The sequence below is a fragment of the Staurois parvus genome, unplaced genomic scaffold (assembly GCF_062004578.1).
Source record: "Staurois parvus isolate SC_StPar_1 unplaced genomic scaffold, SC_StPar_1.0 ptg000047l, whole genome shotgun sequence".
NCBI classification, from domain to species: Eukaryota; Metazoa; Chordata; class Amphibia; order Anura; family Ranidae; genus Staurois; species Staurois parvus.
The window spans coordinates 2899807-2971895 of NW_028317843.1; the positions used below are offsets into that span (position 1 = coordinate 2899807).

At 40.7% G+C, this 72089-nt stretch overlaps 1 protein-coding gene across 1 annotated transcript; it reads left to right on the plus strand.

Annotated features, from left to right (window-relative positions):
* The first annotated feature begins 3955 nt into the window (after nt 1-3955).
* KCNV1 (potassium voltage-gated channel modifier subfamily V member 1) lies at nt 3956-38497 on the plus strand. Its single transcript, XM_089664345.1, has 2 exons — nt 3956-5506; nt 37952-38497. The coding sequence occupies exons 1-2, from the start codon at nt 4483-4485 to the stop codon at nt 38458-38460; spliced, it is 1533 nt and encodes a 510-aa protein (XP_089520471.1). The 5' UTR covers nt 3956-4482; the 3' UTR covers nt 38461-38497.
* Nucleotides 38498-72089: the final 33592 nt, after the last annotated feature.

The following is a 72089-nucleotide window of genomic DNA, read 5'->3' on the forward strand; positions in this document are numbered from 1 at the left end:
AAACTTCATGTTCCATTTTCTAATATGAAACCTCTAACTTCAATACATATTTAGTAATATGTTTTACAGCAGAAACAAATAGTATTGGAACATTTCTGATGGCAATGCCATACAGTTAACGTACACCAGTTGTTTCTTTCACAAATAATTTATTAAGAAGTCACCTAAAGACGAATCTTGACAGGTATGTAAAGTATTTTTTTCAAGCACAGTTCCACATAACACAAAAGGGCCTTCCAGAGTTACTTGTTCCTTGAACAGAGAGCAGTGAAAGATGTATCTTACACCAATAGGGCTCATGTATCATTCATGTATCCTGCGTACAACTCCCAAGTCATATACCAGCTGTCAAACTGACTGCACAGTACACATCTTATACATCTTTCTGCCTAAAAATGTTATTAGTTCAGCAGCAACAGAGATGCGCCACCCATGTCCTACCCTTGATGCATTTGTCTCCTGATGGTTCCTAATTAGAGAGATATTATGCCCTATGATTAAACACCAGTACTGAGTGAAGCCTGTCAGAGGGAAGATGTGGTGGATTGTTTCCATGACTGCTGGACTAATAACGTTGTCAAGTGAAAAAGGAAAATCAGTGAGCAGTTGACATATTCTATCCACATCCCAGCTCATGGTGCCTGCTCAGTTCAGAAACTAAGGTCACATGGCATGAACATGGAACCAGAAAAGTCTTTCTTCTCTTTACATCTGGTATCAATAATCTTTTTATCTGTCTATAAGGGAGGTATACAGATCACCAAGGCAAGAAGCATTTTTCCCTCAACCACCAATGTAGTAGGATATTCTTTCTACAGACAAGTTGGTTTTCTCGACTGACCACTAATATAAGGAGAGCCTTCTCCACTGATCATGTATATAAAGGAGGTTCTTCTCCTCTGACCACTAATATAAGGGGATTCTTTGTCTACTGATGACCAATATAAAGGGGGCCTTCTCCATCAATATAGGAAGACCCTACTCCACTTCTCCACTGACTCCTGAAATAAGTGACACCTTCTCCAGCACTCCAATTTAAGGGCTTTTCTCCACTGTCCACCAATGTAAGGAGACACTACATTAAACACCAGTGCAAGGGGAAATGTCTCCACTGGCAGCTGATGTAGGCACTTTCTATACTATTCACATATGAAAGATGGCAAATTGTCAGCTGACCATCAAAGTAAAGGGGCATTTCTTTTCTGACTACGAATATAATAGAGCCCTTTCTCATTGACCAGAAATTTAAGGATGACTAAACTGATCAGAAATTAAAGGAGTCACTTCAATGACTACTAGTGTAAGGACAAGTTTCTGTCCAAAAAAATATATCTAGACACCTTAGAGAATGCCATATATTGTAGCTTACCAGTCATTAAACTGCATTAGTTTCCTTAGATTTTTATTTTCCTTTTGTTTTCACCTGGTGATCCATCCAGTAACACATCCCATATCTTGGGGTGAATGCACTTTATAGAGGAACAGGCCCCCCCTTGGACAGCAGCAATATAAAACTGTGAAGGAGTAGTGTTAGATGCATCAAATTTTTCAAGCACTTGGCTAGAAAGTTAAAGCCAAACTCCATCTATGACTTTTTAAGCAGTGACAGCAACATTTTTGTTTTTTTTTTCTGTATAAAGGCTTTACAAAAATGAATAACAGCTAACCAATGTAAGCACCGTGCCAGTGTCAAATGGTTTGTTTCAACACTCTGACAATTTTTCAGGACAGCTTGGTCTGGTAAAGAAAGCTTAAGAATAACAGACTTACTGTCTGGATTACCATGTAAAAATAATTTGAGGTAATGAAAAGCTAGTAACTAGGAGAAGAGAGATGCAAGAAATTATGTGAAAAATTAATGTTTTAGGCATTTTTAAGACACTGTCACTGAAGTTTACAGGTACCAAAAACATTCAACTCTTTCCCAAAAAAGTTCATGTGCTTTTTCAAGCTTTGAACAAGCTTCAGGTGACATGATGCTTGTGTGAAGGGCACCATTGCATAGTAAGGGAATCTGGATGCTGAGTGTTGAAGCAGTTCAGTAATTGCAATTTAAATCTCCCAGGTGTGTGCTGGACCTTAAAATAAACCCTCATCCTGTAAAACAACCCATTCAGTTTAAAACAGAAATGAAAGGCTAAACATTTGTGTGTAGATATAAAAAAACATTTTAACCACATTTTCTCCCCTTTTTTAGAAGTGATCACATGTGCCCTGTTCTCAGCTGCATAAAAGCTAGGGGAGGAGAAACAGCTGTATACTGATCTTCTCAGTAAATGGCTGCGGGGGGAGGAATATCAGGACACGTCTGATGGTTAGAGGACAGCAGGCTGAGTGCTCAGCACAGCTAGAGAACTGACCATGGTGCATTCTCCTGCTTAGTCTAGTCAGTTTTTAATAGGAAAGCAGAGGAACTGGTGGGAATGCCAGGGATTTTGCACAAAGGAACAATACAAAGAGAACAGGATACTTTTTCATAAAAGTACATGGTACAGTAGAAATATCAGGAGTATAAAATATTGGGTTTAGAGATGCTTTAAGAATTGGCAAATTGCACTGTATTATTTTTTCTTTTGGGTTTAGATTTGCTTCAGCATTATTTTAGTTCCTAATTATTGATATAAAATAATGTTGTTGTACAGAACAGGGAGGTCATTAAAGAAATGGCCAGGTCTGGGTGTCAAATCTGACAAATAATCCCCATAATTTCATCTACTATTATATCTACACCTTACAGTTCGCTCTAATGTACCATGATCTGTGAATACAAACACATCGGCAAGGCAAAGCAAAGATGTGAATAAATGTTGATCATGACTTTGCATTACACAAAACGAATCAACCTACAAAGGCACAGGAACTTTCTGCACCAGAGGACACGGTGACACGAGCAAAGCAAACCTAATTGGTTAGGAACAGGAGTTTATTTTAGTCTTGGGACCTGAATCGTGTGAGGATGGGCCCGTTCCGCTCCTGTGCACTGTGCGCTGGAGTGTACTAGAGGTGCTGAAAGCAATCAGCCGCTCAGTGCGCTGTCCACTGTGTAGGTGCTGAAGCCTATGAGGAGCACGGTGCGCTGTTCATGCTGGAGGTGCTGAAATCTCCCCAGAGCACGGTGCGCTGTTCATGCTGAAAGTGCTGCAATCCCCCTACGGTGCGCTGACCACGGTAAAGGTGCTGCAATCACTCTAGAGCAGTGTGCTGTGCATGCTGAAAGTGCTGCCATCTCCCTACAGCACAATGCGCTGTCCACTGTGAAGGTGCCGAAAGCTCTCTGGCGCACAATGCGCTGTCAATGCTGAAGGTGCCGAGACCCCTCTGGAGCACAGTGCGCTGACCATGCTGAAGGTGCAGAGACCTCTCTGGAGCACAGTGCTCTGTCCATGCTGAAGGTGCAGAGACCTCTCTAGAGCACAGTGCTCTGTCCATGCTGAAGGTGCAGAGACCTCTCTGGAGCACAGTGCGCTGTCCATGCTGAAGGTGCCGAGACATCTCTGGAGCACAGTGCGCTGACCATGCTGAAGGTGCAGAGACCCCTCTGGAGCACAGTGCGCTGACCATGCTGAAGGTGCAGAGACCTCTCTGGAGCACAGCGCGCTGACCAATTTTAAGGTACTGAAATCAATCAGGAGCACAGTGCGCTGACCATGCTGAAGGTGCCGAGACCCCTCTGGAGCACAGTGCGCTGTCCATGCTGAAGGTGCCGAGACCTCTCTGGAGCACAGTGCGCTGTCCAATTTTAAGGTGCTGAGATCAATCAGGAACACAATGCATTGTCCATGCTGAAGCCTCTCTGTGGTGCAGTGCTCTGTCCATGCTGAAGCCTCTCTGGGGTGCAGTGCTCTGTCCATGCTGAAGCCTCTCTGGGGTGCAGTGCTCTGTCCATGCTGAAGCCTCTCTGGGGTGCAGTGCTCTGTCCATCCTGAAGCCTCTCTGGGGTGCAGTGCTCTGTCCACGCTGAAGCCTCTCTGGGGTGCAGTGCTCTGTCCACGCTGAAGCCTTTCTGGGGTGCAGTGCTCTGTCCACGCTGAAGCCTCTCTGGGGTGCAGTGCTCTGTCCACGCTGAAGCCTCTCTGGGGTGCAGTGCTCTGTCCACGCTGAAGCCTCTCTGGGGTGCAGTGCTCTGGCCACGCTGAAGCCTCTCTGGGGTGCAGTGCTCTGTCCATGCTGACACCCCTGTGGAGAACAATGCGCCCCCCCAGATGAAGGTGCTGAAAGCTCTCAGGAGCCTAATGCCATATTAATGCGAGCCAACAGAGCGGCATGCAATTCCCTCTCCCTCCTGACCTGGACAACTTTTCATCCCCCAAGGGAGGACTCAGCCAAGACAATAGGGGCCGGTTATCTCTTTATGAGGCAGCACAGGAGGAGGCATTTATTTCCCAGGTAGTCACGACTTTAGAGCTCAGCAGCAGCAGTAGCGGCAGCAGCAGAGGCAGCTTGTCGGCTGACTAGGACAGAGCAGACACACACACCGCACTCATGTTACCGACTCTGCTCTGCTCAGACGTCCCATCTCAGTCGGAGGATGAAGGGAGCCTCAGGATACCTCTGCGCTCGGGCAGCGGTAACATGCATCTAGGGAAGCCCTTTAACGCCTGTGAAGCCGGTGATTCCGACTCTGCCCTGTCTTTGGACTCCAGCGTTTTTTGCAGTGATTACTCGGCCGCTCCTCGGGACCATCTGATCATCAATGTCGGGGGAAGCCGATTTGTCTTGTCTCAGCAGACCTTGTCCTGCCACCCGCACACCCGCCTGGGCAGGTTGGCCACCTCTGGAGTGGACGAGGTCTATGAGCTGTGCGATGACGCCAACTTGCTGGACAATGAGTATTTCTTTGACCGCAGCTCTCAGATGTTTGAGTACATCATGAACTACTACAAGACCGGGCGCCTCCATGTGATGGACCAGCTGTGTGCCGTCTCCTTCCTCCAGGAGATCGAGTACTGGGGCATTGATGAGCTGAGCATAGACCACTGCTGCCGGGACAAGTACTTCAGGAGGAAGATGAAGAGTGAGTCCTTGGACATTAAGAAGGAAGAAGAGGAGATAGAGGTTGAGGATGACGACTTCACTGGAGTTGTCTTTGAGGAGTTCAGACAGAAGCTCTGGGACGTTCTGGAGAAGCCAGGCTCTTCTGTGGCTGCCAAGACCTTTGTAACGGTCTCCATGACTTTTGTGGTTGTCTCCATAGCTAACATGGTCCTGATCTCCTCAGAGGTCAACGCTATAGACCCCCCACTATTGAATGTTTTGGAATACATCTGTATTGCGTGGTTTACAGTGGAGCTAGTCCTTAGGTTCCTCTGTGTGAGGGACAAGTGCCGGTTCATGAGGAGTGTTGTCAACCTCATAGACATCATTGCCGTCTTGCCCTTTTATATTACTCTCTTGATGGAAGCTTGCTTTGGTGAGAGTACCGACTTTGAAAACGTTGGGAGAATAGTGCAAGTCTTGAGACTCATGAGATCTCTGAGGATGTTAAAACTCGGCAGACATTCAACAGGTAATTTATTCAGGTCCACACCAGCATTACGGTTTAATTTAGCAGGTATTAAAGTGGTAGTATACTCTTTATTTTAACTTTTGTCTACAGGTAAGCTTACAATAAAGCTTACCTGTAGGTAAAATGAATATCTCCTAAATATGCAACCAGGGGTGGACTGACCATTTGGAAACTCGGGCACTGCCTGAGGGCCCGGGGTCAGTAGGGGGCCCCATGAGATGCCCCTGGTACCTTTTTCATAGGCTTTTTTGAGTTTGGGCAAGGACACAGGGGCCCCATGATCCCTTATTGCCCGGGGGCCCCATGAGTTGTCAGTCCGCCCCTGTATGCAACATTTAGGAGATATTCACGCTTTCTGAGAGCTGGCAAATGCGCGGGAGTGACGTCATCGTGGCTCAGCCAGTCAAATGGCTGGAGCTCGCAAACCCAGAAGGAAGACTGGGTGAAGATGGAAGCTTCTGCAGCTGTGACAGCATGCCACTGGAGGGCTTCAATTTAAGATAAGTCCTTCATAATGTGCTAGTATGCGATGCCTACTAGCACAGTATGACATTAAACTGCATGTAAAAAAAAAATCCCCTGCAAGGTACTGTTGAGAGCATGTGGCCTGATATGGTTCAGGAGGGGGGTGGCGCTCGCTCTTATCCCCCTTTCCTGGCCTGCTGGGCTGCATGCTTGGATAAGGGTCTGGTATAGATTTTCTTTTTTTTGGGGGGGATGCCAATTTTTTTAAACTGCAGCAAGGGGTTCCATTTAAAACCCATACCAGCCCCAAAGGGCCTGGTATGGATTTGGGGGGGAACCCCACTTTGTTTATTTATTTTTTAACTGTCACTTTGTTTTTTACATTTTGCTGTCAGCGGGAATCCTGTTGACAGCAGATGAGGCATGATGGTTAAGGACTCCGCAGCAGTCCACATTTTAACAACCACAGCTATTTACAATGAATACAGATCCATCCGAAGTTATACCAGGTGGATTAGAAAACTTTTGGATTCCATAACGAATAAACGAAACAAATCACATAGAAAAGAAATGAATCCCAAAAACGAACAAAACCAGCACAGGGAAAAAAAATAAACAAAATGATCAACCTAACAAATGCATCTAAAATGAAACAAATCAAATTTTCTGCTGTTCATATGTCTACTAAGGGGCCCTTTGTTTATTAAAATAATACTTTTTACGTACTGTAAGTATTATTTTTAAGTAATAATGAGAAGATGGCTAGAGCCAGAACTAATCTTGACAATGCAGTGTTTTCGAGTAACATGGGATTGATATTCAAAGTACATTTATTTCTGACATAACAAAACTAGGTAAAAGGTGTGAGAACAAACTAAACAGATATATTTATAGAAAACATTTAACCTCCTTCTGTAAGTCCCAAAGTGATACTTTGGATACTTGCCATACATAGTATTCTATCTTACTGCATATAGGCCTCACATGCCATGCTGCCACTGCTTTTCTAAAATTATTTGGTTTAGCTAGGTCCCAAATTCCATTCCCTTAGTAATTTTCAGGTGTACACAGCCTAATTTAATTGCACAGGAGCTGTTTATTATTTCAGAATGGAAAATTAATGTAGTTATGTGTACTATTGTTGCTTGCACTGTACAACGGGGCACAGTTGATAATGAAGTGTAGGTCAAGATGGGCGGACCATATCAGGGGGATAAGGAAGGCTTGCCACAAAAAAACAGTTCTATACTTTCCAACCTTTCCTTTAGAAACCCATATAAAATATTACTGGCCAAAATGTTTGCCTTATTCAATCTTTGGAGATCTGTTTAGGCACATTATGATCTTTGATGGACATGTTACCAGGAACAGAACCTGTGCCTAATACTACAGCTACCTAAGAAAATGAACTGCTTCCCCTACAAATGTCCTCAACAGAAGATTGGCTAAAGGGACAAAGCAGGAAAAAAATCTGGCAGAAATAAGAATGACTTGACTAGTATAAAATTATGTTCTCAACTGACAGCACATAATTTTCATAATTTCAACTTGATTCATCATCCTTTTCATTGTGGTAAAACTTTGGAAGCTGAATATTTTTAATTCTGCAGATTGCATAGTGATGAGAGATCTTAGTTCCAATTATTATGATCAGATTAAAACTTTGATTGATTTGCTTACCTCTAATGTTGTGATCACAGATTTTGGATTATTGCATTGTGCCCCTACACTGCAGAGGAATGTAGGACAGCTGTAGGCCAGGGGGTTAGGTCTGGACTCTACCTTGTGCTTTGCCTAGTGCTACTCTTTAGACACAACCCCTCTCCTTGCCTCATGATAGGAATAAAACAAATGTATCTACTACATACTTAATTGGAATGACATTCTGCATCTAAGGTAAAGGTCACCTTTCATTACAAACAATAAGACATAAATGTATGCATATAATAACATTTTAAATAATGATGTAAGCTGTTCAAAAGTTTAAATGTCACTCCCCATTAAATGAGTTTTTTTAGACAATTTCATAATTAATACCATACTGTATAGTTGTTACTTTTTTATTGTAATTTCATTTCCCTTTTCTTCTGTTTTAGATAGAATTCCTATCTATCCTCTTTTGAGTGCACATTATTATCATCTGTGAATGTAGGGATAACTTTTTTATGACCCACAATTGCTGTTTCCACCAACATTTTATTATTATAGTCAGTAAACAATGTGACCACATTTTCTCTCCACATTGTTCCTTTTTTTAATATAGGACTGTTGATTTTATTAAAGAGTAAGTGAACTCCAAATCTGTTTGGCAACATGTTTCACTGCATACAGTTTTCTAAGCAAATCATTTTTCACAACCTATTGCAAAGTTTTTTACCTTAAGATCCTGCCAGAAAAAGTGCTTGTGAAGACTGGCAATGCTCTACATACAATTAGCAGTCTTATTGTCAGTTTGCCATGCAAAGTCCTTAAAGTGGTTGAAAGGAAAGGAAAAATGTGCAAAGCCTCATATAAACTGCACTTGCGTCAATTCATAGCATCTAGTCTTAATCCTGGCTCTCATTTATCTGCAATCTGCATGAGTCACTTCTGACAGTTCTCCCTAGGCAATCCATGGAGGCGGCCTGTTTCCTCCTTCGCTAGAACACAGCAGGTGTTTGACAGCCTCAGATGGTCATGTTTCCCTATGAGAATGTGTAGAGGGGAGCGTGTACTTTCCAACCACTCAGGTCTCAGATTACACTCAGCTCTTGGTTCTCTGCTGTGAAGTGTGTGACCATCTGATCTGTGTACTATGGAAAGCTGTGGGGGGGAGAGGGCTGCAGATAAACAGGTAGAGCTGATGTGGGATGATTTATTTTAATCACTGAGTATCATGTAGGGCTAGCCATTTCATTTGGCTTATGTAAGAGTTTATTTTCACTTTAAATTGGAACTAAACCCATCCATTTAACTTTTTTTTCCCAAAACAATTACTTGGAAGGCATGCAATGGATGATAACTGTCACAGCTTCTTACTCTCTTAAAGGAACTGCCATACTATCAAATGGCTGTTGTCGCAACATCTCATGTGCAGCACCATAACAATTGTGGATCAAAAGAGGCTAAGATGTCAGCCTACTTGGCTGTAAAGGATAGAAAGGTTTACTTCTGTATTATATGGCTGATGAACTGACTGTTGGCAGTGCTGTAACTGGCTGTATCTCCAGAAATGTTGCAACACGTTCACAAAAAACAATGGGGGGGATTTATAAAAACTGGAGAAGACATAATCTGGACCAGCTGTGTATGGCAACCAATCAGCTTCTGTCTTTAGCTTGTTCAGTTAAGCTTACAAAATGAAAGAAAGAAGCTGATTGGTTGTCTTGCACAACTGCTCCAGGTTCCATCTATACCAATGTTAATAGATTCCCCATATTGTGCTTGAGAAAACTGCATATAGTGAGACATGAAGGCAAACATATTGAAAAAGATGTTTAGGATTTGTTAGTGGGTGTCTGTATACTTGGAAGTCACTAAGACAATCCACCAGGGAATAGAACAAGCTGTGATTAAATGAATGAATATAAGATTCTGAATATTGAACTGACAGTTATTTTAACATATGACATCACACGTGAGACTCCATTCACTAAGTTAAGGGAGAAAGAAAAGAAAATGTTTTCAACACATGGCAGTTGTCTTCAGATAAGTCCCATGAGATTTTAAAATTACAGTCATTTGGCTGAAAATAAAACTAATCTAAGTTGCTAAAGAGCCGCTGGATTACTTTATGGTCATGGAAGGGGGTCCCCTCCTCCCGCAACTGCTGTCTTTACCAGGCTCTGCCTGGCGAGGCTGCAACCAGCGGAATCCATTTCCTGAGACACAGTGAGAGGTACAGATGTAATTCCTCCTACTGTATGGCATCAGAAACTGGAAGTGATGAACATTTTGTCACTTCTGGTTTTTGTGTCAAGTAAAAAAGCCATTACTGGCTTGTAAACACATCGGATCAAACCAATCTCACTACACTGCAATTCTGTTCTCTACTGGAGTCACTCATTTCAGCCCCGCCCCCAAATCCCTCCTTACAGGCTGTGATTGACAGCAGCAGGACCCAATGGCTCCCATTGCTGTGTCTTAGCCAATGAGGAGGACTCTTGTGCACATTGCTGGACCTGGATTGGGCTCAGGTGAGTATAAGGAGGGGGTTGAGGGTGGAGCTGCACACTGTGAGTTTTTTACCTTCAGGCATAGAATTCATGAAGGTAAAAAAAAATGTCAGCCATTAGAACCACTTTAAATGATGTAGTGTTAGAAGCCTGAGTTGCCAGTTGCTAAGTGCTGTAACAAGAGTGAGAAGAGAGGCCTTAGCCCTGTGTAAGTTCCAGTTACAGCAAAGAGTATAAACAGCGGCATGGGATGGGATTAAGTAGACTTGTAGGATCAAAAAGTGGTCGTGGCGGATCAGTTATGCAATATCTCCTCTAACGCTAGTGGTTCTTTTTCTCTCCTATAATAGCTATGTAGCTTCACCCCTGCTGCATTTTAAACAGGAAGGGTGAGAACTGTTAAAGAACAAGAAAAAATAACAGATCTACTGGCAAATATCAACAAGCAGGCCCAGATCTAGCCTATCTGATCTGGGGTGCAGCAAAAAGAGTCAGGGGCAGAATGTCAACACTGTATGAGTCACTGACAGTCTTCACAGTGTCACAACTGTGGAAACACTAGTGTGTATTAGGCTGTTTTAGATTAGGGTAATTAAAAATAACCTATGTCCCCTTATATCAGATGCCCAATTAGAACCCCCCCTCTTTATATCAGGAGTCCTCATCAGAGTCCCCCTTTACATCAGGTTCCCATCAGAGTGCCCCCTAACATCACAGCCCCCATCAGAGTCCCCCACACATCATAGTCCATATTAGAAGCCCCTTTATATCTAGGTCCCCATCTGATCCCACCTTACATCCAGGTCCCAATCAGCTATCAGACCCCTCCTGTCTTCCAGGTCCCCATCAGAGTCCCACTTTACATCAGGTTCCCATCAGAGTCCCCCTTACATCAGATGTCCCCACCAGAGTGCCCCCTTACATTAGGTGTCCACATCAGATTGCACTCTTACATCAGGTGTCCCCATCAGAGTGCCCCCTTACATCAGGTGTCCCCATCAGAGTGCCCCCTTACATCAGTTGTTCTCATCAGCGTTCCCCCTTACATCATATGTCCTCATTAGAGCCCCCTTACATCAGATGTCCCCATCAGAATGTCTCTTACATCAGCATGTCTCTTACATCAGGTGTCCCCATCAGAGTGCCCCCTTACATCAGGTGTCACCATCACAGTCCCCCGTACAACAGATGTCCCCATCAGAGTGCCCCCATCCATCAGGTGTCCCCATCAAAAATTCTGCTTACATCAGGTGTCTCCATCAGAGTGTCCCCTTACATCAAGTGTCCCCATCCCCCATCGGAGTGTTCCATAACATCAGGTGTCTGAATCAAAATTCCCCGTTACATGGATTGTTACCATCAAAGTGCCTCCTTACATCCACTGTCTGCATCAGACTGGCTCATGGATTAATGGATGCATTCTCAGAGACCTAGGAGGGGCACAGCTAAAATTGGGAAGGCACAGCCCACTATGTTAAAGGGAAACTTAGAAAATCTAAAATTTCTGTTTTAATGCTATTGACAGATTGCATCATAAATATAATTTTTGATTTAGCCCAAAATTCCACTTTAAATTCCAAGAAGAAAAACAAGTCTGTTAATTCAGATTTAGAGATCTTGTTTCCTGAGACCCCAAACATTTCAAGATGCTAGGTGTTTTTATGACTTTAATAAAAGTATTCAAACAGGCAATTATCCTTTGCAATCCATCAGTTGTCTTGAGGTCAGTGAAGGGAAGATATTTATTGATCGGTTGTTATGGGTTACTATATATTACCTATTTTCTTTTTTCTATAAATTAAAGCCTAACTCAGGTCAAAATATATATATGTTTATAAAGTTTTTTTTTTTTAAGCCTAAGTTTAGGTGATTCAAAATATATGTCAGAATGAACGTCACTTATATTTAATGTAAAGTACCCCTTGTGCTGGTGTCAGCTGTCATAGTGAAAATCTCTACTCCCCCCTCTCGTACCTCGCAGCCAAAATCTTCTGGTGTGGTGAGGATTAATACTTGGGTTTGTGACAGGTATTCCTCAAGAGTGCTGAATGTGCCCACGTTTTCTGCCCCTTTTCTCCATTCATATAAGCTGTGGTATAGCTTTCATAAAAGAAACGTGATCTATGAATGGATGAGACAGACCTTTCATCACCCTTCCATCCTCCATTCATAGATCACTGCGGGATATGGGAGGGGGCAGAGATCTTCAAATTTATAGTATGACAGCCAGTATCAGCACAAGGCTGGCTTCACATTACATGTAGATTTTATCCCTTCTGCTGATTTTTTTTAAAGTTAACTAACCTTAGGCTTTAATTTTGTTTGATGACACTGAGATTTGTCATCACTTCCTGTTCTGATGACCACATAAAGGAAATGGAGGGAGCAACTATGACAGGTACAAGAAGGCATGGCCAGAGGTAAAACACTACCAGAAATTCTATTGATCGCCTTATCAATCTGTTAACTTTTGTCTGTGACCCTGATTGCACTTGTTTTGACATAAAGTGAGAAAAAAATCTATTTAACAGGGACACAGGCAGCAATAAAACCTACCAAGGGTCCTTCCATTCTATCCAAAAACTACATTAGAATGGTTTGGCTGGAACTGGACTTAAAGAATAACTATACTGTAGGTAAAAGTTTTTTTTTATCTGGGACAGAGTGATGAGATTGAATTTGAACATCTATCAGGGAGATTCACCCTCTCTATTTTTCCTGTTTACCATTATCACTGAGAGTGCATGTGAAAGAAAACCCCAAATTTAGGGTTGGCACCAGAGCAGGAATAAAGGGGGAATCCACCAATGGGGACACTAGTCCTGGTGACCCCGGTGACAACCAGAGATTCCTTCACTTTGGATGGATTTCTTCTCACCTGTTTTAACTATGGGCTAGGATGTAAAGAAAAATCTCCCTGATGGGACACCAATACCAAAAATGGGTTATAACCCTCCCTTATTCTTACTCTATCCAAAATATTAAAAAAAAGGTTTAACCTTCACTTCTGCCTTAAATTGAAAGCCTTTATTTCTATTTCTCTTAAGTGCTATCCATTTTTCAGTAAGTCAGTTGGTTATTAAACAAATACATTTAGTTCAAGGCATCACATAATATGTGTAATTTAAACAGGAATACACTTTTATGTCTTAAATTTTAATTAGCAGTCTCTGTGGTAATACATTAAAGCATTCTCTAGAGAAAAAATACATTTAAATGCACAATATTACCAATTAGCAGACTGACTCAGCTACATTTTCCTCTCTTAATTCTCTACATTCTATTAATAACTTAGAAAATTTCTGTTCTCAAGTTATAGTGGAACTCCGTCCAAATTGTGGAGTTGATTTACTAAAACTGGAGAGTGAAGAATCTGGTGCAGCTCTGCATGGTTGCCAGTTAGCTTCTAAATTCAGCTTGTTCAATTAAGCTTTGACTTTAAAGGATAAGTTCACCTTTGGGAACATGTTACATGTTCCACCCGTTTATAGGGTGGAACATTTATCATGTTCCCATAGCCGCAGCTGCGCCCACCGCCCCCTCTCCCTCTGACAGATAGTATGGAGAGAAGTTTCCCCGTACTATTTGTCAGATTTGTAAACAGAGTTCTGTGAAAGAGTGCCTATGTGTCCAGCCAAGCCTTAGTGGCTGTCAGCTTGTAGTTTTCATTCAAGCTTCCTGTCAGAATATCTGCTTGATTATACATCACATACGCCAAGCAGATATTCTGACAGATATTCCACAGGAGACCTGCATGGCATCAGAGATCTAATGATCACTGGTTCAATGCTTGAAAGGCTCCTTTGGACAAAAATAGTAAATGCACATTTTTTTACCTGCAAAAAAATGTGCATTTATTATATTTGTCCAAAAGGTGAACCTATCCTTTAAAACTTAGAAGCTGATTCTTCCCCCTCCAGTTTTAGTAAATCAATCCCTTTGTTCTGGGGAAGTATAAGATATAAATATATATATATATATATATATATATATATATATATATATATACAGTATATATTACATTTTACACCATTAATTCAGCCATAACTTTATGACCAGATAAAGTGACTAACGTTGAATATCTGGCGACAACGGCACATAAAGGTGGGAGGGATATATTAGACAGCAAGTTAACCTGTTGTCCCTGAAGTTGATGAGGTAAAAGCAGAAAAAATGGGCTAAATGGGCATAAGGATTTGAGTGTCTAGACGACTAGAGCAACTCCAAAACTGCAGCTCTTGCGGGATGTTCCTGCCATGATTAGGAGTCCAAGGAAGAAAAACTAGTGAACAGGGTCATGGGAGGCCAAGGCTCATTGATGCATGTGGGAGCAAAGGTTGGCCCATGTATCCTGATCCAATAGAGAAGCTACTATAGCACAAAGTGTTGAAAAAAGTTAATGCTGGTTTCAATTGAAAGATTCCAAAACTACTACCAATACCACTCAATGCTTCCCACATAGCCAAATTAAATAGGACTCTCAAACAGTTCCTCTGGCAAGGTAAAAAAGCACACTGCTCCCACCCCCATCTCACAAAACGTAGAACAGTAGGAGGAGCCAGCCTACCTGACATCAAAGACTACTACTGTATATGACCACTCAGTTGGCTAATCTCAAACATTGGTTTTCAACCCCAACTGGATGGAAATAGAAGCCACCTGCACTCAGACCCCTAACATATACTTCCTTTTGACGGCGGATGTTTGGAAACCAATCACACTGTCAAATCTGCCTTCCACTACACAGGCTTCTCTGCTAGCCTGGTGAACACTTTTACAGTACAGTACTCATTTCAAGAGCCCAATAATAGTCAAATTAGATTTCCTGTCAAAACTCTAGAGGTCCTCATTCCTTATACTTCAGTTAAAAGTTAGGATGACAGGGGCTTTAGATGCGTGGACAAACTTTTACAGGTTCTACTACAAAATCCACAGAAACTCTTATAGCAGAATATGACATCCCCAGGTCATCCTTTTTCACACACGCCCATATACTGAGTTTTCTTTCCAAGTTTCCTTCCCCTACCATCCTTATCAACAAGCATGTGTGGGAGTTCTACACCTCCATACCAGATGCCCGCAAAGGTGGATCAGTTTTTATAAGATACTTCACCACAGAAAACCAATTCACAAAAGCCCCTCCTATACTATTATGGGAGAGTGATCTTAACCATTATTTTACTCCTAAACAATGGTTTACAGCATTTCGATACAACTATACCACCTCTCATTGCATCAGCTACTGGGAACTGCCCAGAAGATAGTGGCAAGATGGTACCACACATCACAATCATCAAAATAATCAACATCAAATTCTCCCATATGTTGGAGATCATGTGGACAGGTGCGTATCATTTACCACACATTCTGGCCCTGTAAAAACCTTATAAACTTTTGGAGGAAATTTTGTATTATCGCTGACATCTCAGGCATTCTAACCCAGCCTGATCCAGCACCGACGCTGCTACATCTTGGAATAGAAAATTTCTCCTCAATGTATAGAATAGTAGTAATTCTTATCCTACTAGGGGCTCCCTCTGAAGGTATAGCTCTAGTTAGGATTAATTACCAGTATGAAAAACTTCTATCCTACAGATTAGCCTCTTGCACCACATTTGACAAAGCTTAGAAAGCATGGGTTGACTCATGTTCTTAGTATCTTAATGTATAAATCGTAGGAAACCAATTGATAAGTCTAGACTGTTACTATGAGTATATCGGTAGCCCAGCTAGGCGAATGTTTCACTCTGAAAGTCCTTTGGATAATGTTACATTTGCTTTTATCGTCCCTTTCTGTAATGCTTAAAATCAATAAAAACTATTGTACAAAAAAGATGCCAAAACACACAGTGCATCACAGTCTGTTACACATGGGGCTGCATAGCCACAGACAGGTCAAAGTGACCAAACTGACCCGTGTCCACAGCCAAAAGTACCCACAGTGGGCATGTGAGCATCAGAACTGGACCATAGAGGAATGAAAGAAGGTGTCTTTCAGGTGTCGACTTGGCTTTCAAATTCTCCAGATCTCAATCCAATTGAGCATCTGTGGGATGTGCTGGATAAAGTCCAATCCATGGAGACCCCACCTCGAAACTTACAGGATTTAACGGATCTGCTGCTGACTACTTGGTACTAGATACCACAGTATATCTTCAGGGCTTCAGAGGATCTAGTGAAGTCCACGTGTCAGTAGGTCAGGGCTGTTTTGGCGGCAAAATGGGGACCTACTGAATATTACATAGGTGGACATAATGTTATGGCTGATCCATATACTGTATATATATATATATATATATATATATTAGTAGTTTTGACTCACTACTCCAAGGTTTAAACATTCTCCTAAGTGTTCATAAACAGCTCAAGTGCCCGTTTTCTGCTCCTGGTTGGTTTGCTTTCTAAAAAAAACCACAGCGCTGCTGCATTCAGGATAGAAAATTTACTGCAAGCACTCACCTACCATACTATAGTAATATATGTATTCTCTAAGAGTGGTCACAGCAACAGACCCTAGAAGAAACTTTGGTTCATTAGTAGAGATATATTAAAGAACAATGGGGTTCTAGGCAGAGCAGTAACATTAAGCCCATCATCCTTTCAATTGACATTGACAACGGTTGCAATAAGCACAAGGAAGCTGCATCATTTGTATTGTCTTTATGGGTAAAGCATGCCCCATCACACATCAACTGTCTACAAGTACATCCTCCCTTGTAAAGTGACAGGTGGGTAAACAGCTTTGACCAATTCCACTCTCTCCTAGGTTTACTGCAGGATAATTAAAGCTATAGATGGGTCTCCTGGACATCCATCAGGCCCTATGCTCCCATCTTGGTTGCCTTGTGGGTAATCCAGCTCTGGCCACTCGGACAGGAAGTTAGGGAAACCTCCAGATCAACAGGCCAAAAAAAATCTAACCTTTTGGCACCCTTACCACCTGCTAGACACAAAAAATATTTTGCCTGGAATTCAAGTGTTTACAGTGATAAAATATTAAAAAACTGCGTGTAGTAAAAGTAATACATAATTAATGCTGTATTTTAGATTTAAAAAATCACAATTTTACCTAGTTAGGTGTTTATTACCAAAAAATTATTTTGTTATATAATTATTATTATTTTTATTACTATTATTCAAGATTTCTATTTAGTTCAATCAGTTTGATCAGAACTTCACAAAATAAAGGCAGACATTTCAGTTACAATACAATTCATGGCAAGAGAGTTAGTAGAACCAGTTTCAGTTGTTAGGTAGAGTTTGGAAAGGCCTCCCTGTAAAGATGAGTTTTCAGGGGTCAACTAAAGCCAGACAGAGTAGAAGATAGCCATATTGGAATGGAGTTTGGAGTTCCAGAGGATAGGAGTGGCTCTGGAGAAGTCCTGGATGTGAAAAAAAGGAGAAGGTGACAAGGGAGCAGGACATCAGGAGGTCTTGGGAGTAAATAGCACAGTCTGGGTAATATAAAGATAAGGTTGATGATGAAGCTGGGAGCAAAGCTATGGATGGCTTTGTATTCTGTTGTAAATATTTAGAATTTTATTTCTTGGGTGAGAAAGTGGAGGGATTGGCTGAGAGGAGTGGTGGATACAGTTAGTAAGGTGAATGGGTCTGGCAGCAGTATTCATGATAGACTTGTGAAGAGGTAGGCCAATGAGGAGGGAGTCAAAATAGTTGAGGTGAGAGATAACAAATTAATGAATTATTGCAGTAGCTTGGAGGTGTCAGTGGTTAAAAAAGGGCATATTTTGTACGTGTTATGGAGGTGAAAATGGCAACATTTGAATAGTGATTTTATTTGGGGATGAAAGGAGATAAGAGTCTAGGATTACACCTAGAACTTTGTTATGAGTGAGGGGGTAGCTGTGCTGTTGATCTGGAAGCAAAAGGCAGGGCAGGGGCACAGGGGAAGGAAATGCTGCTAGACTGGCTTCTTTAACAACCAGCTGCCATGTGATAAATTACCGAATGAAAATATGCAGTAATTACCGCAATACATATATTTTACAGCAAGATTTATTTACCAAAAAATTCTTAGTGAATTGCACATTTGCAAAAACTTTACTGCATGCGTTATTTTACCGCATGTTTTATTTAACTCTTAGTGAATTGACCCCTATATCTTTTGAGACTTCTGGTGATTTTCTCTGGTTTTAGTGGTCAGGGATTAATTCTGTGAGAAGAGCAAGTGTGTCCTGGAAGAAAGAGAGTGAGCCATTGTAAAGAGAAGTGGCCAGGTTAGAGCAGGGCAAGAGTGAGATTTTATCATAGAGCAAGTCAGTGGCAGAATAGAGAAGAGAAGGTGTGAACTGGCAAATGATTCATTGGGTAATTGTTTGCTAGTTGGAGGGATGGAGGTGGAAGAGAAGGTGAGCACGAAATGGGTGAGGTTGAGATCACAGATAGCAAAAGGGTGTTGGAGGGGTTGCAAGGAGTGCAGAAATGGCAGAATACAAGGCCAAGGGTGTTGCCATCAGAGGAGTGTGTAACCAGTGATTTAGGTCAAATGTTTAGGTTAGATTGAGAAACTGAGAGGTAATTGGGGTGTTAGCATTAAAAGGAATGTTAAAGTGAGCAAGCAGGTGTAATATCCCTAGAAATAAGGAGAAGCATGAGGTTGAGGTAGGTAAGATTTATATTTTTGCACATGCCCCAGTATCCTAGAGGTTATGCCAGAATGTGGGATCAGAATTAGCAAGAGGTGATGAGTCTAGTAATAGGCTGTCATCTGAGAGCGGGCCACAGGAGTGTAGAACAACCTGCACTCCTGTGATCCAAAAGAGCTTTGGCTGTACGTCTCCTTTAATTCAGTGCATCTGTGATGGAGCAGAGAAGAGGAAATGAGAAGACGAATTCATGATCTGTAGCCATGTATAAATTCTGCACCACTCATGCCAAAACTGATACTTTGGTGAAATTTGTCATGGTAAGAGTGCCAATACCCCCTGACAAAAGTAGAATAAGCACCTGATTCTGTCTTGATATCAGACTCTTATAACCAGCTGGAGTTTTTTTTAGCATTTGATAGAACATACAAAAGTCAAACGTTTTGCCAGCTTCATTTTTTTTATGCTTGCTTTCCCTTTTTTGAGAGATTTCTACTCACTTCCTGTCTATTTTGTGGGATTTAGACAGAAAAGGAAATTCCTCTAATGGTGACACATGTAGCAAAGTGTGTGTGAACCCTAAATCTATTTTGCACATGTTTGTCATGATGTCTCACTGTACACAGTCTTCTTAACTATTAAGTCACATAAGAGACATTGTCAAATGTTTCAATATAGTGTCAAAAAAGGAAAAAAGATGTATTAAAGAAAAATACTTATGTTCATTTTAAACTTTACCAACTCTACGTTACATAAAAGTCACATTAATGTGATGTATCTGTGTGGGGATCGCCACTCAACCCAACCAGCTTATGCAATCCGAAAGAAAGAAGCAGCCTCAGGATGCGGGTCTCTGCTAAGCCACACCCCTTAATTTTCTTTTTCTGACCACCAGGGCTTAGGCATATGACTAAGCCCCCCATGGGCAAGGTGGAATTCGTCATTGGGCATGTCTTAGCGGAGACCTGTAGAATGAGGCAGCTTCGTACTTTTGGATTGCACGGGCTGGTTGGGTTGAGTGGTGATCCCCACACATATACTGTACATGACTGCTCTCTGGATTGGCACACAGACACTGGCAGCACCCAGTTAACCATGAGGATCTTAGGGAGAGGTTTATTCCTGTTTGGAGCAGCATCACAAGCTATACCTATGAGGTCACACTAATGTGATATCATTTTAATCAGCAGATTTGTTGATCATAGAAAACACTTTGTTTTAATTTTTTACTATTTATTAATATCAAAAGCACATAAAAATCAATATATCCAAATTTTTTACCCAATTAAAGCAGAACTCCGGTCAGAATTTTTATTTTCCCATGCAGTGGAGCTGTGCCTGCACTGCATGGGTTAACTGCTCGTTTTGTTAAAGGACTCAGGAAAAAGCTTTACCTACCCCATCCTCCTAGCCTCCTGAAAACCGCGCTCCCCCATGTTCAGAAGTGGACTGTTCCTGCTGTCCTCATGTCAGGAGCTGGTCTATGAGCGTGATAGTGTCTGGAACAGCCCATTCAGAAGACCGCTAGTGTGCAGGGGAGCAGGAGCAGCAGGGACTGGTTTTGCGCTCGGAGGATCAGTGGATTAGGTAAGTATACAGTATCTAAGCTTTGGGAACCCCTAGCCAAAAACGAGCATTAAACCCATGCAGTGTGGGCACAGCCCCGCTGCATGGGAAAAGAACATGTGTACCCAGAATTCTTCCTTAAAGCCTTATCTTTCCCCAAAAAAGTTGGATGATACTTTGGTGTAGACTACAAATGCTAAAAGGTATGATGTGTAGAACTGAGACATGGGGAACATGACAAAATGCCCATAGATTCAAAAGGTCTTGGCGACTCACGTTTTTAAGCAAATAGTTTTTTTGTAAGTCTATTACAAAGTTTCTTACCTCCTGATGCTGCCATTAACAGCACTTCCCATCAACAGCAGGGTTGTCAGCCTACTGTGCAAACTCCTTTAATTCACCTTTGAGATGCCTTTCTGATACACCTAGTAGACAGCCCAACTGCCAACTGAAGGAGCGCACGCAGTTGGGCGACAATGGTGCTGCTAATTGCAAAGCAGCAGCTTAGCATTTTAAGGCTGCAACTGAAAGTGTTATTACTGACAGGATCTCCAGCTAAGAAATGAAAAAGTTATATGAAGGATAAAACAAGAGTTCTTACCAACTCAGTCAGATGAATGGGTAGGAGAAGAAATGAACACAGAATTGGATCTTCTGAAGGAGGGGTTGTGTATTTCACAGAGGATAGCAGGGAAAGCCGAAAACATTGCTTGAATTGAGTTCACTACACAGAAAGGTACAAAGACACTATATTTTACACAGATCAACACATATTTTCTGAACTTACAGAATGTACAAAATAAATTACATTTTTGTAAAAAATAAAATATATTACATTTTCTTCTTAGGCTTAGATATACTTTATTGAGCAGGATGTATGATTCTGAGTTTATTTACTCTGGAATGAATACAGAAGCAAGACTTATACACAGAAGCAATATTTACATGCAGTGTATGCATGTGCTGTATGCCAACCAACTTTCAGGAAAAAATAGAAATGATTAAACTCTATATCAGAGCCTGAACCCTACAGCAGTTAGGAAATAGTGCTTGACCACCAACCCAACCCAGCCTATGACTGGTCAATCAGGGAACAACCGGATACTGATATGGCAATCCCCCTTTTCTCTTCTTCTGTAGTATGCATGTAAAAATATTATTGCCACAGTGAAGCTAAATACAGCTGAGCTGCAAGCAGATATAAAAACAAAATTTATATTGGAACTGAACTAAAACACTGAAGACAAGCTATGCTACAGAGAACATCCAATAATGTTTAGTGTGCCTAAGCAGTGCCCTGAAATCATGTACCATTTATCAGGAATTCCTCCTGAAGAAATTAGCAGTTTTAGTCACTACAAATCATCTCAAGTAACCACTGACACCAAGAGGGGAATTCTTCCCAATGGCCAACTAGGTACAGAACATACTTTACACTGATCACCAGTGTAATAGGGTCCTTCTCCAATTGACCATCAGTGTAAGAGAACCCCCTTTCCTATGACCATCAATGTAAGGTGGTCCTTCACCCATGGACCACCGATCTAAGTTGGCCCTTCTCCACTCACCACCAATCTAAATTAGCTCTTCACTGACCACCAGTAAAGATGGCACTTCACTGACTATTAAAGTGAAGGGGTATTTTTTCACAGACTACTACAATTTTCACTGTCTGCATTTCTTTTCTGGCCTCTATTACTAGTATTTGTTTTGTTTTATTATTACTAAGGATCATTTTGGCCCTTGGCATCAAATACTTTAGGAACACCACATTTTAATTTATTGTTATGGCCTCTTACACACTGTACTGATGCATGAGCATCAGACATTCCTGCCAGAAAAAATGGATGGATGTACTGTATATCACTTGCGAGTATTTGCGAGTATGCACACACCAGCAGGAAGCGTGGCATTTGCACACACTGTATTTTGGTGTATTTGTGAGTATACACACAAAAATACTGACCAGCAGATTTCTATTTTTACACATCACACCATTCGCATGAGTGTGTACAGGCATATTGAAAACAATGAGCTGCATTTAGATCAGTAAAAAAATGTCTGACAACTGAGCGTTTTTCAGGCAACAGTGGCTTGAATTTTATTGTTCAAATTAATGTACCCTGAGCTGTAGATATAGTGATTATCAGCAGAGGTTCCCTGAGACTTGAAAGCTATTTCAAGGGGTTTTTCATGTTACAGTATAAAGTTTGAGAATGGTTTAGGCATTCTGTTTCTACAGCCTTACAGGTGTTTATTTGTAGAGTGAGAGTGATTAGGTGATGTCACTATTGTGGTGCTCCTCACTGGAGGCTCTGACATGAGGAAGCAAAGGCCTGCCTCTGCCAAATATTGCTGCTTCCAAATAGATACAGAAGAAGGCATGGTAAGTCAGTATTGAGAAGGATCAGCTGCAGAGAAACCACAGTCAATAATGGTCTATAGTCCTTTGCTTTCTGCCTGTCTTTTTTATGGGCACAGTTTTCACAGTTCAGTTCCTCTTTAATACAGTTGCATGATAATCTAAAAAAAATAGGAATCTAGGAAAAAAGTGTAATGTAAAAAATAAAGTGTCTCTAAAGCAATTTTTTCTGAATAGAGTAGGAAATTGTTAATGCCACTATCAGTTCTTGTCCTGTTGGGGACAAAACAGAGGTTAGTTAGAAGTAAGAAGCAATCCCTTGCCCATTCTAAAAATATATAATTGGATTAAATTGTGTTTTTTATTTATGCTACAGATTCAGCTGCAATTAGCTTCAGCCTGAAAATATTTATTGTTCATACTCAAAGCTGCTGATTTACAGTATATTTACCAATAAAGCAGAGCTGCACAACCACCATGCTAAGCACAGAATCTTTTCTCTACCCTCTCTTAAGAAGACCATGTGATTGGCGAGTAGCAGCAGCTTTGTATTTATAACTACTGTGTGATCTCACCCTGATGGCAAATGTGAAGTGTTTTGTAGGTGTAATAACCTCTGGTATGTGTGAGATCGGGATCTGACATTCACTGCAAACCAATCACAGTGCAAAAATACATACAAAAAAGAATAATGAATCTGGAGATCTCAAAAGTCTGAAATATAGACAATACCAATGTTATTTGTGAGGATATAAATTCCAGTCGTTAGTTTTGACATGTTCACTGTTTCCATTTGCTGCAAAGAAGAAGTTTTTCTAAATTTCACTTTTCTAAGTGAATGTTCTATGCTCTTATTGTAGATCAACCCCACAGCATGGTGACAAGCATTATAATTTGCCCCTCATTGTCATTGATAATATCAAGGTAAAATGGCAACCGATTATTAATCTGCTAATGCTGTTTATAAAATGCTGCACCTGTTCATTCAGCCCCAAAGCAGCTGATTAATGAGGGATGCAGTAAGATTGCCCTTACTGTCCTGCTTCAGCCCGTCACTGGTAGGGTTTCCAGTGTGCTGTCAGAAACATAACACAGCCATGATTAAACAGTTATCTACATAACATGTCTTGCTTCCACCAAAAGACAACAGCTGGATTTGAGGATAGAGGGTGGAACCATGCAAAAACTTTCTATTTACCCCATGGCCAACACTGTATCTAGAAACATTCGTTTATAGCACAGATACAACCTAATATTATATTGATCAATTTACCTAAAAATGCATACAGCTGTTTCAGGGTTAATTATTTTTTGTAATCTGTGGTGGTACATGAAAACAAAAACCTGTAAGTGAACAAAAAAGTGCATGTGAAGCACACACTGAAAAGTGCACTTAAGGGCATGCCTTTGTCCCCCCCCCCCCAAAGGGGTAGGACCTTACCATGGACCCCTGGGGCATAAGGTTCCTGACAGGGACAAGGTTCAACCATGGTCCACCAGGCCAAAAGGCCTGCAGGACCCCTCTCCTCATGGTCAGCCCAAGCCTACCAACGAGTATTGTGTGAAGGAAACTAATGATCACACATCCTCCCCCTAGAATCCAGGGTAGGCCCAAGGACCCACACCCTCCAAGTGAAAAAAGAAACAGAAGTTTTGTGCACAGAAGTGCACAAAAAGTGCAGGGTGACAAAACACGAAGAAAAAAAAATAAATTAAATAAGTGCCCATGCTAGTGCATAGGTTAGGCCTTGAGGTCTGGTAGCTAAAAAATTGCCATGGCCAAAAAGATTAGCCCAAAGAGGCCGAGTGCAGAAAAAAACATCAGCGCAGTTGACCCTGTCCCTGTTCACACTAGTGGAGTTCCCACAACCATGTGCTACTTAGAGCACCCTTGTAGAGACCAAGTCCTAGGGGGCACAGAGCAGTGGATTCTCTCCATTCCCAGGCCCATGGCTAGACAAGGTAGACCCATTCAAATCAGGAGGAACTGGGCCCATCCAGTCTTTCCAGGGGAATTACTCCTGTGCCTCACATCCCGTGGGTGCCCTGGTTTCTGTTCCATCCAGTACTAGCCTGCAGAGCCCCCTTCATACAAGCAAGGATACCATTTAGTCAGTCATTCCTACCAGAAGGCCAAAATGACGACGGAGTACCCCTGCTGGACACTGATAAGAACAGATACAATGCTTGATCTTAGCCAAAAGGTAGATAAGAGATGTTTCAGGCTTGTTTAGTCCTCAGCAGAACTGTTCATGGAAACAAACTAAATCTTTGAAGTAGGGATTGGGGGGGGGGCAAAAAAAAGTATAACCAGAGAGGTTATGGTGAGGTGGGCCAAAAGATAAATGTCCTCAGAGGAGGGCTTTCTGGTTGCTTTTGGCCTTCCTCAGGATAACCTGTCTGGATAACGTCTTCATTTTACCTTCTCCATTTTATATCTGAAAATGAAAAAACCCTTTATGAGTCTGTATATGGTTATTGTCATCACCTGTTTATTTGTTTGCATCTTTAAAACTCCACTAAAGAAAAGTTTACTTCCTGGTATAGTTTTAACTTTCCATTAAATGAAGGAATGCCATATTCCAAATTACATGCACATTATAGCTTCCGGAAAAAAAAAACTTCTCTTAACTTCAGCTCCTTGGCTTAAGATTCACACCTATTTTGCACAGGGAATTGATTCTTCTTTCCTTGTCAGTAAAACTAAAATTACACTTCTTATTAACTTTAAAAGCTTTGCTTTATATACGCAAGCACTGGTTGTATTTCTGATTATTATCTCAATGCAGCTGGGTTGCAGCATCATGGAGTGCAGAGCATAAAACAGCCTCTGTGCTATGCCAGGAAATATTTACATACATAAAATTTAGCTTTTAGAGACTAAAGGAGGAATTATGAGCTGAAAAATATTCAGTAGTAGTATGCAGTAATAATGGATATTTTTTCTAAAACTAAAAAAAAAATACTCCACACACTTCAACCATGCAATGTGAAAGTTTTGGAGACAAAGTTTGTTTTTTAATATTTTTAAACTTGCATGGACCTTATACAAATGCTAGTTTTTAGAAATAGGAGCAGTTATTTTTTTTACCCATTAATAGAACATTTATATAGTGCTTTACAAGCACTGACACACTCCCATACACATGCACAAACATACATAAATACATGCATAAATACATTTATACCATTATACTCACACATGTACATATGTGTTCTTTTCCATGCCAGATGTTTTAACAAAAGAACTTCACAAGAAAAATTAAAGATTCTGTCTGGGCTTACAGCAAGTGCTTGCTAAATTGCAGTTGATGTAGCCACAACCTCCTTTTAATTATAATCAGTCAGTACATACTGACTGCTAACTGTTGTAGCAGCAGAATTTTCTGTTGAGGAGACTGGTCTTTCACAATTTGGCTACACCCACAATTCACCACAGTGCACTATGGTTCCAAAGTCTTTAATTACTGGTTGGTTTAAGAGGACTATAATGACACTGTTTAGGTTTTAAAAGCATTGAATAATTTTTTTTTTATTTCATAATATTTTTATTATTTTTACAAATAAGCATTTAACACATGACGAAGAATTACCAGAGCACTACAGGATTCCTAAAGATTGGAAACAGTACAAGTTCTTTACTTTTCATTCCCGGATTTACTGCTTAGACTAAAATGTTTTAACAAGTCACCAACACATCACTTGCATCTTCAGTAAGATTAGCTCTTTATTCTAGCATATTACAAATCATTATCATTGCAAGGCCTCACTGGGTTCCTTTGTCAAGGTGCAAAAATATGAGTACATTCCATTTTGCCACTTCAAGCCCTCCTTGCTGAGATATTCCAGTACACAGTTGTGATTCTGTTATTACTGCTCTTGCTCATTCACTTGTGAGTAAATCTCAACTTGAACTATGGAGCTCTGTAAACAACAAGTTTTTTTCCAGTGGTGGTAAGCAAGGAGCTGTGTTCCAAAAGTTGAGGTTTCATATCTAATGTGAATGTGCTCCTGCTCCTGAATTTACATTATTAACTCTTGCTTGTACAGTAAGAATAGAGTTCTTTTTCTTATTTGAATGACTACATACAATGTTACTTATTTTTCTTTTTAAATAACGTTTTAGATAATGCACAGTAGAAATCTGTAATAGCTGTTTTTTTAATAACATATACAGTAACCCTAAAGTGGAACTAAAGTCTAAATAAAAAAAAATGCAATGAAGCAGGTTCTTTATTGAAGAAGAAGCATGCAATGTCTCTTCTGCAATAAAACAAATGTACCTGCCTGCTTGCAGTCTTCTTTAAAATGTACACTGAGCAAGTGAGGGAGTAATGTCATCCCTGCCAATTGAGATGATTGAAGAAAGATACCTGGAAGAAGCTGGGGATAAGATGCTGCAGCCTGTGAGGGACTTTGTGAGTGTCAGACCATTTCAGCAGAGATAAGTATTGTGGACTTTCATACCACTTTGAAGTATGGATGTACAAGTCCCGGTCGTTAGGTCACCATGGCAATGACAAAAAAGCTCTTTGATGCCCAGATTATTGAGAGCTATTGGGGAAGAGCTTCACCTCTCAGGCTCTACTCCCAAACATTGCGTCCTATGTCAACATTAGGTGCCAGGTATGAGCCCACTGGTAGCTGAAGACTCTGCCCCCTGCAACTGGCTGTCAGTCAGAGGAGAGAATGACCTAATGGGGAACTAGAACATCAGAGTCACCCATCAAGGTCCATCTACTGTCTAACAGAGTGTCATTCAGAGGAAAGATGGACCTATCAGGGAACTAGTATCTCAGCATCACCTATCCGGCTCTGGTTGTTGTCAAATAGAGAGAGGAAGATCTGATGGGAAGTTAGCATTTTACATTTTAGGCTCCACCCAGTTCCACAGTAACAACAATCAATTCCTGAGGCCAAACCAGTGGACCTGAAGGAAAACTGTGCCAGGAGAATGTAGCACTCCTGATCCATCGCAGTTGCTAGTCTCATTCCAGCATTCTGGTTTTGGCTGTGATACAATCTCCCTGTCTGTTCACCTGCAAGGTGATTGATGTGGCCAGTCTCTGGCGGAGACCAAACCTGATTTAAACCAGCCAAACCAGCAGTCTCATGCTTCTGATAGTGTGTATAATACGTGCTCAAGCTCCTTGTCTGTATGTCCTGCTCTGCTGTTTGGATTCCCCTGTTAATAACCTTGGATCAGATATCAACTATTATCTGAACTCTGCCTGCCTTTTGACTACAGTTTGGACCCTGACTACTCTGAACCTTGCCTGCCTTGTACCTGGACTGTCATTGAATCCCTCTGCCAACCGCAAGTACCTGTTTTCTGTATTCAGTTCGCATCTGCCCCAGCCTGGTAGTCAGGTACTGTAGCACTGTATATAAATCCTGGGGGCAACTTACGGGAAAGGGAGCTGTTATAGGTGAAGAACACAGAAGCCAGCTACAGCACCTTACCACCTGCGTTAAGGGTAAGAGTGACAAACTATCAGCATATACACAAACAAAACAACAACAAACCAAAAAAACTGTAGTATAGTAGTACATCTTTAAGGACAATACTGCATTTAAATAGAAAAAAAGAAAAGAAAATGAATTAAAAAAATGCATAAAAATTATATATTTTTTAAAATTATGAAAAAAAAACCAACTAAAAATATACCTAATTTTAATTATGAATACAAACACTTCCCCATCTCTACTTTATTATTATTATCATTTTTTAACTAAAATGAATCTTTATCAAGTTCATAATATAAAAAAAGCAATATTTACTTTCAAACTGGAGTTGTCCCCTGCAATACTTCTTCTGTGCCACAACATGTCCTCCGTTTTCTGGGCTAAATAATGCCCTATGTCACTATACCTGGAATTCTGATGGCTCTGAATTCAGGGCATCTTCCACCAGCGTCCTAGCTTCATTCAATGATGCAACAGAATAATGCAAAGAGCTACACTGACATCATCACTTCAGCGCTGCTCTCTGCATCATCATAGACTGCTTATCTAGCAGAAAACCCTTAGAGAGAAGACCAGCCTTAAGACGTCAGAAGTGTATAAAAAACTAAATATAACATATAGGCTGGGTGCCTTCAGGGAACAGGGGTCTATTGGCAGTAAGGGGGCTGAACCCAAATTTGAGTTTTAGGATCAAAGTTACAAAGTTATTTATTTTTACTTAGAAGGCAGTGGCTCAGAAATTTTGTTGTTGGTGTGAGGCTGCTTGATAGTATCTTGTGCCTCAGCTTTTCACTAGAAGCAAAGGTCTTTGATTTTGTAACTGCAGTTTCCATTTTCAAAAAACAGGATAATAAATTCTGCTACTGTCTGAACTTTTTTCTCCTCTATTAGCTGAATCTTAATAGGGCCGCATGAGATAATTTTAGTTTTCTTTTTTTTTTTTTCATGGTAAGCAGCAAGCATTCTTATAAGCTTTTCTCTTTTGCCTTAATCAGCAAGCTTTTCAAACCATCTGTATGTTTACCCTTTGGTGCGTTATCTTCTGCATATCTAAGTATGTAGATTTTTCTCTCAGTTGTTTAATGTAAAGCTTTGGATTTGTTATGGCTGGCAGTTTGTATAATATATTTTTATAAGTTGAATAATAACAGACAAAATACAGGACAGTAGTGCTCTTCCTATAGGTGAAACAATCAGTTTTATAAATAGCAATAGCTTCATCAGCTACCTATCATAATATACACTATGTTGCCAAAAGTATTGGGACACCCCTCAAAATCATTAGATTCAGGTGTTCTAATCACCTCCATGGCCACAGATGTATAAAATCAAGCACCTAGGCATGCAGACTGCTTCTACAAACATTTGTGAAAGAATGGGTTGCACTCAGGAGATCAGAGAATTCAAGTGTGGTACCGTGATAGGTTGCCACCTGTGCAGTAAGTCCATCCATGAAATGTCCTTGCTACTAAATATTCCACAGTCAACTGTTAGTGGTATTATAACAAAGTGCTAGCAACTGGGAACAAAAGCAACTCAATGTGATGGGCCATGTAAAATGACAGAATGGGGTCAGAGGTCACCAACTGTTTGCAAAGTTAATAGCTAAAGACCTCCAAACTTTGTGTGGCCTTAAGATTAGCAAAGCAACAGTGTGCAGAGAGCTTCATGGAATGGGTTTTCTATGGCTGAGCAGCTGCATACAAGCCTTACATCACCAAGTGCAATGCAAAGCGTCGGATGCAGTAGTGTAAAGCACGCCACCACTGGACTCTAGAGCAGTGGTAACGTGTTCTCTGGAATGAAAAATCACACTTCCCTGTCTGGCAGTCCAATAAATGTGTCTGGGTTTGGCGGTTGCCAGGAAAATAGTACTTCCCTGTCTGCATTGTGCCAAGTGTAAAGTTTGGTGGAGCGGGGATTATGTTGTGGGGTTGGTTTTCAGGGTTGGGCTTGGCCCCTTAGTTCCAGTGAAAGGAACTCTTAAGGTATTAACATACCAATGTTCATGACCATAACAATTTCATGCTCACAACTCTGTGGGAACAGTTTGGGGATGACCCCTTCCTGCTCAAACATGACTGCGCACGAATGCACAAAGCAAGGTTCACAAAGACATGGATGAGCGAGTTTGGGGTGGAGGAACTTGATTGGCCTCCACAGAGTCCTGACCTCAACCCCATAGAACACCTTTGGGATGAATTGGAGTAGAGATTGTGAGGCAAGCCTTCTCGTCTGATATTTTTGCTTGACCTCACAAATGCACTTCTAGAAGGATGGTCAAACATTCCCATAGACACACTTCTAAACCTTGTGGACAGCCTTCCCAGAAGAGTTGAAGCTGTTATAGCTGCAAAGGGTGGGCCAACTCAATTTTGAACCTTATGGACTAAAACTGGGATGCCATTAAAGTTCATGTGCATGTAAAGGCAGGCACCCCAATACTTTTGGCAATATAGTATATCTCGCTCTGATCTGAGCACCGTCAAGTAAAGTCTGGTTAAGTAAAGTCTGGTTACTCTGAGTAACTGTAATACTGTGCTGTTATTCTCTTGGCCACTACTGAGAGAATAATGTGATGTCCAATGCTGAACTCCTTTGGAATAGGCTAGTTTCCTGTCTGCTTGTGGTTTCAGTGCGTTCCCATAGACACACTTCTAAACCTTGTGGACAGCCTTCCCAGAAGAGTTGAAGCTGTTATAGCTGCAAAAGGTGGGCCAGCTCAATGTTGAACCCTATGGACTAAGACTGGGATGCCATTAAAGTTCATGTGCATGTAAAGGCAGGCGTCCCAATACTTTCAGCAATCTAGTGTATCTCTCTGATCTGAGCACCGTCAAGTAAAGTCTGGTTACTCTGAGTAACTGTAATACTGTGCTGTTATTCTCTTGGCCACTACTGATAGAATAATGTGAAGGCCAATGCTGAACTCCTTTGGAAGAGGCTAGTTTCCTGTCTGCTTGTGGTTTCAATGCCTTCTGACCTGGAATGATCACTAAGAATTATTGGTCTGCATTCCTGTTGCAGTGATATCTCAAAATTTTGGATTTTTCTCAATTGCAGCCCAGGTGACAGTGGTTGCTTGGACAAAGAAAGTGTGGATCCATCTGTAGCGCTACTCCTGTAAGAGCCGCAAGAATTCTGTTCAGGTTTTCCACACAAGATTTGTCCCGCTGCCAAGCACATAGGCTCATTCACATTTCTTCAATGACCAGTCTAGAGGAGCTGTTTTTGTTGTTTTTAATTTTAGAGAACTTGGATAGGGTTGAGGGAATTAAGTGGGATACTCCAAAAACAAAAACTATGTACAGTGGATGACTTAGGTATTCTTTCGGATAAGCTATAAATGGACAAGGCTCTTCAGGAAACCAGTTGGTGTCCCCTTTAGCTAGATTTGCAGCTGCCTCCCTAGTACCAGAGGGATTTTAGCAGCATTAAGTCTCTAAGATTCTTTCAGGGGTGTCTGCACTCAAAAGGCCCAAGGACAGATGGTTGCCTTTCTCTATGTTACCAGACTGAATCTTCAGTAGACAGCCCCTCAATCAGCTCTAGCAGAACCCCAGTCTCAACATTCAGGCCCTCAGATAGCCCATCTGGGGCCTATGGCAGCAGATGCAGCAGCATTGCCTGGGAGGGCAGCACACCCTCTCCAGGCTGGAACAGTCCTATGCGGGAAAGACCCAGAACTCAGTGCTCACTGAATATATACAGTTACCCAGCATACCATCAGAGCCTCTCTCTCTGGGATTGGACAGGGCTGTATTAATATTCATGATGCCATCTGCATAGCTCCACACCTATTATTCAGAAGCTTCCCAAGCTTTCTGGATGAAGAGGGAGCTATCAGACAGGTAGGAGCTGAACCTACTGAGCAGACCTTACTAGCAGAACACAGCAACACTGATTACAGTATGCAAGGTATGCTTTAACCTAACAACCATTACAGCCACACTGTCTACAGTGACAACTAAATTTACCTATCAAAATAAAAACTTAATTGATCTAAAAAAAAATAATCAGCCTTTGAAGCCAATCAAAAAGTTCAGCAGTATGCACAAATGCACAATGCATTTTTGTTTTGATTGAATGGTTAGCAGATTTCTTTGACTAGAGTAGGAAAGTATTAGAATCTCCCTTAGGTTTTTATTGCTATCTGTGTTCCTGCTGGGGAGAGTGTCTCTCTTTATTTGTTACGTGGAAAGATGATGATAAACCAGAACAGGAGGAGAGCGGTAAATCTTCCAGTGGAAAATCTGTTCCAGTGACAACTGTCTAAAAGGGGATCTTAAATCACTGTGGAGAAATATCTGGTTGCTTCCCATTATGTCTCTGGGACAGGAAGTGAAGGCAAATCTCCTCAGTGGGACAAGGGTTTTAAATGATGTATGCTTGTAGGCAGGAGCAGTCCCAGTCCTCCACTGTAGGTGGAGCTCAGCTGGAGCAGTTCTTGCATCTGGAGAGGAAGTAGAGAGAAACTTGGTTTCGCTATGGCTTCTTTGGTCCCCTGAGGTAGGGCTCCCGTTGGCTATGCTGCCTACAAAGCACCCTGGTGCCCATCTTGTGTCAGTGGTGCCTTTTTAAGCACCTGCTCCCAGGATTTCTAGAAAGTGGGTAGGATAGGGACAGTGTACAGGTCTGTCAGGAATAGTGAACGGTAATAAGGGATTGTTCCAATCAAGAAGCGACCTGATAGAGACACGCCATCCTTTTTCGGAATCCTCCCCTTTGGGCTTAGACTGGCCAAGACATCAGTCTAAGCTCAAAGGGGAGAGACAGATGCTGTTTGTGCATCAGAACCTGTTCCCAGCTAAAGGTCCGCACAGAAATGTGAGTGTTCCCAGTTGGGTTTCCCCCACTGGGTTGTCTTTGTCTTTTGGGCTGTTCCTTCAATACAAGTTTTGTTTATTTCAAACAGTGTGTTTACTGCTGTTGCACCATGCTGCACCCACCCACATGCTTTTCAGAAAAAAATTGCTGTAGATACTGGTTTCCACCAAAATTGTACTTGCATGTGTATGACTGTGGGGCATTAAGCATACACTTCCCCTGAGTGTAGTGACTGATTTGAATAGTTCAATGTTCTCTGTGAAGCAACACAAGAAAGATTGTCAGCACTACATAAGCAAAATACCATATCTACATACAGTACTTCATCTAGAATTAATATAATACAGCATTCCAGTATAAAGACCTTAAGTATATTCGAGTAAGACTAAAGGAAGATTAACAAAAAGCAATTTTTTAAAAATCAGAATATGAATTTTATTATCTCACACACATATTTTTATGATGATCCAGCTCTTTAAATAATGACAATTGAAATCACATTTAAAATTCAACAACAGTAAATATAGCCTTTGGTACATAATAAATTTCATACACCCATAACTCATTTCTTATAGCCCTAAACATAAATAATTAAAATACATTCATTTCTTTTTGACTGCTGCTCAAGAGATTGTGAAACATTAATATATGAAAAAAATAATTATTATTAAATACATTTGTTCATCCTTTAACCTTCCCTGTTATTGCGACGCTGATGCCACAGGCAGCCAGTTATTAAAATTCTCATCAGCCTCCCATAGGATCAGGTCCGTGGCAGAACACAGTCAAAAGGAAATACATATGTATTAATATTCAACAGAGCATGGAATGAAAATGCAAAGTATTTGAAGTAAGAGCCTTACAGGTTATGGTTTTTTAGTTCACCCAGCAAGAAAACAAGGTTGTATTATGAAACCCAATGGGATTATATATATATATATATATATATATATATAGTGCTCAGCATACATGAGCACACCTCTTTTGAACTTGGATTACAAAATCTTCAGTTTTACTCAAATTAATTGATGCAAAAATGAATACACCCCACAACAAAAACTAATACATCTAGTATTTTCTATGACCCCCATGATTTGTAAGTCTTCTAGGCATGGAATGAACAAGTTGGCGACAAATTGCGACATTTATATTTTTCCATTCTTCAAGAACGACCTCTTTTAGAGCCTGGATGCTGGATGGAGAGTGATGCTCAACTTGTCTCTTCAGAATTCCCCATAGGTGTTCGACTGGGTTCAGATCAGGAGACATACTTGTCCACTGAATCACCTGTTCTTCTTTAGAAATGCAGCAGTGACCTTAGATGTGTGTTTTGGATCATTGTCAGGTTGGAAAAGTGCATGACGACCGAGAGCACGGAGTGATAATAGTATCTTCTCTTTCAATATAGAGCAGTGAACTTTTGCAGTGAACTTGCATGGAGATTTTCTTCAACCCTTCTCATCAGAAGACGGTCCTGTCAAGGTGTTAACTTCCATGGACAGCCTGGACATATCTGTGGAATGGTTGCAGTTCCATCTTTGTTAAATTTTTATATCACTTTTGCTACAGTATTCTGACCAATAAGTAAAGCTTTGCTGATCTTCTTGTAGCCTTCACGTTTCTTGTGTATAGAAAGTATTTTCTTTCGCAGGCCTTTCTCTTCCATGTTGTGCCATTGCTGACAGCATGAAATGGGAAGGGGCTTGCTTTGCTAGGTAACACCCTTTTATAATCAACTGTCTGCTGGACACCTGTTTAATGAATAATTAGACTCACCTGTAGTTAACCGTTTATTAGGATTTGTCATCTAAAATTTAGCTTTGCTCATAAGACTTTCATTGGGCTGTATTCATTTTTGCAACATAGTTTTGAATTAATTTGTTAGGTAAAATACTTTTTTGTATGTGCAAATTAACAAATCTTGTTTGCAATCAATTTGTGGGTGTATTTTGTAGTATAGTGTCCCATAGAAAAGTTTGATTCTGATAGGAAAGTAAAGGTTTTCTGACAAATCTGTTGGGGTGTACTTATTTATGCTGAGCACTGTATATATATTATATGTCTATAGAGTTAATATTTTCCAAATCACTGCAAGTCAAACTGTTGCTACAGTGAAGGGAAAGCCAGCCCTGTGGCTAGGTACAGATGCATAAGCGTAAGTCCTGCATAACAGGGTTTGAAAGGCCAGGGATGGTTAACAACAGGGAAAGACGTGGAGTGATAAGTTAGAAACTTACACTGATTTGAGCTGCAATTGGTGTCAGAAGAGTATAAGAGGTGGAGTAAGAAGGTTTGAGAGACCACCTAGTGTTCACCTAGTGTTCACCTAGTGCCAGATGAGCATTCCCAACCTTCTGCAATTAGTTATATTGTTTTTTTCAGATTGAGAACTAGTGTAGTGACTACTGATAAGATATTATTTGTATCTACTGATTTGTCACTGCAGGTAGGGGAGGTCTTAGTGCCACTGAAGGACCAGAGTTATTTTAGATAGGGCTGACATTATGTGTATGGTGTCCCTTCATTATGGTTTAAGTTGGATTCAAAATTACATCTGTGATGGTTTAGCAGATCGTCTGAGATCTTTGTTGGGGGGTATTTGGCGCTATACAGCTTCTTCACAGAAACTCTCCTGGCCAATAGATTCTCTTAAATGGTAGAACTGTTGATCATTGAGGCCAACAACTGACTGTCTTCCCTTTGGAATGAATAGGGTGATCTACTCTGCATGTCTCCCTAGGACAGAAGAGTTTTCATTGAGAAGCTGTACGGCACCTGGCAGACTCACTGCAAAGCTGCCCATGGATCATGGACAGATGAGATCAGACTTCAAGAGCTTGCTGGAAGAGGAGAAATCTGCAGTTTATGGATATTATTTAAGGTGACATTAAGGGGTTTATTTACTAAAGCTGGTTCACTCAGAATCTCGTGCACTTCTGCATAGAAACCAATCAGCTTACAGGTTTTATTGCTAAAGCTTAATTGAACAAACTGAGGTTAGAAGCTAATTGGCTACTGTTCATAGGTACACAAGATTCTGAGAGAACCAGCTTTAGTAAATGAATCCCTAAGTGCACTGTTCAGAATTACATTAGGGATTAAGCAAGCTCAGAGTTTTAGTGATGAGGATTATTTATATGGTAAATTAAGTTTTAAATTTAGGAGGTTAAACAGGCTAGGTGTTAGGATGACAAGTATTACCGAGAGGGAGTAACTTGGAGGGCATCAGTAAATTTTAGATTCATTATTAGTGTTGAAAGTGTCACAGCCAGATTTCCAGTGTTGATGGTATCCTTTCAACATACAATGGTGGCTTGTTTCCACATTGAAGCACTGCAAACCTAGCTTAAGATATCACCATGAATATTCATATTTACCTATATTAGAATTGACTTCAGCTAAGTGATAAATAAAGTAATAGTTCCAGCCAACTAGGTTGATGTCATTGTATTCAGGCTGTCAGAACCCAGTAAAGCTGAAAACAGCAAAGTTAAAAGTCGATTTTTACATAGAGTTTGACAGCTGCTATCTAGGAATTACCAGAGAGCTGTGGCATGAGCAGGATTTCAATAAAGAGCTTGCAAACAACCTTTATGTACAGTTACTATTAGATGGGATAGCAAGAGCAACATCATGGGTGACTTCAAGCTCCTTTAAGGCAGGGACTGACATGAAAGGCTAAAGGCATAGTTCACTTTTACCAACAAAATGCCTATACAGGTATGAGATGTCTGTAAATAAAAACAACCTGTGCAGCTTTGACCAAAGTTGAATAATGCTCTTGCTATAAGTGCAGGCCATTACATACCATTACATACCTCATAAATCCTGACTGGAAACCTTTCAAAGGTTGCCTTGTTGGTGGGCCATTTGCTAAGACACTCCCAGCTGTTACTGTTCACCTCCACCATCACAGGAGTGAGCTCTCAAACACTGAGCTCGGAGCAGCACATGTGGGGGAGTTTAAGGGCTGATGTACACTGCAGTTGATAAACTGACATTTAGGAGCTGTTCAGCGTTTTTTTCAGCAGCCCCTGAACTCTCCCAAATGTTTTCCTATGTCCATGTACACATAGTCGTTTACAGTCGTTTTCCAAGCAGTTGAGTTTACAGTCGTTTTTTTTAACGCACCAAACTTGCATTCAGGAGTAGATTTTACTGGCGTTTCAACGCCAAATGCTTGTAAGCACGTGTAAACGCTTGTAAATGTGGTTAACTTTGTTTGCGATTAGAAGCTTTTTTGAACTGTTTCATGTCCAAATGCTGTCCAGAGCCTTTTTGCATCATCAGAAATGCATGCAAAGAGTTTTCCATGTATTCCAATGGACCTAGTACACCAGCGCAGTCAGTTCCAGGTTTCGCGTGATGGAAAAAATGGTAGAATGTGCCGCATTATGCTCATGATGGGATCTATAGTGAATACAACCAGAAAAGACAGGTCATCTCAACACATACTGCTCTCTCTGCTTCTGCTCTCTCAAAATGTCTGAAATAGTTAATGTTTTACTATTTTTCAGTGCGTTCTGGGCATTTGGGAAGGTTATAAAGGCACATAAACGTTCATAAACGCGGTATGCAAACGTGGCTAACCACGTAGGTTTTTTTAACCTACGTTTTCCAGCAGTCAGTTTCCATCGTTCAGAAGAGTTTTCCAAACACCCCGTGTACATGAGCCCTAAATCAGAGAAAAAGATCACTCTTGTGATGAGGTGAGCAGTAACAGCTGAAAATCTCTTAGCAACATCCACGCAACAAGACAGGATGGGGGGTGCAATCTCTGGGCGTTTCTCAGTCAGTCTTCATGAGATATGTAAACATCCTACACCTATAGCCAGGGCATTATTCAACTCTGGTCAAAGTTGCAAAGTTTGTTTTTATCTGCAGACACCCTTCCTCTGCATAGGCAGTTGTGTCTTTAAGTGTCCTCTGTAAAGTACATAATGGTAGAATATACATGAATCAATATGTGCCAAATAACTTTTTTGCTATTCTTTTGCAGGTTTGAAGTCTTTAGGATTGACAATCGCCCAGTGCTATGAAGAAGTAGGTCTGTTACTTCTCTTCTTGTCAGTGGGTATCTCCATATTCTCAGCCCTGGAATATGCTGTTGAGTACAACGTCCCTGACACAACCTTTACCAGTGTACCAAGTGCCTGGTGGTGGGCGACAACCTCAATGACAACTGTTGGTTATGGCGATATTAGGCCGGACACCACATTTGGTAAAATAGTTGCCTTCCTGTGCATCTTGTCGGGGATTTTAGTCTTAGCATTGCCCATTGCCATTATAAATGACCGCTTTGCTGCCTGTTACTTTACATTAAAGATGAAGGAAGCTGCACTCAGACAGAGGGAGGCATTGAAGAAACTCATGAAAAACATAAGTACGGAGTCAGACATAAATGTGAACCTGCGAGACATTTATGCCAAAAGTGTCATGGAGATGTTACGACTAAAAACCAGAGAGCGTGCAAGTACCAGAAGCAGTGGTGGAGATGATTTTTGGTAATTCATGATTTTTTTTATATATTAAATGTATCATTTTCTTTCTGTTTCTTTATTTGCAGGTAGTGTGAGTTGTCCAGACATGCTTATAGAATTGCTCACGTTTTATGTTTTGGAAAGCCCTGTCTTTTCTCTTTGATATTTACTTATAATTGCACTGGAAACTGAAATCATTCTTCTTGCCCTCCTGAGGATTTACCCCCCTTCCTGACCAGGCCATTTTTTGCGTTACGGTGCTGTGTTACTTTCAATGACAATTGCGCGGTCATGCAACGCTGCACCCAAATGAAATTTACGTCCTTTTTGTCCCACAAATGGAGCTTTCTTTTGGTGGTATTCAATCTCCTGTGTGTTTTTTTATTTTTTACACTATAAAAAAAAAAGACTGACAATTTTGAGAAAAAAAACAATATTTTTGATTTTTTGCTATTAAACATGTCCAGTAAAAAAAATTTTAAACAAATTATAAATTTATGCCAAAATGTATTCTCCTACATGTCTTTGCTAAACAAAATCCCAATACGTGTAAATGAATTGGTTTGCGTAAAATGTATAGTGTTTACAAATGGCGGTATATATACTGGGATTTTTTTTTTTTCATTTTTACTAGTAATGGCGGTGATCAGGAACTTATAACAGGACTGCGGCGGGAACTGACTTGGTGTCACTGACATCCCCAGAATCACCAATACAGTGATCAGTGCTAAAAAAAAGAACCGACACTGTACTAATGGCACTGGACAGGAAGGGGTTAACATGAGGGGAGATCAATGGGTTAACTGTGTGCTGGGAGTGTTTTACTAAGGGACCAGATGTGTGTGATTCATTGTAATTACACTGCTGTGGATGGCTGTGCTGTGCACAGCCATCCACAGCAGTGTGCCCGAGCTGACAGGGAGAACTGTTAGTAAACAAAACAGTCCTCCTCCTCATCTGAGATCCTCAGAAATCACTGGGCGCCGGCAAGTAATTACTGGCCTGGGCCTGGAGATTAACAGCCGCGGTCGGAAATGTAAAATCATGTGTATATATATATATATATATATATGTGATTTTGAACACCAATGCCGCCCTGTAGCAGTATTTCTGCTATAGGGCAGTTGGCAAGTGGTTAAAGTAAAGCCAGCCATGGCGCTCATGTGATAGAGCCCAATTCTGTTTGAGAAACATGGAGCCTACTATTGCTGGCTTCTGTCTGAATATGCTAGTTGTCTGGCTACAATTTTGACCCTCTGGCTGTAATACTTTGAGTCACTGACCCAGAAAGCAGATGCGGAGTTCAAACTTTTTCTCTGCCTTTACTGTTCTGCATATTTGTTCCGGGTCAATAACTCAAAAAGTAACAAAGCCCTATTGAATCTCTTTTTTATTTGAAATGGTTAATTAGAGATTTACTGCTCATTTAGGTAGCAAATCTGCCTTGAGCCATATGAAAAAGTCTGTCCCCAGTTGTCATCCAGTAGAGCTAAACTGCATAAAGCAGCGTCCCTCTCTGCAGCAATCTTATACCCTGGGAACCAGAGTTGGAGCCTTCTAATCAGCAAGAAGCTCATTTTGCTACATGAATCGCTCTAGTTTAGCTCACTAAAGGCCAATAGACTGTGCACTTTGCAAAGTGCAGTTGCACCCTGCAAGTGCATTTTCTCCAGAGCTTAGTAAATGAGGGGAAGCTTCACTTTGCAAAGAATACTCAATCACATGCAAGGAAAAAAAAACAGACTTTTTGCTTGAACATGATTACATGATGGAAGTCAGCAGAGCTCCCCCTCATGTACTAAGCTTTGGAGAAACTGCATTTGTAGAGTGCAACTGCACTTTCAAAAGTGCATAGTCTATTTGCCTTTAGCAAATCAACCCCATAGAAGGTATATATTCAGAAGGAGGTCAGTACAGGCAGCTCCTGTAATAGTGCTCACAAGATAGAGCCCGATCCAAAGCCCAAACTTTTCTTTAGGTTTTGGATAGAGTGGGGAAGAAATAGATTGTCTTTCGGGTTTCTAGTCTTTGTCCTCATTGGGGAAATAGGAGAAGGAACCTAACAATAGTGGGTGATGAAGCAACAAACAGAATGGATGGTGCTATTCTACAAAATTCAGACCATACAGTATGACTGCCTCCAGCACTCCAATGTTGCTAAAAAATTAGCTTTTTTAATAAAAAAAAAAACATGAATGCAGATACGATGTTTTAGAGCCACATTAACTTTTCATAATTTCCACAGTGATCACATAATGTGGGGATAGGGAGTGATGGGAAATCTCACCACTGGGTACAGGAATTAATCTAAATTCTCTCCAATGGGAATACAGAAAGCACTTTTTCCAGTAAATGGGGAAGAGCTATTACTGGTGGGACTACATTGGGCAACTATTCCAGTGCAGTTCCATAAGTGAAAATGCCTTGTCTCCTATGTGCCTGGTTGACACCACGGCGTTGTAGTGATGTGTGCTGAGAAAAAGTACTGCATGCACTACTTTTTATCAGCCCAGCGCAGTTAGAGGCAATCCTCTCGGCAGGTAATTGAACTTTATGAAATGTCTTTGTGACAGCTTAATAAAATTCATTTTAACAAGAAAAGAAACAGTGCAATCCGCCAAGCTCCTTGTATCTTCACAGTGCAGATCTCAGCCAGATCACACTGCACACCAGCTGGTGTGAACCAGCCCTTAGGCCGGCCATACAGTGGTCATTTTTCAAACAATTTTTCCTTTGAAAATCAGACCCAAGAATAATCGGATGATTTTTGCTCTGTTAGTGGGGTAATGGCAGCGGCCAATTTTCGTGGTTCCTCCCCATTTCGTTTATCGGGCATGCTGGAAAATACATGAAAAACGACTGATTTTCGAAATCATTGGTGGCACTATCGGATAACAGAACAAATTATGTTTCGATCGAAAAATTGTTTGGAATTTCACCCATGTATGGCCTGCTTTAGTGTCCCTGTCTTTAGTCCAAGTGACAATGGCTCTCCTCACTGTTAGTGCTGCTGTCCCAGGGACAGGAAGTGAAGTAAAACCTCTTCAGTGGGGTCACGGAAAGCAATAGAAATGTGGCAGAAGCATTTGCTTTTCTCAAGTCTATCAATAACTAAAAGAAAAACATTTTGACTGGAGTTGTACTTTGAAGTCATAAATTAAATGGTTTACAGGATGCTTGATCAGGATTCCAATGTTCAGTGTAGGGATAGTACTCATAAGTGTTTGCCATGGTTTGTCTCCTGTTTTACCACTGCCAAATTTGACATTCCATGGCAGGATTGCAATTTATTTTTAGAGCACTGGCTCAAAACCAGCTAAAATAGCCATAACCTTTAAAAAGGAACATGCAGTGTCCTTGTATGTATGGTATTTATTTATGTATCGTGCTGGACTGAACAAAAATTTAAATTTTTGATAGTAGTAAATATGAACTATTGCATAGGAATACTTCATACCTCTTACTGGTAGCAGGTGCTGAGCCTGATGTGACACCATAATCTTTTCTGGAAGCTGATCATTTCCATGTTGGGACTACCCCATGAATATCTGGGTTAAATCACACACAACTAAATGATTTAGAGAAGGGGCAGCCCCTTCCTTTTTCCTAACACTGTTGGGGTTTATCTGGATTAGTCAGTTTACATGGGTTGTCAACAAGCATGTAGGCAGTGCTCGGTTTTCATTTAGAAAGCCTACCAAGACCTGCAAACTGAGAATTGTTTAAATGTTAATTTAAAAAAAAAATTACTCACAAATAATAAAAAATATAGATAAATATAATTTTATAATTTTCAAAAAAGACAAATGAAAAAAAAAGAAAAATGTAATTAAAATTGACCAAAAATCACTATACTTTCCCTTTCATTATGCAAAGGATAAAATGTGTATATTTACATTTCTGAGTATATACCAGCCCAGCCAAAAGTGATTTTTCACTAAGTCAACTATAATTGGCTGAATCAGCCATAGTAACTAGCTGTATGCCTGACCTCCCAATAGTTTTCTTCCATTCTTCATTAAAGCAGTAGTAAAGTTTAAAAAAAAAAGTTTTCTCCTTGCAAGGCAATATCATAATGTGCTAGTATGCATTACCCTAAAAGGAAGCCCTCCAGCGGCATGCTGTCACCGCTGACAGGGCTTCCATCTTCATATGGTCTTCCATTCAGGTTTGCAGCTTCCAGCTGTCTTACTGTCCAAGGCGCAATGACATCACCTTTGGCACGTCACAAATCTCTGAAGGAATGGTACGGGCACATGTGCCAGTGACATCACCGGCTGTTGCTTTAATGGAATATCTCTTAAATGGTACACATTTAGGAGATAATCGTTTTACCTACAGGTAAGCTTTAATATAACCTTACCTGTAGATAAAAAAATCACAAATCCTGGTTTACTACCACTTTAATGTGCTCTTGCCTCTATTGTTAGATTCTCTGTAATATAAAAATAAAGAAATAGTCTAGCAGTTGAGTGGAACCTTCTTGTCATGGCTGCAGAAGGTGTGCAGCCTTGGAAAATCAGACACAGAGATCTTACTTGCAAGTCCATGAGAGATATGGGTAAATGTTAGGTGCGTTAACTCTTCAACATATACCTAAATCTGGAATCATTTAATGAAAGGGTGACTGACCCTCTCATTTGTCTGGCAACCGGAAAATGATCATGACATGATCTTCTACAGATTATAAACCTGTTTAATGTATACTTTGTAGTGGATGTAAGTAGATGCTGTGCTGTCTACTGGACTTTCTGCCACTGATGACCATTGACCATGCAATAAACCTGCCCCCACTCAGGCATGTCATTAGCAGAGCATTCAACGGTAGGTAATGATGGTTACAAATCAGTGACAGACGCTGTGGCCATTTGCTTGTAACTGCACATCCATGGATCTACAGGGACACATGAGTGGCTCTAGATGCAGAAAGTTTGTGTCTGGGGTCACTCATTCAGCCTTGTATGCATCTTACCACTTAAACATGTAACGTATAATATTCCCATCACATATGTTCCTGGAAATGGCAAGGAGTAAGCAGGTGCTGTAGCAACCTGGAAACTGGTAATGGCATACAACATAAGTCTATACTGTATCCCCAACAATATATCATGAATAATTTTCAAGAGATCACATCATAGCAGTAAAGGTGCAGCATTTCAAGGCCATACATGACTTCTTCATCAAGCATGTGATCATCATATGCCAAGCGAAGGGGTTCTGCAAGGCTTCAAAACATTATACCTTTACTGTTGTGACATGATCACTTTAATAAACGTATGGACATTATCTTGAAGATCTGTGGTGTGCTGGTGATACTGTACACTCACCAGCCATTTTATTAGGTACACCTTGCTAGTACCAGGTTGGACCCCCATTACCTGCAGAAGTGCCTTAATTCTTTGTGGCATAGATTCAACAAGGAGTTGGAAACATTTTGGACCATATGGACCATACGAGTTACGGTTGTCTTTCTATCATCTTGAACCAGTCTGCCCATTCTCCTCTGACCTCTGACATCAACAAGGCATTTTTGTCCACACGACTGCCGCTCACTGGATATTTTCTCTTTTTCGGACCATTCTCCGTAAACCTAGAGATGGTTGTGCGTGAAAATCCCATTAGATCAGCAGTTTTTGAAATACTCAGAACAGCCCATCTGACACCAACAAACATGCCAAGTTCAAAGTCACATAAATCCCCTTTCTTCCCCAATTTGATACTCGGTTTGAAATTCAGTAAGTCGTCTTCACCGCATCTAGATGCCTAAATGCATTGAGTTGCTGCCATGTGTTTGGCTGATTAGCAATTTGTGTTACCAAGCTACTGAACAGGTGTACCTAATAAAGTGAATGAGTGTATATGCTTCCTCTTAGATGTATGGTCTTGTGTACAGCCACGGGGTCTGTCAGCTAGACATTGATTTGTACAGGCTGCTGGCTGCAGTGCCACACAAACTTTTGTGATTCCCAAGCACAGAAATACGCTTCTTGATTGTGTACAGCTCTCTGTGACCATATAAATGTGGCCCTAAAAAAGTCCATACGAATGAAAATGTATAGATTTCACTATAAAGTATTGATCAGATTTGGTAGTATGTTTTAATACAAATATTTTCGCTGCTTTTATAGTTTGGAATTCTTTTCAAAATTGTGATTGTAAACCCACAAAAATCAATGAATTTCTATCACATTTTTCATTTGCTTTTTTCCATGCTCCAAGGGATTGCAGCGAAAGAAATTGATTTTAATATTATATATACTACATGCTACAAAACAGCTGAGAACTATCCAAACTGCCTGTTTTCCTTCTTTTATATTCAACCTAAAAATATTATGTAAAATAATGAAGAAATATAGATGCCTTTTTTATAGATGTTTTCTACATCTGATTACAATATTGAGTGTTTTGCAAAATTAAATAATTAGGTTGGCATATGTGTAAGCACCAATAGGAGAAGCAAAATGTATGAAAACCGTAACAATGACCCTTTTTTATCTTATTTCTTTCTTACTATCAGCTTCTATTCATTCATGTAAAACCTTTATCTTGAAATGAAAAAAAAATGTTGCTGTAACTGCTTATAAAGTGTTAGCTGGAGTTCAGCTTCAATTTGTTAATCAGGTCCATAAAAATTTGGTAGCGCATCTAACACTACCTTCTCCCCAGATTGACAGTACTGCTGTCCAAAGGTGTCTCCATTGCACTTTCAGTAGAATGGAGACACCCAAAGACAGTAAATGTGTTCCTGGCCAGATTACCAGGTGAAAATAAAGAGAAAAAACCCTAAATAACCAAAACAAAAGCCACCAGCACAGCTAAGAATTGGAAGCTGTAATATGTTACATTTTGGAGGGGATTAATACAGATTTAAAGGATAAGTTCACCTTTTGCACAAAAATAATAAATGCACATTTTTCGCAGGTAAAAAATGTGGATTAATTATTTTTGCCTCCAGGAGCCTTTAAAGCATTGCACCAGCGATCAGTAGATTGCTGGTGCCATGCAGGTCTCCTGCTGATCTGTCAGTATATCTGCTTGCCTGTATGGGATGTATGAGCAAGCAGATATTCTGGCAGGAAGATTCAATGAACTACCATGGTACTCCACAGCGCTGTGGTAGTTCATTGAAAACTTCAAGCTGATGGTCACTAAGGCTGTCAGGACTTGTAGTGCATTCATCCATGGAACTCTGTGAATGACATGGCCGTGTGTGTGGAGCCCCGCATGGCCGCTCTGTTTTCAACTCTGACAGATAATACGGAGGAACTTCTTCCAGTACTTCTGTCAGGGGAGGAGGGGGGCAATAACGTTCCCAAATGTGAACTATCCTTTAAGTAATGATGTGATACAATGTAATCCATGAGGCATAACCTTTCAAATTATGTGATTTGGAAACTGAGCTCTGCAATCATATAATACAAAAAGTATGACAACTGGAATGATATAGTTCAGGAAGTATGAACTCTGAAATGATATCATCCAGAAACTAAAAACTGAAAAATACAACATTCAGAAATAATTAGTTCTGCAATAAATTGTGAAATAATAATATAATTTAGATTCCTGGTGCTTAACCGATGACCCAGTAACCACATACACTCCCTTGGTACTAAGAGGTATTTTTGGACTGGATTTTTTTACCTAAACACATCATCTCACTATGTGCTAGTCCTGCACTAATGATGAGCTTAGAAGTGCCTCTTGTACGGGTCCAAAGCCAGACAGTATCTACTCCATTTATAATACAATGTAATAGTACACCCTCCTTTGCTTTACCAAAAATGACCTAAAACTCATCTCTTGTCAAATTTTAACCATGCTCCCGTGCTCCTCTAACCTATCCTTGTAAGTGTGATATACCCACTTAAGTCCACCATCCAGGTCCCTCAACATTTCTAAGTGTGTAAAATCTCTAATCCAGCACTGCAGATGTACCTGCAACAGCTGGTCCCTCTGTACTGACATCACCCCTGCAGAACCCTCTACTGGATCTAGAGAGGACCCCACCTCTGGACAGGCAATAGGAGTTACTTGAATACCCAAAGAAGAACCCCACCTCCAGTAAACAGAACAAGAGAGATGACCTGGGACTGGAATGTCACATGTCCATAGCTTTAGGTGAGTAATAAAGGCATATTTAGGATTTTCTGTTTGTCATTGGCCATGTGGGAATGACATTGCTCCTTTGTATGCTTGGGAGTTCAGTCAGATTTGGCATTGCCAAATTTTTCCAGTGAGCTCTGCCTGCACGGTTCACTGTACAGGGCGCACAGGCAGATATGTAGCTTTAATGCAGAAGAGACAAAGCATGTCTCTTCTGCATTACAAATACTGTCTGTCCGCTGATTTTTAATGTGTAGGCTAAAGTTCAGCAATCAGCTACTGGGTGGTGCAGGATACGGGGAGTCCAGAAATCAGCTTTAATATATTCATTTTGAGGTATTGCCTTATTTAACATAGTTATCTAAATTGTCAGGAAATGTGATGTCCTATGACAAAATGGAGGTCATTTTCGGATTCAGCGCACCAAAAAAACATAAAGATTACGTGGAATAACCAAAACAGCTCTTGAAAAAAATTTTTGCAGACCTGTGTAATTTGTAGGAATATTCACTTCAAATATTCAATCATGTCAAAAACCAAATTCCTCTTTACTTATTTAATCTTTATCTGACTGGGTATTCAAAGTGAACAGGAATTTGTTTTACACTTTTCATGCCTGGATAGTTAAATTTTTTAAGATTCTCAACTCTGTTAGTAAGTCAGTCTTTCAGTATGTCTCTTCTGCTTAAAAAAGAGACCTTCCTACTAAATTTTTTTTCAGGTAATGTTACACTTTAAATAATTTCTATATATTTTTTAAATGCTAGATTTTTTCATATTTTTGTTATTGTATTACATGTACAGATCTGCACATTAGCCCCTGGAGGGAGCTGTCAATGGCTAGGTGCTAGTAATCTTCCTGCTTCCCGCATAGCAGCTGCAGAGATATAAGTCTCATAAGAAGTTTCCATTTATTTGACTAACGCTGGAGTTCATTTATAAAAGCAGTGGAGAATGTTTAACTAATAAAATGCAGCCATGTTTACCTCAATCCACTGTTCTTATAATAATCTGAGATTTTTTTAGGCATTAGGCCATCAAGCACATATTGGCTAGTGTTAGGCCCCATTGGTATCTGGGCATAGCAGAAATGTGTGTTTCTGCCTGTTTTTCTGTAAAAGCATGAAAAACGCCAGTCATGCATTGTACTTGCGGTGCCATTATTTCTTTATGGCACCCCAAACTCGGGTTGCATTTTTACTCACATTTTCCAATGTGCAAAAAACATGCAAAAATGGCTGTTGCAAAACATGCATGGCTTCGTGCCAACACTTTGTACATGAGCTTCTTTAGCATGTTTTTGGAGTGGAAGGAGGCGCATTCAAATAAATGGTACCACATTAGAAACATGCAATAAAAACGTGCTGAAAGCATGACTCGGCAGCTTTGCTCATATGTGAGCTGGGGCTAAAGAAGAGCATTCTTTTGCAGTGTTCAGTTCCCAGTGCATGTTTTACTTTGTCCCATTTATCAAGAGGTGTAAAGGGTGTCAGCCTCACCTCCCTCTGCATTCCTTGTGCCAGTGTTTGTCTCAGGCAAGTGCTGGGTACCGGTGACAGGCTAGCAAAGGGTCCTTCAGAATTTCTAGAGTTAATGTGGTTACACCCCTTTAGCACCTGATGGATAAATGCATGCACTAGCTGTATGGATTTGAGCACAGGGATCTCTTGTTTCTTGTTTGTAGGCTAGCAAAGTAGCCACCTCCTTGCTAGCTGCAGTGTCGGGACAGTTGTGAGTTGAAGTGGGTGCCATTTCTGACCCTGCAGGGCACGTAGGAAGACAGAGCAGATCATTTCATGTAGTTTGTCCCCTTTCACATGGGGCAGAATCCGCTTGCAATCCTCTTGCTTAATGGGGGATCTGTCTGCTGATCATAGCAGAGCAGAGCGGGCGGATGACAGGTCTAAGTCCACATTGCTTATGCAGAGTGGACACAGATCAAGCCCACTCTGCTTTATGGATGGTCAGATGTAAACGGTGCCCTCTGATCCAATCCGCTCAGAGGGGAACAGGACCCCTTCCATTTGTACTCATCGGGTTGAGTTGGAGGTAGGCGGGTGTAAACGGTCACAAGTTCATTGACATCCATTGCTCCATACAGGAGAACGGAGGGTCCGATCATGTCCACCTGAAAAATGGACAGGCGGACTCAATTGGGTCCAGCTGAAAAATGGACAGGCGGACCCAATCAGACCACTCATGTGAAAAAAGCCTTTAATGGGTTGCAATTGGGGACAGTGCTGCCCATCAAACACAATAGGGAGGGATAATTTTTGCCTTGCTTTGCATCACAGTCAAGCATGTGCACACACCTGTTCAGCTGCCTTTGAAATTTAAGGGATGGTGGTTTCGGGAGAGGTAAACTAAGCCTAAGTGTAACAGGATAACAAGGTGCACCACAAAAGTATAAACCATACAATGGATGTTTATTGTTTATTCAACTTGGCCAAGTACAAGGTCAAATAAAACTCAGTAAGAATGGAAGGGTAGCAAAGGTATAGGTGGTTACAGTGGAAGCTGAAGGCTCACAAGACTGTACGGCTTATGATACCTTCAGTAATGCGTTCCGATTTTATTTCATAGCACTGATCATGTAATATGGTTGGAGACAACAGGGGTGGAGTCTGCATGAAATGATTATTATTATTATACAGGATTTATATAGCGCCAACAGTTTGCGCAGCGCTTTACGATATAAAGGAGACAGTACAATTACAATACCTTTCAGTACAGAAGGAATGCGAGGGCCCTGCTCGTGGAGTTTACAATCTAAAGGAAATATACAACATTATTCACATACAGCTAGAGAAACAAATGAAAAATGACTTTTTTTGGTTTTGTAGTTTTTTTTCATTAAATTAAGCATTGAGCACTTTAATAATTTCAAATATACCTGTGGAAAACTCTGATTGCATATGCTAAGAAGTATGGTAGCTGACAGATTAGGCTGTCAGATTGTAATTCCCCACAGTGATGTGCCCCTCCAGCAACACTCATCGGCCTCCTGAAGTGCCTATGAAGATACTGACTTTTTTTTTTTACTGTTTGCAGATCCATAGACCATACCCTTTATATAAAAATGTATAGGCCTGAAGAAGGTTCAATGACATCATGGCCATTACACTGTGGGATCAAGGCTGGAGGCAATACTAAAAGGAGCCAGGATATTCCTTATATTTTACTCTAAATGGCTAAATAGGGCCTCCTGAGACCCCTAAAGCAATTATACAAATACTGACTTCTTGGGAGTCGACATATACAGTAATCATACACCTTGTGCCTTCCAAGTGGCAATCCCTGGACATTCCAGTAGGTCACCCAGGTACCGAGCAGTGCATTCTGGGATGAGGGAGGATGACATGATCATGCTCTGACTTGAGTAAGTCGGTATTTACATAAGTTGTTGTGGGGAAATACAGATGAGCTCTGCAGATAAAGACTGTAAAACAAGTTTGATACCTGCTCTAATATCAAGGGGTTTGTAGGTGTTTATATGACCACAGGTTCAACCTAAGGATTCAGAACCTTCTTCTATGTCCTTTAGTACTTTCAGTTTGTACCAGTTCCATTTCACTTATGAGCTCCATGTATTTTAGCTAAATAAAATACATAGCAAAATTCTTTAAAATTTTTGTCTGTGAGACATTTTCTTCCAAAATGTGTAATGAACATTAAGTATTAAAATTTTAAATAAATTATATTTTAGTCTCAAATATGTGCATGTGTATTTTTTTTAAATCTTTTATGTGCAGTTATACAGGGTTTACTTATTTCATGGCATCCCATCATATATCATGAATTTAATTCTTGTGGTTACAAGTTAGGGCTTACTTAGGGATCTTTTTCTCAGAGAATAGGTGCACGTAGTTCCCTTTCCAAGTCACCCCTTGTCTCTGACACCTACCTACCTCCAAGCACAATATCCTGAAGCCAGGAAAAATAACCCCCCCCCCCCAGCAAAAAAGAATCCCCTAGTAAAAAAAAATACTCCCCCCAGCAACAACAGATCCCCCTGCATCAAAATACCCTCTGGCAACTATAGACCTGACCCCACTCCCCAGCAATAATAGACCTTTTCCCCAGCAACAATAGACCCTTCTCCCAGCAACAATGGACCCTCCCTGTAACCCAGGAACATCAGACTCCCAGGAAAAAAAAATATCCCCCCTGCAACAATAGACTCCCTGCAACAGAATATACCCCCCCCCCCAACAATGATGTGTTTCCCCGCATTGCCTCTGAAAAAAACCCTGCTTATTATGATGCAAGTAATAAAGACAGTGTGCTATAGTCTACAGCAACTGTTCTCAATTGTTTTAGGATAGAGGAGCCCTTGAAACAACTTCCCTTCTTCAGGAAACCCCTGATAATATTTAATGTATCTGCAGATCAGGGTACATTAGTGATATGGTCACTGGGAAGAATGCTCCTTTTATTTGTGGTCATTGGGAAGAAACCAGAGCTAGAAAGACCAATGCTGTCAGTGCTCACTGTCAGATGTAGAAATTGCTCAGGGATCCCCAAGCAACCTCTGGAGGAATCTTGGGGTTCCACAGAACCCTGTTTGAGAAATCACAGAACCCTGTTTGAGAAATCACAGAACCCTGTTTGAGAACCCTATTTTCAACAATAATTGTGGAATTTATAAGAAATAAATAACAACTAAAAATAAATAAACTCTATTTCATATTTAATAAGAACACACTTGTTTGTAACATTATAACATTTACTTGAAATGTATTTTTAACAAGACATTTTTTTAAACAAGTTTAACATTTCATGCTCTGAACGGGCAAAATAACAGAATTCCTAGAAAGCATCACACCTGTTCTATGTGCATTGTGGTGCCATTCACTGCGACTCACACCCCAATACCCCTGTAAAAATAGAGGGCATTGCACAAATCATTGCAGAGCACCACAATGCACATACCATGCATTATGGTGCACTGCTTTGATAAAAAAAAAACCATTATATCAGCTTTTTAATCTGTAACATGCATAAATGCAGTCTTTCAGTCTTCCTTTAATGAGGGTTAAAGTGTTTCTAAACCGATGACCCTGCATTTATTATATCTGGTCTCCCACAGTACACAGAACACAGATGCAATTATTTTAGTAAATATAAACTACTGAATACCTTTTCTTATTAGCAGTTAGAGTAGTCGTGTGACTTCTATCAGTGTCCAGCAGAGCACTGGTTAAAGCTTGTAGGAGGAGTTTTCATTCTCCCCTGATTGTCATATGAGGTTGCATAACCCCTGATCCTCTGTCTGGACAGCGCTGATTGGCCCTGTGCTGATCACATGCACTCTCCCAAGGAAGAAAAACTCTCTAGAAATACACACCAAACTGAGCATGTGTAGCTTGCCCCCAAGGTTCTATCAGCAGCTGGACTGGGGACAGTAGAAAAGGGGGAGGATCAGAGAAGACAGGATCAAACAAAATGTGTAGGATTAACTCCTTAGGTCCCACAGTGAGTATAACAAGCATGCTTTACTGAATTTACAGACTTATTTTACTGTTGTGGGTTTAGTAACACTTTAAGATATGGTATGTCAAGCTAATCCTATTCACACAGATATCTAACAAGCAAAAAAAAATAAACAAATTAAAAATGGCTGTAGTTTCCCTTTGAAAACTCGCAGATCATGGCTCTTTAGGCCTCATGCATACTGGGTGTAAAAATGACGATTGTAAGGGTGTTTGAGGAGTTTCTTTTCAACCTCTAAATGCCCTCTATGTTAGTCTATGTGTCCATGCATACATACTGTAGGTGTTTACAGGCATATTAGAAGAGGAGAAAATGAACTCAAATTACTTGTGTGTTCAAGAGAGGAGCAGAAAAAATGCTTGACTTGCCTAATAGTGTAAGCATGTTTTAATCTAAACACTAGGCACATTTAGCGCTTGAGCATTCGGTCAATTGCCAGAATAAATTAATATTCTGGCCAATGGAACAAATTAACTCTCAAATGCTTGGTGCACCTAAACTGCTCTTTTTCTGCCAGTAGAAAAGGTGTTCAAAGGTGCTGGGCAAACGTCTAGTGTGCATGAGGCCTTAGGATTCTTTTTTATGGCTAGGCTGTCAGTTTTCCTATCTGTTAGTATACAATATGTAGAATTAAAGTAGCATTTGTAACATTGTACAAGGAGAAAGCTAACAGACACAGAAGCTCAAAGATGTTTGTTTATTTAACTGAATTATATACAAGAGAAAATGACTTCGCTGTAATAAAAAGATGTTCAGCAAGTGCCAAGAGCCCCTGTTGGATGGTTTAAAAAATTGGCGTTTGATGACCTCCACACATGTCATTCACTAAATGTGTTCCAGGTGAGAGACTTTGGTACTATTTATTCTATGTGAAAAGTGAAAATCTACGTCCAACCAATGATAGCAAGAAATGTATCTTTAGAATTACATATAAAATATAATGGTGTAAAAGTGACAAGAAAGCATGGTTACATGCAGGTCAGGCTTCCCCTGTTGTGGTTTGATGCAAGCTCGGCATTGTAAGTGCAAAAATCCTTCCTCCCAATGTTTAGGAAGGTCTTTAAGATGGATCAGGGCCAGGTCCAGGGAGAGACTCTGGATACCCTATAGGTTTAAGTGACTCAGTCATTGGAAGAAGCTTGTCTCCAAATCAATATTCTAAAATTTTATTTTGCAATTTAGTTATTCTTTTCAGCACTCTTTCAACGTTCCTTTTCAAGCTCTCATTTGCCAGTTCATACTCTTTAGGATTCAGCCGGACAATGCCATGGGGTGGCTTACATCATCCCTCAGGGAGTAGCCAGGAGTCTCTGATTCTGGCTTGGGCAGAACTGTCCACTGTGCACAACCCAGGAATGGCTAACCGATAAACAGACTTTCTCACTTGTCAACATCTGGACCCCAGAGAACAGTCTCTTCATCACGGATCTCCTGGCTTCCAGGCTTGAAAACAAACTGAGCAGTTTATCTCTAGATCCATGGATCCTCCAGCCTTTGCAGTGGATGCTCTGGAGACACTGTAAGAACAGTTTATATTTTTCTGTGCATTCCTCTTCTGAAGCACCTTCCTCTCCTACTATGCAGGATAAAGATGGAGGGCATCCCAGCAATTCTCATTGCTCCAAACTGGCCCAGGAGGATTTATTGCTCAAAACACTTCAGGCTCTTGGCAGACTCTCCGTAAACCCTCCCAGAGAATCCAGATTTTTCCAAGGGGCCAGTTTGCAATGCTTTTTTTCAGTAGCTGGTTTGCATGGCATTGCCATTTAAGCCTATATCTTGAGGGATAGGAGCCTATTGGATTGGGTCATCTCCAGGAAATCAGCTTTTCACAAGGTCTATAATCACACATGAAAAGCATGTGTCTCTTGGTACATGTAAAGGAAATTCCATTACAGTTCTCATTAGGTTGAATTGTCTTTTCTTCAATTTGGTCTGGATCAGCTTTATGATTACTATCAAGGATCAAAGCTCAGACTTTGCGATTCTTTTTTAGAGAGTACTTGCCTTTTACTCCCTGATGAAGGCTTTCCTACAAGGTTTTGCTCACATGATTCCTACCATATATTGGCCAGCGATTTAATGAAATCTCACCCTGGCTCAGCCAGCTCTTCAAGATTGCCCTTTGAGTCTATTAAGCTCCATTCACACTTAGGCATTTCAAATCGTGAGCGGAGTGCAGGGCGTTTTTGCTGTGATTGTAGTGCATTTATTTGTGTGACAAAAGTGCTGCAAATCAAAACAAACAAAATCACAGGATGCATGATGCCAGAAAAAGGTTTGGGAAGCGTGTTTGCGTAATCGCAGCACGTTTGTTGCGTAAAAAAATGCATTGTGATTGTGGCAAAAATGCCCCGCGTTTTCAGGTGCCATTGAAATGATTGGCGCGTGAACATGCTAATCCACGTTTTCACATTTAAACAGAGTGTTTTCAAATCGTGGGCAGAATTGCGATTATTCTGCCCCCGATTTGAAATGCCTATGTGTGAATGGAGTCTTAGGGATATTCCTCTGTCTATCCTTACTAACAGTGTTGCCTTTCTAGTCTCCATTACTTCTGTGGGGCAAGTTTCTAAGTTGGCAGCCATCTCCTGTAAAGAAAATTTTTTTGCATTACGCAAAACGTGGGTGTTTTGAGGTTCAGGGTCTCTCTTCTTCCCAAGGTGGTTTCTTCCTTTCACCTTATCTAATACATAGTTCTACCATCTCTATGTCCTGCTCTTAAACATCCTAAGGGTTTTTCCTTAATATCCTGGATGTGGTATGTGCTGTTTGCATTTACTGTATCTGTCAGCTACAGCTCCCCTTCTGCAGTCTTTTTAGTTCCTGAGAGCCTGTTTCTTCAATTAACACTACGTAGATTTCACAACCCATCTTTCAAGATTATAACCTCAAGGGCAAGGTTGAACCTGTCATGGTCAAAGCACGCTGCACTAATTCAGTTAATACTTCTCGGACTTCAGCTTCAGGCATCTGTTTCTCAGGTTTGCAAGGCTGACACTTAGTCTTCCATTCTAGCATTTCTAAATTTTTACCAGGTGGATGTTCATGTCTCACCTGATACTAACTTTATTTGTAAGGTTCTTCAGGTCTGTAGGCTCAGTTGAGCCACCTCTATTAACCTGCTGTTTTTGTGGGCCTCTTAGACTTTGTTGATATTTTCCCCACTCTTTAATAGGACTGTTTTTGGACATCTCAATGTTCCAGAACACTGCCCCGTAATGTACTATTAAAAAAAGAGGACTTTGGCTTATCTGTATGTAGCACCCTCTAGTGTGCTAGATAGATAAATTTAACTTGGCTCACAGAATAGCTGAAATAAGCATGTCTGTGGGGGGTCAAGCTCAGGTCAGGCTGGAAGGCTCTGAAGGTCAGGTCTCTATCACCTTCCCCTGGTTCTGGAGGTCCATGGAAACTTGGCAATGGCAAGGATCTGAATATTTATGGAAGTCTGACCAATACCAGGCAGGATGCATGGCAATGCGGTGAGATGGACCTACAAATATTAAAGAGCCTAACCAGCAAGGGGGAGTTTGGTGATCGAGTAGAAGATGGTGTGCTGAGGACCCTGAGGGGACCACGGAGAAGGGGGGGGGGTTCTGCCTCCAGGAAGAAGCTGAGGAAGGAAAGGGAAGGAGAGGAAACTGGAGAGAGGGAACTTCACTACCTTACAGGTCCTATCCAGAAGACACCCTGCCCAGCATGGAAGACTAGCACAGCAAAAGGCCTGAACAAGCAGTACTTGCCAAAGCCAAAGCAGCAGGATTTGGGACAATGTGAGTAACTTTACACCCCCAAGGTCTACAAGGGAGAAGGCTTCCAAATGCACTATACAGCATGCGTTCATAGGATCATTGTCAAAGCTAACCTAAATCCCTTGTTCTGGGACACTTCACAAGGCAGCCAGGTGGGATAGTATTTTCTTACAAAGTGTTGGGACTTCATGTGGTTTTCATTCAGGGGACATAAAGCTTCTAAGAGAGCTACTCAACGTTTGCTACTGATCATCTAGAGACTGATTATTCTGGAGGGAGTACAGTCCAAGATCTGCATTTTTGTGTAGATAGAGAAGGACATTTGTCCTCAAGTTGTTCTTTCAACATCCCATAATCCCTTATCCCTATCCAAATTGTTTCCCCCCTCGATAAAACAAGAAAAACAAGCCCATGGACTGAATTGCTGACTATGTGTGCCTGATAAAAATGTGTGTTGCCTGGCTGTGCAGGAACAGAGGTACCCAAAAATCCAGCAGCTCCTATGGGGGTTAGTGCTACATTTACAATCCTTTTCTTGGAGTACACTATTGAACAAAGGACCCTTGTCCTTATGGTCCACACCTATCAATGTTTGTTACATAACTGTGGCATGCTGAGAGTATGGGGTATACTGGGCTGCTTTTAGCCAATATATATTCTCCTAAAGGTAGCAATATAACTCAATGTTTCAGAATACTATCTCCTGTAATATATTCTAAGAAAATGATTTTGTAGATAAGTAAATCTTAATATTTGATTTATTGGTGAGATATTTTGTATTATATTTATGTTGAAACTAGCCAAATGTTCCCTTGTGGTTGTTTCACTACCACTACCCCATGTAAGGTAAATAAACAGGCTCTCTTAAAAGCCCACATCCTCTGCTACTGATACTTACCTTTTTCTTGCTTTCCTGTCACTATATTCCCCTGCCAGAACCCTGAAAAAATAGCCATGTGTAAACTCAGTGTCGGAGCTTATAAATAGCCAAGGACCTTTTCCCCATCACCACATGACAATACATGTGCTTCTTAGACACTGAATACTACATCATGGGAGGAAGTGGCATGGGACACACTCTCTGCCACATATCACTTATTTCAAAGGGCTCTGGTTGGTGAACAGAGAGTGAGAGATATCTACAATAAAATATCAGGTGGGGACCTGTTACTTCACCCTGAATGTGCATTCCATGGAAATGGAATCAGCAATAGCTCATGTAGGGTTTACATTTTTCAACAATGTAGAGAAATTTTGCATGCAGTAACTAGTGTTATGATGCACATGAGCTTAAAGAAAGCCCATGTCCGTGGACTTAAAGGAAGCCAGTAATTCAACCTGCCAATAACACCACAAAACACAAGTTTTAAGTGGAGCCACACCAATGTATTTTCCAAAAAAATTGAAATAGAATATGTGCTGTAATTGGTAGATAGGCCTCTTTGTAATTGAGTGCTATTAACAAAAGACCTTTACTTTTTATTCTGCTGACATTGAAATTTCCTTAAACTAAAGATTGCTTCCTTGAAGAACAGTAATCTGGAGGCATTTTGTACATGGTATTTGTACAGAACATATGTGATTGACTGAATGTTTTTGCCAGAAATCTGTACCGAGGTACAGATCTAATTTCAAGCATCCCCTGCAACTTTTAGTGGGATAAAAATGCTGATTTGAAAATATTCAGTTAAAAAATTGAGTGAAGATAACAAGTTGTTCAATGATTTGAAAAGCAAATTCATGTTCATTTATGTATATGATTGGATATTCAAAGTGAACACATCTACAATTTATAGTATTAAGATTTTCCATTTCTTTAGTAAATCAGTCTCATAATCTCTGAGTCAAGTGAAGCTTTTCTCATGCCAACTCAGAGAATGCTTAGGACATTATATGGAAGGCTGACCTTCACGTTCAGAAATCAATTGGAGAAAGAATGTGGTAAGGAATTCAACAGATTCATAAGAACAGAAAAAGGTATGACTCTGCGTTTAGAGAATAGCTATATTTTTTTCAACAAAAGTAAAGCCGCACTTTAAAACCCACGCTTAGAGAGTTGAAGATATATTGTATAGCAGCAGACTGGAACACAGACACAGCCTTCATCTACAGTATGTAAAATCAATCGAGCTTTAAAATACAAGCAATACAATGGACCTGAACTCAAAAAGTGAAGATTTGCCAGTTTATAGTGAACATCCATAAATGTTATTTGTGGCCAAGCAGCACCCTGAAATATTAATCTTTTGTATTGGATTGCACCAGAAAAATAGCCAAGCATTTCCTGTGCCTAGGCATTCCCGTGCTTTGAGCCACATAACTGTACATCTCTTTTATATGATCCTTTGGGAAATATGAAGAGTGACAGTCACAAAGGCTACTAATCCACATCAAGGTATATTTTTATTACCATACCATACTGGATTATACAGTACATGTTACATATAAATGAACCTATGCTTACTGAAAAAGAAAAATGATGAATGCTATCAAATAAAATGCTAATGTTTTCTTACGAAGGAGTCTTTTAGTTGAGCTGGATTTATCATTAGCCACAACAGGTCTGTAATTTTTTAGCTGCAGCATGTTCTCTTGAGGACTTCCTTTCCAGTGGGGCTTTACCTTTTGGTTCCCAATTTTTGCAAGAGTGTCTCTGGTCCTGAGGACACCACCCCTGGACTTGGGTGAGTCAGCACATATATTGTACATTAATTTGTGCTTTCCATTTGCATGGGATCCCATTTTATTTCTTTTGTTATACTGTAATTATAGGCGCCATTGTCAGAGTGACACCTAATAAGGAGAACACCTAAGTCTCACATCTCCAGTCTATATTGTTATAATACATTAGCAGCCTTGACTCTGTACCCTTGTGTTCTTTCTTTTTCTATGCAAAGCAATGATTATCATACATAGGTAAGCAAATGTCTGTATTCCATTGTTCACATGACAACTAATGACTGCCCATAACCACTGAGAAGCATATACATAAAGCACCACATAACAGCAGTCTTACACAAATCATGACACAGACACTAATTCAAACTGCAAAAAGGCAAGGTCACTGCTTTATTAAATAGTGCCATTACACATAAGACAAGTAACCAATAATGATAGAAAAAGCACATGCTAGTCATAGATATAGTGGAAGCACCTGAAAAATCTCAACACTTGAGTACGTTTTCATCCTTACAATGAGAGCCAAACAGGCATTTAAACTGCACAGCCAATAAAGTACCATGCTCCCAGCAATCAAGGCTTCCTATTATTCCTGCCCAGGACAATCATCACTGGTGTCAGTCATAAGCCAACAGCACACAGGAAACCACAACATGCATGACAATTATTTGAGCACCACTGAGAAGGGGTAGCTCTGAGGTATGCCGCTAAGCAAGCCATAAGCACTGGGTGAATGTAGAGAATATGGTCATTTTGGTTATAGGGATTACAATTAGCAGTAGCTTAGTCAAGTGTCAAGTAGTACTGGTGCTTTCCTTCAACTTGAAATAAAATCAATATAAGGGACCTAATGAGACATACAGAGGGAGATTTACTAAAACTGGAGCATTCTAAATCTGGTTCAGCTGTGCATGGTAACCAATCAGCTTCTAACATCAGCTTGTTCAAGTAAGCTTTGACAATAAAACCTGGAAGCTGATTGGTTTCTAGGCAGAGATGCACCAGATTTTGCACTCACACAGTTTTAGTAAACCTCCCCCACAGTATATACTGTCCATAAATGCAATAATTGGTATAGCCTAAAAGCACTTTTTTACTGAAGTCTTTCTTGGTTCATACAGGCTCTTTGGAGGGTCTTTTGGTTCTTTTAAACCCAGCGTACCACAACTTGTCTGGTTATACTTTCTCTTTGGACCCCAAGCCTTACTCCATAGAAATCATGGTTTCCTTACACTGATGGTCACCAGCCTGAAACAGTCATATGTTTCAGCAGTTCTGGAAGCTACACTGGCATGAGTTGCCATGCACCACTCACTATGGTAAATGAGGAAAATCCCTTGTGTTTGGAATATGATGAAAGCCCTTAAATGAAATGCCTTCTGTTTTAAGAAGCCTATGTCGTGCTTTAAATGCTTTGGTGCAGTAGAGGACTTTTGGGTTCCTTTAGGCCAATTTTACCATAGCCTGCATGGTTCTCTTGTCCCATTGGTTCCTAAATCTTACTTTGATAGTGACCAGCTAGGAAACAGTCATAGCAGTCAAAGATGTTTGGAATAAGTAGCTGTACAATATTAGGCAGTACCTGTACTATTAACAGGTGGTTCTGGATTCACATTTAGCCTGGAGGCAGAAAGGAAAAATTTGTATGGTCCTGGCAATTATCCAAATTTTATAAATCATCCTCTTTTTTTTTTTTTGCACGTAATTGGAACTTATTATATAAATACCTTCAGTTGTAAGAAGGTTGCTTCGTAGTTTGCACTAGTTAAGTGACAGGATTTTTGGCTCTGTTAACCCTTGTCATAAACTATCTGGGTATAACTTAGAAATACCTAAAATGACACTAAACCATATCCTTAGTCTCAAAAAATAATCCACACATAAACATCCACTCCAATTTTCATAGTCCATAGTCCCTCTCGGGGATGAGCAAGAGAGGATGGCTATGTTCCTGCATACTGTTGGACCATGGAAAACAAACATAGCCATCCTCTAATAGGAAGTCGGATCACAGCAGAAAAAAAAGACATTTGGAGATTTGGAGGAGGGACTTTCTGAGCTAAAGTGGAACGTCACCTAAAAAGAGAAACTCTGCCCTTTCTCCTCCCCCCATCATTGCAAACTTTTTTATTCAGGAAGCAGGGGTACCCAACTCTGGAAGGTACCTCCTCTCACTTTGGAAGTTCAGCCCCCTCTTGCTTGCCTGCAACTTTTTGGGACTTGTCACATGTCCTGGCTGTGGGTCCATTCAGAGAGCACAGCCTGACTCGCACAGGCTCAGTGGGGAGACAGCCATGAAGCTGGCTTCCCACAATCAAGATGGTGGTGCTTGGGACCTGAAGACCAATGAAGAACTGGTCCAGGAGATGACAGTGCTGGACCTCTGGACTGGTAAGAATACATACTTAAATTCCATTTTTTCAAGTTTAAACCAGTGTTTAACGTCACTTTAAGAGGCTTCAGAAACACAACTTAATACAAAGAAATACACTCAGCGGCTACTTTATTAGGTACACCTTACTAGTGCCAAGAAAATATCCCCCACACTAATACACCAACAACAACAACCTTAACCATTGATACAAAGCAGGATGGATCCATGCTTTCAGTTTTTTTATGCCAAATTCTGACCCTTCCATCTGAATGTCACAGCAACCAGTTTGTCCATTCTCCTCCCGACATGAACAAGGCATTTTTTATCCATACAACTGCCTCTCACTGGATATTTTCTCTTTTTTGGACCATTCTCTGTAAACCCTAGAGATGGCTGTGTGTGAAAATCCCAGTAGATCGGCAGTTTTTGAAATACTCACACCAGTCCATCTGGCACCAACAACCATGCCACATTCAAAGTCACTTAAATTCCCTTTCTTTCCCATTCTAATGCTTGGTTTGAACTTCAGCAATAATTTTCACCACATCTAGATGCCTCATTGCATTGAGTTGCTGCCATGTGATTGGCTGATTAGCAATTTTTGTTACCAAGCAATTGAACAGGTGTACCTAATAAAGTGGCTAGTGAGTGTAAATACAGTATGAAATACACATACTGTATGTGAACTGTTTAACCCAGTCTTGTGACTCACACACCCTAAACTACACTACAAAGCACAATAGTGACATATCTTATTGGAGCTTTTCAGTTTCCTGTGTCACCTGGATCCTCCTTCTACTAGATGCACACAATTCATAACTCCCTGTCTGACTTCTGTTGCACTGGCAAATACAGGAAGTTAAATGCTAGCTAGATATAAACCGGTGACAGGTACTCTTTTGGCTTTGATGTTCATTCTCTTGTAAGTGTTGGGTGTCACAACAGATACATTTTGCCAAAGAAACTGACATGTAGAAGATCTCACAGGCTGAGATTTTTTATCCCATTTCTTGATGTGTTTTCTAGAATGATATAAATACTACCAATTCCAGCAGACTGCTTTAGCTGAAAGCTGTCTAAATGTAAAAGTGCTGAGTGGCTCAGGTGGTGTAATCTAAAGCCTTCACCTTATTCATGTAGCACTACTGTGCCAAAATAGTTATTTTCTTTTGCTGACCAGCTCTTCATCTTACAGGCGGATGGAAGAGGTAATAGGTTGCCCTGACACGTGGACTCTATACAGTATATTACTTTGTACAGAAATTATGTTTTAACTCACTCTACAGTACACTCTCACTTACATTTGTTTTAGTCTTTAATGCTTAAAGGACAAATGTGCCTTTGTACAGTTTTTCTTTAATAACTTCCCGCAATCTCCAGAATGCTTCCTGATCTAGCAATGTTCACTACGTGGCCCCACTAGGAGCTGCCCAGATTCTCTTACAAAAATGGCCACTTTGTACTCTGCATAGGGGAAATGCTCCCTTAGGGGCCATTCACACTAGTGACTGAGGAGTAGTAAAACCCCCCAGTTGAGACATGTTTTTAACCACCTCACAACAGCTTCCTCTTTAGCTGCAGAGGCAGTGGCTGGGGGTGTACACATACCATAGTCATGATGCTTTGCTTGGCAGTCAGGACATGAATTATATCTCTTGTCACTTTCGTCGGTCCTAGTGCCCACCAAGCACGACCCATTCCAGTGAATAATAAAAATTCTTGAAGAACCCTCTGCACACTGCTACATACCCTTTCTAGAAAACGTTGCAATAAATAAAACAGAGATTTTAAGTTCACATACACTCACCGGCCACTTTATTAGATACACCTTGCTAGTGCCAAGAAAATATCCCCCATTATACACCATTACACCACTACCACCAGCCCGAACTGTGGATACAAGGAAGGATGAATCCACCCTTTCATGTTGTTTACTCCAAATTCTGACCCTACCATCTTAATGTCGCAGCAATCAGTCTGCTCATTCCCCTCTGACCTCTGACATCAACAAGACATTTTTATCCACATGACTGTCGCTTACTGGATATTTGCTCTTTTTTGGACAGTTCTCTGTAAACCCTACAGATCGTTGTGCTTGAAAATCCCAGTAGATCAGCAGTTTTTTAAATACTCAGACCAGCCCATCTGGCACCAACAACCATGCCATGTTCAAAGTCACTTAAATCCCCTGTCTTACCCATTCTGATGCTCGGCTTTGAACTTCATCAAGTTGCCTTCACCATGTCTAGATGCCTAAATGCATTGAGTTGCTGCCATGTAATTGGCTGATTAGCAATTTTTGTTACCAAGCAATTGAAGAGGTGCACCTAATAAAGTTGCCAGTGAGTGTATATTGCAATACATGTTTAGCCTGGCCAGCTGTTACAATGTAATCCCTCCATGGCCAGTCCCTGCTCTGCTCTGCAAACTAGAAATGTCCCAGGGGATATAGGGGTTGCTTTACAAAAGGCAAATAGACTATGCCCTTTGCAAAATGCAGTTGTACCCTGCAAGTGCAATTGCTCCAGAGCTTAGTAAATTAAGTTAAAAAAAACAGCATTTTTACTTGCATGTGATTGGATGATGGAAGTCAGCAGATATTCTGCTCATTTACTAAGCTCTGGAGCAACTGTGCTTGCAGAGTGCAACTGCACTTTGCAAAGTGCAAAGTCTATTTGTCTTTAGTAAATCAACCCCTAAGTGCCAATATGAGGCAGATAAACAAAAGTTGTAGGAAAGCTACAGGTTCAGGTATGCCCACTGACCAAAAGAAGTAAGATATATTTGTGTTCAAATCCCAATGGCTTTTACATGTATATCAAGTATATCAAGTGCTCAAGGGGTGTGACCATATGTTAAAACTAAAATTTCTGGATGAACACTCTACACACATACCATTTCTGATGATCTCCCTGTGCCTGCGTGGGTTTCCTCCGGGTACTCTGGTTTCCTCCCACACTCCGAAGACATGCTGGTAGGGTAATTGGATCCTGTCTAAATTGGCCCTAATATGTGTATGTATGAATGTAAGTTAGGGACCTTAGATTGTACATCCTTTGAGGGTTAGGGACTGATGTGAATGTACAATATATATGTGTAAAGCACTGCGTAAATTGACAAAACTATACAAGTACCTGAAATAAAAAAATAAATGTGACACACAGATTAGTCCTGTCAATTTAAGAAGGTGCTCCTAACAACGACTCATTATGTGTATAAAAGACACCTGTCTACAGAATCTCTTTCTTGGGCATCACCATGAGCAAGACCAAAGAGCTGTCAAAGGACATCAGGGACAAGACTGTAGACCTGCAAAAGGCTGGAATGGGCTACAAGACCATTAGCAAGAAGCTTGGTGAGAAGGAGACAACTGTTGGAGCAATTATTCGCAAATGGAAGAAATACAAAATAAATAAAATCACCCTCGGTCAGGTCCATGCAAGATTTCACCTCATGGGGTTAGGATGATCATGAGGAAAGTGAAGGATCAGCCTAGATTTACACGGGAGGAGCTTGTGAATGATCTCCTTCACAGTCACCAAACAAACCATTGGAAACACAATACACCGCCATGGATTGAAATCAGGCAGTGCCCTTAAGGTCCCCCTTCTCATGAAGGCACGTGTACATGCCTGTCTGAAGTACTGTACTTGCCAATAAACATCTAAATGATTCCAAAAAGGATTGGAAGAAAGTGCTGTGGTCAGATGAGACCAAAATTCAGCTCATTTGGCATTAACTCCACTCGTCGTGTTTGGAGGAAGAAAAATGCTGACTATGACCCTAAGGCCACCTTCCCTACAGTCTAGCACGGAACTGGAAACATTATGCTTTGGGGTTGTTTCTCTGCGGATAAGTAGAGGCCAGCCTTGCTGCATTGAGGGGCCAATGGACGGGACCATGTATTGTAAAATCTTGGATGAGAACCTTCTTCCCTCAGCCAGAACACTGAAGATGGGTTGTGGATGGGTCTTCCAGCATGACAGCTACCTAAAACATACCACCAGGGCAAGGGGTGGCTCAAGAAGAAGGACATTAAGGTCATGGAGTGGTCTAGCCAGTCTCCAGACCTTAATCCTATAGAACATTTATGGAGGGAGCTGAAACTTTAACTTGCCAAGTGACAGGAAACCTTAAAGATTTAGAGAGGATCTGTAAATAAGATTGGACCAAAATCTCTCCTAAGCTGTGTGCAAATCTGGTAACCAATTACAAGAAATGTCTTACCTCTGTGCTTGCCAACAAGAGTTTCTCCACCAAGTACTAAATCATGTTTTGCTTGGGGATTAAATACTTATTTTACTCACTGAACTACAACTCAATTTATAACATTTGTATAATTTTTTTTCTGAATTTTTGGTTGATATTTAAAATCATTTAAAATACACCTATGATAAAAATTATAGACCCTTCATTTTTTGTAAGTGGGCAAAAATGAATTAAATATTTTTTCACCCAAGAGTCACGTTCACTGAAGATTAATTATTATAACCAACCTTTTCTTTCTCCTAAACTAACAAACTAATATAAATCAATCCTACTGATCTTTATGGCTGTTTTCTACAAACCGTAATGTAATGATCCTAATAAATGTCTTTATACTTTTATATACATACCTTTTGAAATCTCCTATTTTTACCCTCATGAGGATTATGGAGGATTGGCCACAGAAGTGATTGAAAGCTGGGAAGTGGTACTAACTGACAAAGGATATCTTGATAAGCTTGACAATACTTCTTGAGGGTAATTATTCAATTGCACTAGTATTTACATGTATTTTTATGTAGTTTGGTGCACTTATTATTTGTACGGATATTATATTTTCACGTTTAAATCATTTATTTGTAGAAGGTAATACACTATTATAGTTTTATATTTTTTTGAGGTTCACAAATAGTGATAGGAGGATTGGAAGCTCAACACTGGATTAAGAAAGAGTTTCTTGTGGACTATTGATTGGACGTTGATTTTGGACATATATTTTGGGCATTTTTTATTATTATTTTTTAAATTTTTTATTTTTTATTTATTTTTTTTATTTAATTTTTCTTACTTAATTTATTATTTAATTTATTTATTCATTTGTATTTTGTTATTTATTTATTTGTGTTGGGGTTGGAATAGGAGTGATTTATATTAGTTTGTTAGTTTAGGAGAAAGAAATGGTTGGTTATAATAATTGATTTTACTTTCAATGGTGAAAGTGTCACTTTTCTGAAAGGGTTTATTAGAGTGGGTATTCACTAAAGAGTAAGGCGTGCTGAGATATTATTCATTGATTGTTCACCGAAGATTGGAACTCAGTTGGAAAAATGTGTGCATTCTGAGTGAAAATTGTGTAACTCTTGGGCAAAAGCATTTTTTTGACAGCTCCATGTCAATACAGCTGGGTAAGGGCCCGCCCCCTCATGCTTCCAGGACCTAACTAATAAATTTGAGCCCACCTGCAGCCTCACCGTTCCCCTTTTTTCCTCCCATGTGCAGGACCTAGGTGTGCTGCTCTACTGGAAGGTCTAAAGGACTGGCTGTCTGTCCATACCTGTGGGTTTCAGCTGGATGCAGTCCCTGGTGTACAGGCTAAATGACGTATAATCCAGGGGACCCGCTGCTGGTCCTTGGGGTTAGCAGCCTTGTCTGGGGTTTGCTGGGTCCATGTGAAATGGGCAGTGGTGTCAGCAGAGTCTCCTCTAAGCACGCACACCCACGCAGTGCCAGTGTTTACAGCTGGATGCCGGAGGTTAGGTGAGCTAAATGTAAAAATGATTTGTATTCAAATGAATGCTGCATTGCTGGGTATTGTTGTGCCTTGCTCCCTTCAGCTGCTGTGCATAAGCTGACCTCCTTTCACAGATAGTACGCAGGTGCACAAAGTAATACTTTGTCTGTTCACACATGGCATTACCTGTTGGTGGCTTCTCATGTTTGCTTTACTATTGTGTCATTATGTCAACCCCCCTCAAAAGACCAGAATTCCCACAGAAGGTAGAGGAGTCACCTGTGGATGACTACTGTATCCAGCATTGCCTCTTGAAGTATAGGACATCCCTTTAATATTTGTTTGTGGTCTCCAGTTTCTAAAATAAAAAAAAGAGAAGGTATTTATGATGTCAACAATTCCCTTGGATGGTTTGTGTACATTGCAGAATATTATTGTAATTCTGATGCAGATTCCTACCTTTTTGTTGCTTTTATTTGAAGGGTTATCTGCTTTGGCAATGAGAAGCTGCCTAGTCTTCCCAGGTGAAGCATCCCTCTTCAGAGTTTCCAAAGAGGACGACGTGGACAGACATGACTGCATGAATATTGCTTTGTTCAAGTAACCAAGGATAAAGATGAGGCTAATACACTCTAAAGGAATGTTTTCACTCAAACTGTGAAAAGGTTATCTGTTCTATCAATGAGTCTCCTAGCCTTTTAGGCAAACAATCCTCCTCAGAATCTTCCAAAAGAAGATCCAGGTGAGCATGTCTGTGTGAGCCCTACTGGTTTAAACAACCAGGGATAAAGAAGTTGACACCTAACAATTTATCACATTCATTGACCATGTGGTCAATACATCCTAAAGAAGTTGCTTCCACTCACCTTGTGAAGAGGTCATATATTCTGTCAATCAGCAACCTCAGAACCTTCTCAGTCAAATCAACCCTTGCCAGATTCATCCAACAACATGAGAACAAACATAACTGTATGATTCCTGCTTTGTTTAAGTAGACAGTGATTAAGAAGATGATGGTAACCAAGTTGTCACAATTAATTAAGCATGTGGTCAAGCCACTCTAAAGGAATTACTGAATTCACCTTCTACAAGGGCCATCTATTCTGGCAGTGTCCAGGCTTCCTTTAGGGCCATTATAACTGGTTTCAGAGCCTTTTCAAGCCAATCAGTCCTCATCAGTTCTTCTTAACAAGAAGATGAGGACGACCTTTGTCCAAGTTGTTGATTCCTCCTTTTGTAAGGTTGATGAAATTCCTTTACATAGAAGCAAAGCTAGGGAAGCATTTCAAGTGCCTCCAGAGGACGGCTTGAGAATTCTCTTATGGTAACTGAATCAAGTGCCTGTTCTACAAGATTGGAGCATGTTGGCACAGTAGGATGTCAAGGGTTTTGAATCACCCCTTTGGTCGGTGTATCCCTTATGGGATTGGCCAGATACATGACTTTTAGAAGATGCTGTGGCCTTCAAGGATGTACTCAATAACTGCATTGTTCTTGATCTTGGAAGGTGTTGTATGAATTAATAGTGGTTAGTTTGACTTCCTGCCTCAAGATGAACTTCTTTAAAGGAGACTGGAGTTCAAAAGTCCGTTTCCACGATTACTCCAGAGAGGCTACTGCATTTCTGACTGGGAGTCAAAGAAAGAGCCAGCACATAATCCAAGAAGTCAGTGAAGAGCTTCATGTCGGGAAGCTTTCTGGTATTTTGGGAATTGTGCCATCCATACATGTCTTATGGGCATTCGGTGCTTCCTCTTTGGACACAGGTACAGCTTTTTTGAAGGACACATAGTCACTCAAGGCAAGCATTTCAGGTCCTATTTGGGAGATCTTTCATCCTTCACATCTCAGATCCAGCAGGTCAGGTAGACTAAGTTGAAGTCTCACTAGCTATCAGTTTGGGTTTCTGGACTAGTAGCAGTCAGTGGGCCTATGTCAGAAGATATGGATTACACCATGTATGGAAGCAAGCCAAAACTTGTAGTTGGACAACCTAGTGACTGGTGGTGCAGTAAAACACCAGCAAATTAGGAGTTAAGAACTAAATATCAGGCTCTCCTAGCCTTCAGTGACCTCATCCAAGGTGGACCTGTCCTGTTCTTAGTGCCTCCCCCTTGAAGGAGGTTTCTCTGATTCTAGAGTTGGCCCAAGTCAATATCATGCAGCTATCTGCTGCCTATGTGCCCAATCTGAGGAATCTTTAGGCAAGCAATTTTTCCAGGACAATACTGGACAATATTGAATGGCCTAAACTGCCACAAGACTTTCGAGAACTAACAATCTTGGTAATCACTTCCAGAGGTAAACCTGCTCACATCCTCAGTCAACACCAAGTTGCTTTCTATTCCAGGGTCCAGCATCCACAAACAATGGGGTGGAGGTGCTGATTGCAGAGTGGATCTCCAGGACAGCTTATGCCTTTCTGCCTCTCTCTTTGATTCTCAGCTTACTGCTGAGGCTTTGGCAGGGGAATGTGATAGTTCTGGTGGTGATCCCAGATTGGTTGAAGCGGCCTTGGTACCCTCTGCTCCTCCTAATGTGAGCCAAGGATCCACTCCCTCTGCTGGTAAGCAGGGATTCTCCAAAGTCACATTCATCCAACACCTGACAGGCTCAAGCTCGAGAGGCAGAGGCTAATAGTTCACGGATGCTCTGTAAATGTTGTGAATACTCATATGTAAGCAAAGAAGAACAACACTAACAGTGCCTATAGTAGAATATCACATAAATTTACAGGATTGCTGCTGATCAAGGTTTTACACTATTCACAAGTCTGTCAAATTCTGAAGTTTCTGTAAGCAGGGCTTGACTAAGGTTTATGCAAAGGTTTATGTAGCCCCTTGTGGTACCTCTTGCTGAAAACTGCTTTCCTGGTGGCAATTACATCAACCAGAAGAGTGTCCGTATTAGCAGCCCTGGGGTTTAAAGAACCATTTCTTACGTTCATCCCGGATAAAGTGGTACTCATGCTGATGCTCAAGATCATGTTTAGGTGGCCTTTAGAGTCCATATCCCTCTTGGGGAGTACCCAATAAGTTAGCTCATCAGTTGTGGGTCAAGCTTTAAAATTCAACATCAAGGTGACATCATGCATCAGGAAGTTGGAGCACTTGTTTGTCATTCCAGGTGGAGAATGTAATGATCTTATGGCTTCCAACAAGGTTACTGCCTCCTGGTTGGTGAAGCTCATCTCCTTGGCCTACAAGGTGAAAGTGTTGGCTGTGCCAGAGGGATCACTTCACTGTCCACCCAAAGTGTCTTGACCTTGTGAGCGGCAGCAGGTTGGATGTTCCCAGACACCATCTTTAAGGCAGCTACGTGGCGGTCAATATATACATTCATGGCTCATTACTGTGTAGAAGCAGTCCTAATGACAGTTGAGTTTTGCAGAGGCATCCTGGCTTCTGCTTTTTAGCCAGAATTGAGGAGCGTGAAGCATTATCCCTTCCCTGTGTGGCTAGTTAGTTCCTAGCTGTGCTGACATGGAGCTGTCAGGAAAACGGAAAATTGAATGACAGATACTGTAATTTTCCTTTCCTGACAGGCTTCATGTCAGCACAATTCCTACCCAGCTTGGTAGAACTAGTTACAGAATGCTGAGGCTGCAGGTGGGCTCAAATTTATGAGTTAGGTCTTGTAAGCATGGGGGAGGGTGGGGCCCTTACCCAGCTGTGCTGACATGGAGCCCGCCAGGAAAGGAAAATTACGGTAAGTATCTGTTATTCAATTTGCCGTTATAAATAGACCCCTGTGTTGTCAAGCATGTCTGCAATTCATTTCCCTGTCCTCCTCGAGAATAAATATTTTTATTTGCAGGCAAGAAGGGTAAGAGAGATAAAGTATTCTGTCAGTGATAATGTACAAAAATAAACACTTATTGCAGTTAAATATGATGTTTCAATTATGCAACATTTATCCCTGAAAAATTACCCAGTAGCGGAAATGTGCGTTAACTATGGTAATGAGCAATGAAGTGACAGAGTAGGGTGCCTGAACAGTGTGATTTAAAAAAAGCAATGGCCTTTGCACAGACGTTGTAATATCTCAGATTTATTTTAAACTCCAGATTTCCCACCGATTATTTGGAGCAAGTCTAGAATTTTTTTTCTCCGCATTTTATTATGTACATGACCTCAATCTACTATTCCCACTTGCACTACAGCTTGTAAAAATGCCTGCCTGACCCATTTTCATCTGCGCTTCTGTTCCCTGGAGCCTTCTCCTACGGAAAATTAAGATATTCTCCTGGCCATAACCACCGCTTTCAGCTGAAAAGTGTCTTAAAGGACATAGTAGCTTATTTCAAAACATGATGTAATGAGTATAACTAGGCTACAGCCCAAGGCAACCCATCAGGTTATGTTTTCTGGAACAGTTTTTAAAGGAAACATTTGATTGGATGGTGTTACCATACATAATCCTAGTCAACATAGTCAAAATGTAAAGGAGAAACTCAACAGAGAAGACTGCTGATTTTGCTGATGTCACTAATGTAACGCACCTCCAAAGGAGCCGTTGAGAAAAAGTGGATTCCTTCCCCATTTTCCTGTTTTCTCTGGCTCAATAACAGTCTAGGGTGTGTCTTTTTTATGCTTTATTGCAGATTAACTTGGATGTTGTGAAGGGAGCATGGGATACCCCAACAATACTGAACTAGTAGAAGACACTTCTCTTCTGCTCTACCACTGAGTCACAAGCAGACCACATAGATGAGATAGAGTTCCTGATAGTATCACTACTGAGTAATGGCTAGTGCCTTTTTTTTATGCTAATAGTTTTTATTGAGTTTAAGAAAAAGGAGCAAGACATCATACGGCAAAATAATATAAACTGTAATCACTCAGAATTACACAGACTTGTAGAATTAGCCACACAGGGCTTAAAGCAAGCAGGGTGAACTAATTACATTACAGTATTGCTCCAATTCATTTGCAATCAAGGAACATCAGTATAGTAACAGCAATCGACCCATGGTTTCCATGCCATCAAAGGGATGTCAAACCTATACAATAGCCCCTTTCCAAATGAATAATTGACATTTACTAAAGCCATAACTTCAGAAGGATTCAATGCTAGATCTCTTCTCCAGTTCCTTGCAAGAGCATGTTTAGCTGCTAAGTGTATATGTACTATGATCGTTATAAAGGCATAAGGGAAGCGATTTATACCCAGGTGTAAAATGTCCAAAGCTGGATCTGGATGTGTTAGAACACCAGAGAGATGCTATTGAAAGTCTTCCTCCAGAAGTTGGTGAGGTTTTTGCAGGACCAAAATATGTGAAGTAAATTTCCAATTTGTCCAGAACCTCACCAGCATAAGGAAGAGATAGACTCAGAAAATTTTGAGAGTTGGTAAGGAATCAGGTACCTCCAGGAGATTAAATTTTGGGTCAATTCCCAATGGTTGATGCAATGTGATACAAAGTAATTGTATCGAAATGTCATAGACCATTGGGATGGAAAGTAGGAGTTTTTAAGGTTTGCCTTCCACTTTAACGTGGGAGGTGTTTTAGCAAAAAGCATTTTGTGTTGAAGGGA

Coding starts and splice junctions, on each gene's coding strand:
- KCNV1 (XM_089664345.1), top strand. CDS start 4,483: ATGTTACCGACTCTGCTCTGCTCAGACGTCCCATCTCAGTCGGAGGAT. Junction 5,507..37,951: donor ACTCGGCAGACATTCAACAG/GTAATTTATTCA, acceptor ATTCTTTTGCAG/GTTTGAAGTCTTTAGGATTG.